We start from the raw sequence: 72,089 nt of genomic DNA, 5'->3' as shown, positions 1-72,089 counted from the left end.
TTCACAAGCAGCAAAGCTAATCATATTAAATACTGTCTTGGTTAGTATTTCAGCTCATGTTATGAAATGCTTGAAATTACCACAAGGTGTGGCAAACAAAATTAACTCCCTTATTACAAGGTTTTGGTGGTCAAATAATGGTAATAAGGGTATGCACTGGGTGAAGAAGGCAATTATTCAACTGCCTAAAAGTATGGGAGGCCTAGGCATTAGAGGTACGTCAGCTCTTAATGAAGCCCTGTTGTTTAAACAGGCAACAAGACTGCACCTGAATCCACAACTTTTAATCTCAAGGGTACATAGAGGGTTTAACCTTGTGGAATTTGTAACATTTCCAGACCTTATGAAAGAGTTGGAAGCCCGTCAATGGGAAGGTCAAGTTTGCAAAAGGTGACAAGATCTTTCAAAGAGGGTTTTGTCTGGAAAGTAGGAAATGGGGAAAGCATTAAGGCTATTAGCATGGCTTGGGTCAATGGAGAAATACCAGTTGCAAATTCTAACCAAACGTTAGGAGAGTCGTTGAGTTGAAAGGTAAGTGATTTTATTGACAAGGACTTAGATGCTTGGAAAGTCGGGAAAGTTAGTGAATGCTTTGATTGGAATAGTGCAAGAGCTATTCTGGCAATGGAGTTTCCCTGTTCTATGGAGGATGATTTCCTCTACTAGAAATACCATCCGTCGGGTAAATTCGCTATTAAAACTGGCTACTACTTCTTAACAAAGACGCAGGGAACCGAGAACCTAGATCTTCCTTAGAGCAACAAGGTTTTGTGAAACTTATTTGGAGATTGAAGATCCATCAAAAGTGGAAGATTTTTCTGTGGAAGCTTTTTCACGATGAGATCGCAGAAAAAGGCAACTTGGCTAAGAGAGGCATTCAAGTTGAGGAGACTTGTGGTTTTGTGGGGTGGATGAGGAAGATAGCCAACACCTATTTAGGATATGTAATCTAGCAAAGGAGGTCTGGGAGAATAGCTCCCTGACAAATTGCTCTGACTCTAGTGGGTTCAACTCTTTAAGGAAGTGGATCCAGCACTATATCCTGTTGTTTTATAGCGAGGATGGTAAGTATGGTACCTATAGCACTAAGTGTATTGCTACCTTATGGGGTATATGGAAGACGAGAAATGCGAGAAGCTTCAACGAGGCCAATGGGGGAACAAACCTAGTCTTGGAATTTGTCAATTTGGCAATGAAAGAGCATGAAACTTTTTGCCAAAATGTTGGGGAGAGTATAGAGAATAGGGACAACTCGAGGGAAGACCCTTATCTCCCATCGGGTTTCAATGCTGTGCAGCTGGGAAAAGAACGAAGTGGTTTCGACAACTTCATCGTGGGAGTGGATGGCTCGTGGGATAAGAGAACAACAAGAGCAGGCATCGGTTAGGTGGCAATGGGGAGAAATCATGGTAACGAGGTTAGTGAGGGGGGCAAACATGGGGTGGCAACCTCAGCTTTACGTTCCGAGGCCTGGGCTTGCTTAGAAGCAATGAAATGGGCCAAAGATAAAGGTAGGCAAGGGATTCTCATCCTTTCGGACTCCATTATGCTTATTAACAACCTCCAAGACCAATCAGGTTAGGATATTTTGATCTCCAGCATAACAAAAGAAATTAGGAAAGTGGGTGCACTGTTCCAACGGTGCACAATTCTTAAAGTCCAAAGGGAACAAGTACAAAGGGCAGATGATATTGATAGGAAATGTCGTACTTCCCTTTCGAACTATATGTAAACCATGTGTTTGTTTTGCTATTGTCAAAAATAAAAAATAAAAAAATAAAAAAAAAAATTCATGAGCTTGAAGGTCTTATCTTTCCTTCAAGGTCCTTAGAGTAAATTGGGCAGTTAATGGATGCTATTATTTTACCCTAGTTGAGACACTTTTAAGATCATATTTAAAGTTAAATTGAGGAAAAAAATGAGCGTATAAAAATAAAAGTATTATTTTGTAGGGTTTAATCATGGAATAAAAAAGGGAAAATTTTTCAGGAACTATACGCTTAATAGGGGTATTTGGAAACAACTACCCACTAAAAAATTTTATCAAAAAAACTACCCCCTAAATTTTAAAAGTTAGAGTAGCACTACCCATTTGCATTTTCCGGCGAGAATGTCCGGCGCATGGGCCTAATTTTTGAATTTTTCTCTAAAAAGACACGATGCAATGACAAATTGGACCTTAATTCATAACCCTAAGATAACTAATTTGAATTAAAAGCAATAAAATCAACCAATTTCATATTATCCCCAATTTCTAAGAACGCAAATTTTTCTAATCGTTAAAACCTAATATCAAAATTCAAAATTAATGGATTAAAAGAGAAGAATTACCTATGAATTGCATACCCTACTTGTTTTCACTTCTTCAATTAGGAATTTTCTGAAGAAAAATTGAAAAAGTTGGCCCCACACGCCGGACTTTCTCGCTGGAAAATGCATGCAAATGGGTAGTGCTACTCTAAATTTTTAAATTTAGATGGTAGTTTTTTCGATAAAATTTTTAAAAGAGTAGTTGTTTCCAAATACCCCTATTAAGCATGTAGTTCTGGACAATTTTTCTATAAAAAAGTGATAAATAATTTTTTTGGAAAACGACTATCTAAAGAGATTTACAAAGCATATTTGATGCTTTTGTTAAAAAATTATGATATATAAATATCTCTAATCACTAATTCTTTAATATTTTGGTAAAAGTCTAACTTTATATTTTCATTATTTATAGTCTATCATCGTGACATGCAACCTAAGAAATATTTTGAGTAAAGATGATCTTGTGTTCAATATTAGGGGTGAAATATCTTATAAAAATGTTTTTGAATATTTTCATCTGTAATTTGAGAAAAAGAGTACCAAAATGAGCTACACGGAGCCAAAAAAATTTAAATCATTTAGTAGGAATGTGCTATATTTACCGGTACAAGATAAAGGGAAGGAAAAAGAGAGGGAAAAGGAGATAGAGAGGAGATAGATACATTTGAAAAGCGATGGGGAATAAATGAAAGGAAAGGGAGAGGGAAAAGGGATAGAAATGGTTGGTGAAAGAGAAAGAGGATTCAGGAGTGTAAACACCTAAAAATGTCTCCCCAAAACCAAACCCGATGATTAACAACCTTTCAACGCCGTTAGTAGCCATTGGAATGAATTCAAGATGAATTGGACACGAAGATGGATTCTGTGGAGATGATTGTGATGGTTTCCTTGTACGCCTCTTAGGTTTAAGAGGTTGTTGAGGCAGTGACTCGAACCGTAACAATCTACCTCTGCTTCTCGACCAAGTGCTGCGATTTAAAAACAAACGCACCTTTAATGACTAGATTCAACCTTAACCCGTCCGGAAAAAGAAAAGGCAAGAAATTTTTCAAAAATTTATTTTTTTTATAGAAAATAAAAGTATGTATGGGAGGATACCATCCGACTTACTCCTTAAAAAAAGGGAAAAACGGCACAAGACCTTCCTAAAGTACGGTTATAAATTACATGGTGTACGACTCGAAAAAAAATATATAAGTGTGTGGACTTGACTTGTGGGTGATTAGGTGGGGTTATGGACGCGTGTTATAACCGTACAGCTAGACATGATACTAAACGGGACATACAGACCACATAAATACACACAAAATACCAAAAAATACTGACATGAAATTTTCTTGGGCACCGTGGCACGGTGCCACTGTCGTGATACGGTGCATCATACACCGCGGCACGGGGCTAAACACAGTGGCACGACATTTCTGCCGTGACACGGTGGACAGTCCTTAATTCGTGCTAAATACTATGTGGAATTAAAAATTCTCGGTCACAGGTTAGTCCAAATTACAAAATGAACAAACACATGTTTGGTTAGCAACAAATTAACCAAGTAATACTTAGTCACGATGATGCAAAGAAAAAGTTCGTAACCTAAGGTTAAGATCTATGTTCAACTATGTCAAGATTTTTGGTGTCAAAGGGTATCATGATTAAGAGTTTGGACGTGTTAGCAAGGCAGCCTCCCTTGAAGGTGTTTGCCAACGGCCGACTCTTCAAGTTCGTGATTAAATCGGACTCGACTCCATGGATTAGGTGAATTTAATAACTTGAATGAACTCTTATTGCCATGAGCATTTTTCGGTTGATAGAAATTAAATTCCTTGAGGCTAAAACGCATGTAGAACACATACAGTTTTTCAGATAAATCGAAGGAAGCTAATTGTGATAAAAAAAAATAATAAATAAATTTAATGGAAAGATTTCAGGACTTCCGTGACACGGTAGGAAGCACCTTGACACAGCAGTCATGTCGTGGCGCGGCAGTCAGGAAATCTAGCTAGAGCCTCTGTCTTCTTTGTTCGCAATCAAGTTATTCAACTCTTTTTACGGGCGAACCTAAAATACGACGTTAAAAAGTCTATGTATATGCAAAAATGCCAATTTAATCACAGGAATACTTTTCAAGAATATTTTAAGTCTCATCCACTCATCTTAATTAAATACCGATAACTCAAATCGATAAATAATCAAGAATCCTCCCCAGTGGAGTCGCCAAATTGTAGGCGTCGTCCAAAGTGCGCCTACATTAAGCATGTGTGAATATGATTGGCACTCTTAGGAAGTGTGAATTGACCTATACGATTAGGGACAACGATTAGGGACAACAATATTCGATTTTAATTCAGCAAAGTAGGGACAATGATTAGAGTTAGGAACAATGTAGGTACAATTTGGCGAATTTAACAACAAGATTAGGCGAATCCTCCCCAGTGGAGTCGCCAAATTGTACCTAACCCTAAATAATCAAGAATCCTCCCTAGTGGAGTCGCCAAAGTAGGGACAACGACTTGGGACAACGATATTTGGTTTTAATTCGCCAAATTTAGCAAAGTAGGGAGCCGCCAACAAGTTTTTACAGAACTTGTAAACCGTTCACGGATCATAAAAGGCAACCACGAATAACGGACAATGATATGCATTAACGATTGGTCCGTGAAGGTTACACCTCATTCATAATCCATGAGATTACTAACTCCGTATGGTTCGGAACCACGAAAGGAGGATCGGGGATGATGGTACGCAGTGAGTCATGGAGTCACAATCGCCCGTATTGGCCTCTACTCGATTTTTATTGTGAAAAGTATTTCCCTACGATCTCAAAGGCACGCAAACAAATATTCAAATTTTTCTTCAAACTATAATTTTGCTAAACTGGTTGATTATTAATGCAACATATAACTATAAAATATTGTGATCACTTGATATAACAACAAGATTAAAAAGGAACCTAACCCGGTTGTCCAAATTATCTTATTATTAGGCGTGATTTTCGATTACATATTCCCTTTAACATGCAATATGGTGATCATTATAACAATAGAATAAAAGTTAATATTGGAAGAATTTCAACAATAAATCCAACAATTAATATATGACAAACATAAATAAAAATCGTTAGAAAAATAATAGAAATAAAAGGAACATGATTCCTTACTTTGATTTATTTACTTGCAACTACAAAATGATAAACGCGTTAGTAACTTCAAGGAAATTAATACAACAATAATGGAATTAAATTAAATAAAGTTGATTTGGAGTCAAACCCTCTAATAATTCTACCTTTCACGCCTTGGTTTAAGGATAAAACCTCGGGTAAAATATGGACTCATTGGAGTGCTTGGGGGAAGTATTGTGAGAGAATAGGGTAGGCTAGTGTTTAGGCTATAGCATAGAAGAGAGAATAGAGAATTATTTGATGCCCTAAACTGCAGAATTCAAGGGAGTATTTATAGAAGAAATGACCGGGGAATCATATGAAACCCTAGAAAAGATTTGCGCCATGGAAAAACCCTAATTGGGAACCGTGACACATTACTGGACAATAATGTGTCCCGGTATTGTCCACCGTGGCGCTATACAGAGCGTTGTGTCGCGGTGCACAATTCTGCCCAAAATGCCTCTAAATTCATTCCTAACCTAATTCTTAATAATTAAAATCGGTATTTTTAAGTCTTGTTTCATAGTTCCAGGCTTTATTTAGGTTACTATTCATTAATCGGGCTCAATTAATAAATATAAAGAAATTAATTTAAAAGGTTCGGGCCAAAATATAAATTGGACTATGCTTTGACTAAATATTAGGACTGATCCATTGACTATTTTTGTGAGCTAGGTTTGATTGAATATGGATTTGAAGCACTCTCGGGATTAAATCCTCGACCTGACCAATAATGGCGGTGAAAGGTTGTTCATCATCAGGTTTGGTTTCGGGGAGACATTTTTAGGTATCTATAGAAGTCATCAAGCATCGTCATCATCAGGACTAACTATATTGGATCTTGATAGAGCAACTACCAAAGGGAAAGATAACAAGAGTATCAAGGGGTATTATGTTTTATACAAAAAGCCAACAAAAAAAGGTAAAAAAAAGACAAAGAATTTAGTTCTACAACTCCAAAAGTTCATTTGTTTTAGTATTTTTGGTTTATTAACTTTTATGTCATATACAACATAATTAGTTTTGATTTGGCATAATCAGTTTTGGCTTGGCATAATCAGTTTTGTATTGGTATAATTAGTTTTGAGTTAATAATCCATTTTGATTGGGTATAATCATCACTAATTTCATATTATCTTATTTAATTTTAATTTGTAAAATCCACTCTATTTTCTTATTTTTCTTATAATCAGATTTAATTTAAATTTATGATATAGTGACCAAAATAGGAGTCAATATTTCATCAAAGCGGAGTCACCCTTCTAAAAATGCTTGTGCAGCTATGTTGTTGTACCATAGGCACAAAAAAGACTGGGAGAGGAGTGTCAAGATTGGTCAACGCTTATGGAAAAGCTAAAGTCTAAAGAAAAGCAAAAAAAGAAAGAAATCAAATAAGAAAGTGGCCACATAGGTGAAAAATGTTCTAGTTCTGTAGAATGTATATGTTAGCTATTCGTCTTATATACTCATATTTGGTATACTCGTTATCATATTTAATATTATATAATCATATATATAAGTTGTTAAACACTAAAATAATATCATGAACTTGATTCATTGATTTATATAGAGTAATTACATTGTTAGATATGTGTAGGGAATAATTTCAAGCCTTTAAATCCCACTAGCTTGAACCCCACTGTGATCATACACTAAAGTACGGTGGCGTCCAAAAGGGAAGAAGATAGAGCAACAGAGTCGCCAACAAGTTTTTTAAGGAACTTGTAAACCGTTCACGAGGATGAAGGTTACACCCCTTAACGATCCAAGAGATCGTCAACTCCATAAGGTCATGAACCAAATAAGGGTTCGGGGATGATGGTACAAATCCAACCTAAAAGAGATTGAACCTGCCCTAATAATAGGCCTCTACTTTATTCTGATCGTATTCATGTGCGCTTTCTGATTAACATGCAATCAATAGGTTTAAACCTAAACCTGTTTAATCTATGTTGGTTGAATTTAATGCACAAATAAACTATTATTGGCGATCACTTGAATTATAATCACAATTAACCCTAACAAGATTATTAATTATCTTATTAAGCATGATTACAAGTACCAAATTCCCTTTAAGCATGCAATAAAGGTGATCAAGCAATAAAGAATAAATAATGTATCAAGCAACATAATAAATAATAACAATGATAATAATAATAATCATCATAAAATTATAATAATAATAATCATGACAATCATAAATATAATCATAATAATAACAATATTCATGTTAAAGCATAATAATAATAGCAAGATCCTAGGCATGATACTAACAAGATTAATAACAAACCCTAGCATGTCACTAAGCAATAAAAATCAAATCTTTAACTCTAACATGATACTAACATGAATAAATATTAGGAAGAGAATAAAAGGCATCATAGCAATCATATTTGATATTAAAATTACCCTAGACATGATACTAGGAATCACAATAACAATCTAAACATGATGTCTACATCATAATATCAATAAATCAACTAAAGTACTTATTTTGATGCCTCGTACCTCTTTCTAATAACAAAATACACACGTTAGTAACTTCAAGGAAAATAATAATCAAAGCAATTAAATTAAATAATTGAAATAGAGATTTGGGACCAAACCCTCAGAAATTAAAACCTTTCACGCCTAGGGCGAAGGCAACTTCGAATATGGCTAGGTGTTTCTAGATCTTGTGAATGCGGAATTTTGTATGAAAAAGCAAGAAAGAATTGAATGCTAAAGAATACTTGAGAATGAGAGAATTAGTGAATTATAGATGTAGATGATGATCGTAGATGAATGAAAACGGAGTTTTTGATACGATATTTATAGAGAAAATCAGCCAAAAAAGATAATTTAACAAAACAGAATCTGAAGATCACAAAACAAGATTGGCGCCAACCCTGGCTAGCTGGCGCCAGGCACCAGTGGCTAGCGCCAGGCGCCAATGGCTAGCGTCTGGCGCCAAGGCCTGGGGTTAGACGCCAAACTGGATTTCAACGCGTTTTCGAAGATCTGATCAATTTCCCGTACTGGAAGATAAAATAATATAATTTCTTCGAAAATGCAATTTGATCTTGATTAAAACTCTAAAAAGTCCTAATTGAATTAGGAATGAAAAGAACCTTCTAGAAGACTAAAATCATTCCTAATTGCATTAGGAATGATAAATCATATTAGGCCCTCCCCTAAAGCATTGGGCCGTACATAAAGCTCAAACCGGGCCCAGTTTAGTAAATTGGTCATAACTTCCTCAATATTCATCGGAATTGGGCTTATAATATATCGTTGGAAAGGTCTTTGCAAACCCCATCCAACTACACCACTATTGGACCCATATCATGGACCAACCAAACTGTATTGGCTGTTTTCTTAAAATAAAGTTTTCCAAAACAGGGAGAAGAGAAAAGAAATAAAACTTTCCGCAACACTAGACCTTTCCACACTTTCACTTCATTCGATTATGACTCGACGTGAAAGGTACTCATCACCGGGTTTGGTTTTGGGGAGACACAAATGGGTGTCTACAATATGACACGTGTAAATGTCATTACATACCAAAAAATACTAATCCATATTATCTACTTTTAGAATTGTACAACTTTTTCTTCTTCTTAGACACTACAAATTTTTGTTTTTTGGCTTCAGGTTGCTTCAGCTTTTCTTCTTCTTTTCGAATCTTTTTCCTTATGTTCTCTTTAATTGCCTGCAAAGTCTTTGACCGACCTTTTATCTTTAAATGCAATCACATATTATTATCCAACAAATGAGATCTCACTTTATTCATATATGATAAGACAAGGGTTGCACATATACAAGCTCAACATATATTTCTTTATCATTCTCCTGAAAATTAAAAATTATATACTACCTTCGATTTTTATTAGTTGCAACTTTGGGGTATTATTTGTGAAATATAAAATATTTCAAAGTTGCAGCTAAAAAAAATCGGAGGTAGTCAAACATTATTCCTTACCTAAACTCTAACTATTTTTCATAGCATAGACAAAATGATATAAAATAACATAACATTCAAAAAAGGGCATCAAACCCGTAAGAACCATAAAAAAAAATTAATAAAAAAAAGAGCATATTAATTGATCGACACAAAAACAACACAGTCCAAATTCAAAAACAGCATAGTTGGTCTTCCACCTCCCTTTAATCTCTTCTATAAATAAACATGCACAATAAATATGAGGAACTTTATTATTAATGAAAGATGTGATATAATCACAATTATTTATTTCTTATAATCATATTTATATTGATATAATCACTTTTATTAGTTTATTTAATTTGATATAAAAGATATAATCAGTTTAATATGATATAATCACTTTTTATATCTTATAGTTATACACAAAGTTTCATATATGGCTGGTCACACCGTGCGACACAATTTTTTTTATTTTTTTTAATCCTTTTTCTCTCTCTTCTTTCTCTCTCCTCTTTTCTTCCTCTTCAAGCCAGAACCTTCATGTCATTTTCTCAGAGAACACAAATTTCACAACTGTCATCTTCGTGGTTCGTTCAAGTGGTGGTTTGGTGACTCCGTCGTCGGAAAACAAGTTCAAGGTTTTTAAGGCTAAATTCATCCATGAAAACTCTAGATCTAGAGTTTTCATGGTCGAATTTGGCCTTTTTAGCCATATTTGAAGTGATATTCGAAACCATTGTTAACTTTTTAAGGTATTTGTTCGATTTGGTTTTTTTTTAATAGTTTGGTTGGATTGGGGTTTGTTTGTGGGTTAAGGGCTAGTGCCTAGTAGCAAGGTTTTTAGGCTAGGCTGGTGGTGTGGGTACGAGAGTTGATGGTGTCATGGTGTTGTGGCCGCCATTGTGGATTGCTCAGAATCTTTCTGGGTGTATGATAATCACCATATTAGATAGGAAGATCTGATGCGTCCTCTCAAATAAATTATTATTTTTCTCAAAATTTGCATTTTTTTAATTTTAAATGAATTTAATCTGTTTTATATCTAATTGAATGAAAGATAGCCGGTGATGAATGTAAATTAATATGGTTGATTGCAGAAAATGTGCATATTGTTGATAAATTTGGACTAGGACGGTACAGAAAATTTCTTGGGGTTAGATGATGATGGTGGTGTTCTGGGTGGGTGGTAGTTTTCCGTTGGTGGTGGGTTAGGGGTTACTAGATCCGGTCAAGGGTTACTAGGTCGGGGGTTAATTAAAGGGTTACTTAAGTGGGGTTATTTAAGGAGCTACTAGATGAGTTATTGGAAGGGTTACTTAAGTGGGGTTACTAGAGAGGTTACTTGAGGGGTTACTTGGGGGTTACTATAGTAGGGTTACTAGAGGGGTTACTTAATTGGGGTTACTAAAGGGGTGACTTGAGGGGTCACTTAAGTGGGGTTACTAAAGGGGTTACTAGAGAGGTTACTTAAGTGGGGTTACTTGAGGGGTTAGTGATGTGGCACCTTGCCGCACCAGAAACGTGCTGATAGTCATATTGAATTTAATATAGTCAGTTTTTATTTTAATTTGATAAATCACCCAATACATCACATAAATCATAAGAAGTTAATCACTTACTCCCTCCGTCCTTTTATTAGATCTCACTATTCCTCTTTTTTTGCAAATCAAAATTAAAGTCCTATTGTTATAATCTTTCCCTTTTTAGTAAGTGAATTTTTACAATTTTAACCTTATTCTCCTAATTTAATCCCCAAATTATCCTCAATTTTTACTAATTTTTTGTGCCAAATATTTTTGGCATTTATTAATCCACCAACATATTTCCCTCATTCTTCTTTTGTCTAGGTACTTCTTCTTCTTTTTGGCATTTATTAACCTCTTTTTTCCTTTTTCTCTCACTTGTTATTTAATGCATTTAGGCCATGTTTGGTAAATGGCTTTTTTGGTTAGTTTTTGGCTTTTGGCTTTTTTATGAGGTCAAACAGCCAAAAAATGTGTTTGGTAATTGGCTTTTTAGCCAGTGAAAAAGCTAGCTTTTAAGCCAAAATGAAAAAGCTGCTTTGAGTAGCTTTTTTGTTGGCTTTTGGCTTGTTGGCCCACAAATTATCTAATAAACAGCCAACTACCAACAATTAATTTACCAAACACTTTTATAAACAGCCAACTTTAACAGCCAATTTCAAAAGCCATTATAAACAGCCAAACACACCAGCTGGTCAAACAAGCCAAGTGAACCAGCCAACAGCCAACCGCCAACAGCCACTTGCCAAACAAGGCCTTAATGTATTTTGATACTTCCAATCACATGATTTAAGAAATCTATAAAATTCTTAATTTCCATGAAAAATGAGAAATGGGAATCTAATAAAAGGACGGAGGGAGTAATATGATGTAATAAGTTTTTGTTTTTTAAAATCATATTTATTTGCTTGAAATTTTTAACCAAGTACACATAAGTTATGGTTGTCAAGCATCATGCAATATACAAGAGAATTTTACAAGAAGCATTTCGATTATTATCTAAATAATTGTAAGTCGCTTTATAATTTACTAGTTTTGTACCCGTGCGATGCCCGGGTTGTTTATTGAAACTTAAGATATATGTCAAATTTTAAAATATATCATTGATACAAATTAGTTAGGAATTGAAGTGTTGTTGTGAAGATTTGCTATCTAGTAGGAATTGGTGGAAATGTTCGATTTAATACATTAAAAAAATTAAAAAAAAAAATAGCAAAAAAAAAAAAAAAAAAAATGTTCAAAGCCCGTTGGGTTGACCCGGCCCGAACCCAAAACTTTGGGCAAGGGTTAAATATTTCGTGACTCGTAACTTGAAATGACTCAATTCGAGATGACTCATGACCCGACTCTAATTGACAGAGCTAAATGGTAATAAAATTCAATTAGATTGTGAAGTATATTATTTTAACCGGTATGGATGTTTTTACGCTTTGAACTACTTCCTTCGCTGCAAAAAATATTATGATATAAAAAATAAGTTTATATGATAATTTTTTTAAATTATAATCTAATAATTTTTTCGAAAAAAATTATAATTCAATTTGTACATATGAAATATTGGTATTTTATCGAAAATAAAACTTTAAACTAAAAATTATATCCTAAAATTCTATCCAAATAGAAATCAAAACTAACTTTTTTATCTTATGAAATCTATTTAAATCTATCCAACGTGGCGCGACATTTGGCGAAAAAGTTGGAATGCCAAGTGTCGTTGTCTCGTGACCTGGCTAAAAGTTTAGCTTCATATATTAGTTATATGATTTCACACAAATCAAGCTATATGTAATGAGTAAGAATGCTAATCTTATAAAATCATCAATCAAAAGTTTCAGTAATTATTTTCTTATTTGGCACACATAAGCACACATTTCGCAATTTCTAAAGTTTTTCGACTAAAATCAATACACAAGACAAACATCAAAATCAAAATTCTACACTAAAACTACGAATAATTCAAGAGAGAAAACCAAAACTTTATTTAAAATCAATATATATATATATATATATATATATATATATATATATATATATATATATATATATATATATATATATATATATATATATATAAAACAATAGAATTAAGCTAATAAAAACTAAACCCTAAAAATCGAATCAAATACTTAAATACCTCTTGAAAATGAATTTTAAGCACTAAAGTTAACAATCTAAAGTTAAATTAAACTGAATCGGACAATTTATACAGAATATTGAACTTATTAATCGAAAACTAGCTTTGCAAGGCCGCCCAACTGATGATCATATGTATGCTCTTCGTTTACTCCAATTTGATGAAATTTCACATCTAGTTTTGATTGCCATTGTTGATTTTGATGAACTTCCTCCTCTCGCCTTCACCATTGTTGAAGTGTAATACAGAGAACATCAAAGGAGGAGAGAAAAAAGAAAAGAAAGAAGAGAGAGAGAATAATTTGTCAGAAAAAAAAACGTTTGATAAGTCACGTGATTTCATTCGGTCTACGATAATACTAATGTGGACCGGGTTTTTTTATAGTCTGTACCTATAATTGAAGGAAAGAGCAAAGCTATTAAATGCATCGCAAGTATGACTTTATAATATTTCGTTATGAAATATTAGCCATTGATTTTATATAGAAATAGTAGTTAACTAAAATCTTGTTTTCTATTCGATTGGTCAGTTTAATTCCTAGAAACAACTAAGTTAATTTATAAATTGAGTTGCTTAATCAGCAAAAATCAGCTACAATAATTACTAAGGGTGTGTTTGGATTGAAGGGAATGGAGGGAAAGGAAGGGAAGGGAAATGGAGAGATGGAATATCTTTCATTTGGATAACAATTAAATTGTAGGAAATTGATTTCTCCAACAATGGAGAGATTTGGATAATTCAACATTCTTCCCTCCCCTCCCTTTCCCTCCCCTCCTCTTCTCCTCCCTCCCATTCTTTTCCTTCCCCCCCTTTTTTATCCAAACACAATGTAAGGAAATTCTTAATTGTTAAAGCAAATGAACTAATAGCTTATTTACATAATCTATTTATTTATACATTGTTTTGTAATTACCTCTTGTATTATGTTAATTATCTTGTGTATAGTTTCCTAGTTTAACCTAGAATATTTTTGTATATATTGGTTAATCATTAATGAGAAAGACACGTCAAATATTCTCATATTTTCTCATGGTATTACAAGTCTAGATTATGATCCTAACCTAATTCTCCTTTCCACTCTTCTCTTCCTCCCTCATCCTTTGATTTTCGACCACCATCTTCTTACATGGCTGATAACTCCAAGCTTCACCCAGCTACCCCTAGTCACTAACATCAAGACATGTATATGTGCCTATTGCTCTTGATTACGACGGTTTGCAATATAAAAATTGGTTGACTCTCTTTCAACTCCATTGATGGGCTAATATGGTCATTGATCATATTATTCCTCCACAAGTTAATCGTACAACCAAACCATTCGAACCAACGGAGGCCGAAAAAGTTTAATGGCAACAACTTGATGATATTGTACGTCAATGAATTTATGGGACCATTTCCAACAACCTACTCAAATCCATAATCGATTCGGATGATATAGCGGTTAATACGTGGAATCGATTGGAATTTTTTTTCACAATTAGGGCATTACAATTAGATGCCTAATTTACAAATACAAAGCTTGAACAATGCGATGGTTTCAAGTCATAGTATAGCTTTTGGTACCTCTGTCTAACTTCTGTTACGGTTTTCGTTAATGGGGCCCAGCTATCGTCCGACCACCTTCCAACAAGCCCTACCTCCTTCTCAACCATTACACTGCCAATCCCCTTTTCCATACCAGCTGTCGGCAACCTCTAAACCACCCCTTCACCTCCAAATGCACCACCGACTCCAACCACCAATATAACCCACAGCTGCAACTCTATCAAAAACCACCTCTCGCTGCCCCCTTAATGGCAATAACACCGCAGCTCCCCTAACTCCACCTCACCACAAACTGCAGCCCACTCTAACACACAAAGCCACTGCAAATACCACCAATCAGAACCCGCAAAATGGGCCACCTTAGCCTCACGCCCAACAACAGAAACCACCATCCATCTACACCTGACCGCCGGCCACCAACAACATTAATTCGCAGCAGCCCCGCAATTCTCTTCTTTGCATCTGCAACCAGCATTGCCGCCCAATGATAGGTCAAACACTCTCACCATCGAAAACCCTAAATGCTAGGATTTCGAGTGGGGGAATGACCAAATCGGGGCTTATAGGAGGGAGGGAAGGGTTTTGTGGTGGTTTCTATACGTAGGGTTGTGCTAGGGTTTCGAGGAAGCTAAGGGGGAAAACAGGGGTTACAGCTGCTAAGATTGGAGGAGAAAAAAGGAAGGGGTGATGTAGGGAATAATTTCAAGCCTTTAAATTCCACTAGCTTGAACCCCACTGTGATCATACACTAAAGTACGGTGGTGTCCAAAAGGGAAGAAGATAGAGCAAAAGAGTCGCCAACAAGTTTTTAAGGAACTTGTAAACCGTTCATAGGATGAAGGTTACACCCCTTAACGATCCAAGAGATCGTCAACTCCATAAGGTCATGAACCAAATAAGGGTTCGGGGATGATGGTACAAATCCAACCTAAAAGAGATTGAACCTGCCCTAATAATAGGCCTCTACTTTATTCTGCTCGTATTCATGTGCGCTTTCTGACTAACATACAATCAATAGGATTAACCCTAAACCTGTTTAATCTATGTTGGTTGAATATTAATGCACAAATAAACTATTATTGGCGATCACTTGAATTATAATCAAAGTTAACCCTAAATAGGATTATTAATTATCTTATTAAGCGTGATTACAAGTACAAATTCTCTTTAAACATGCGATAAAAGGTGTGATCAAGCAATAAAGAATAAATATCAAGCAACATAATAAATAATCAACATCATGAATAATAATAATAATCATCATAAAATTATAATCATAATCAAAACAATGATAATCATAATCAAAATAATCATTATCAAAAAAATAATAAATTATAACAATTATAATCATAATCATGTTCATGTTAATATTAAAGCATAATAAAAATAGCAAGATCCTAGGCATGATACTAACAAGATTAATAACAAACCCTAGCATGTCACTAAGCAATAAAAATCAAGTCTTTAACCCTAACATGATACTAACATGAATTAATATTAGAAAGAACATAGGAAGCATCATAACAATCATATTTAATATTAAAATTAACCTAGACATGATACTAGGAATCAAAATAACAATCTAAGCATGATATCTACATAATAACATCAATTAATCAATTAAAGTACTTACTTTGATGCCTCGTACCTCTTTCTAATAACAAAATACACACGTTAGTAACTTCAAGGAAAATAATAATCAAACAATTAAATTAAATAATTGAAAGAGAGATTTGGGACCAAACCCTCATAATTTAAACCTTTCACGTCTAGGGCGAAGGCAACTTCGAATATGGCTAGGTGTTTCTAGATCTTGTGAATGCGGAATTTTGTATGAAAAAGTAAGAAAGAATTGAATGAATTAAAGAATGCTATAGAATTAATGATTGTTGATGAAAGCTAATTAAAACTAATTGTTGATGAGAATTCGTGAATGAAAACGGAGTTTTTAATACGATATTTATAGAGAAAATCAGCCAAAAAAGATAATTTAACAAAACAGAGTCTGACGCACGCGAAACGAGGTTAGCGCCAACCCTGGCTAGCTGGCGCCAGGCACCAGTGGCTAGCGCCAGGCGCCAATGGCTAGCGTCTGGCGCCAAGCCTGGTTCAAGGCGCCAAGGCCTGGGGTTGGACGCCAGTCTTGATTCTAACGCGTTTTTGAAAATCCGATAAGTTTGCCGTACTTGAAGATAAAATAATATAATTTCTTCGAAAATGCTATTTGATTTTGATTAAAACTCTGAAAAGTCAACAAAGTCAACTTATCAATGCTAATTGAACTAGGAATGAAAAGAACCTTCTAGAAGATTCTAGAAGACTAAAATCATTCCTAATTGCATTAGGAATGATAAATCATATTAGGCCCTCCCCTAGATCATTGGGCCGTACATAAAGCTCAAACCGGGCCCAGTTTAGTAAATTGGCCATAACTTCCTCAATATTCATCGGAATTGGGCTTATAATATATCGTTGGAAAGGTCTTTGCAAGCCCCATCCAACTAAACTACTATTGGACCCATATCATGGACCAACCAAACTGGATTGGCTGTTTTCTTAAAATAAAGTTTTCAAAAAACAAAGAGAAGGGAAAAGAAATAAAAACTTTCCGCAACACTAGTCCTTCCACACTTTCGTTTCATTCGATTATGATTCGACGTGAAAGGTACTCATCACTGGGTTTTGGTTTTGGGGAGACACAAATGGGTGTCTACAGAAGCCCCCACTTTGACTGAGTTTAGAGAAACGCAAGTTTCGAAAACGAAAGTCAAAGTATCGATAGGGACGGAGAATGATTCAGAACGTTCTGCGATCCTAAATCAATCTTGTAACGCCGATGCCTGCAAAACTAGCATTAGTTAAACAGATAAAAGAGTTAAGAAACGCGTATCTTGCACCGTCGAGCACACGTCTCTGAAAGTAACCGATTGTTTTGATGACCTCCTGCAAGCTAGAGAATGTCATCCCGCTTGAAAACCGCTACGCCCATAACTGCTTCCAATTTGGAAAATTTCTTCGCCTGAAACGACCTTCCTCCGCTATGATAATATTCCACATCCTAGGGAACACCATCGAAGATTATTTCTCTTGAAACAATCCTCATCCGCATTGATAATATTCCACATCCTAGGGAACACTATCGAAAATTATTTCTCTTGAAATAATCCTATGTTGTTTGTGACAACTCTCCGCAAGCTAGGGAATGATGTCGAAGATATCTTCTCTTGAAGTCATCCTCATTTGATACGATAATTTTCCAAAGGAAATTACCGAAGATCCACGCCTGTCGATCTTTAAAAAAGTTAGCCTGAACTTTGCCTCCGCTATGCCTGTACGTCAGCGCTCTTTTGCTTTGAACCTGTATGTCGGTGCCCTTTGCTCTTGAAACTATATGTCGGTGCCTTTTGCTAATGATCCAATGCTTAGGCGCTTTAAGCTAAGTGAGACAATCTCTTATCAGGTCGATCACTTTATGTAATTAAGCCGATTACTTAATCATGTCAAATTGCTTAGAGGGGCTGACTGGCGTACCAAGGAACCCAAAAATGTGTTGCAGAAGGTTAGCACAACCCCAACAAGTGGCTGGGTGCTTTGGCGTCGCTGAAAAACCATCAGCACCAGCCATTTGGTGTTAGCGCCAGGCGCTGATGTTGGCGCCAGGCGCCAAGCCCAGATGGTGACGCCAATGCCTAGGGACTGGCGCCACCACGGGATTTTCTTTAAATTCCCATTTTCTCTTCATTTCGCTGCTCTATTCGTCGCGAAACTGCTCGAGGAAACCCGAAAGCTTCAATTGCTCATTGCTTGCTCGTTTTTCAACCGAATTCGCTCAAATTTGTTGCAAATCAAAGCTCTTCTCATCTATTTTCCCGATCTATGTAAGTTTTCCTCAAACTCACATCAGTTTTTATGAATTCTTGGCATGAACATTCACGAATTTCATGAAAATTCAAATTCTATGATGCTCAATTTGCTTTGTTTGTCAAGTTTTATGCCATGAAATTGCTTGTTTATGTTTATATATTGCCTTAGGATTAATTTGAGACTTGTTTGACTTAATTTGGTGAAGAAATGAGCAATCTGCCATTTGTTGGACCTCTTAAGGTCGTGAAGAACAATGTGGTTTGTTCTTGACGTTTTTGCTAGCAATCCTTGTTCAATTTGTCACAATAATTACTATAGTATTGCAAGAAATTGTTTGATTGCTTGAAAAATGTTGTCATGCTCAATTTGAATTTGTGCTCTGTTTTAGTACTACGTACTCTGTTTTTGCGAACATAGTATCATGCGGCTAGGCGAACCTTAGATACTATAAAACCTTAATTTATGATGATTCTGCACAATGTAGCATGGCTAGGCAACGAGGCTCAGGTTCACGGTCCCGAAACACTAGACGGGAGCATGAGCCCGTGGAGGACGACACCACGCCGTCCACTTCGCTTGGTCAGCTCCCGGAGTGGGACGAGCAGACTCTGTTCTTTGCCCCTGTCCACCACATTTCTAAGAGGGTGAGACGGGGAACCGAGCCCGGGAGGACACGACATCACGGCTCTGGCTGTGACGGTTTAGGCGATTTGTACAGGATGCATATCGCCAGGGACCTCGAGACGAGACTCCTATAGGAGTCCTGCGGACTAGTTACTCTGTTCGAGACCTCCGAGGCTATGGTCACCTCCAGCGGGGGTCATCACATAGTGCGCGCTTTGGTGGAATTCTTCTAGGACACCACCAACACCTTCCATTTTCCCTGGGGTGAGATGATGGTCACCCCTACAGACTTCAGTCTTATCACAGGACTGGAGTTCACTTCTGTGCCACTGCCGTTCGACGGTGGGATCGACGTCTTTTCTTCAGAGGTCGAGGAGTTGTTGGGGCCGATTGCTATTCGGGCCCGAGCTGAGGTCGAGACGACTCAGTTCAGTGCTAGAGGGATTCGCCGCTCGACGCTGGCAGCGACTCTTGATGACGATGCGACCACCCGAGAGCAGCGGGTGCGCATCTTTGTGCTGATGTTGTTGTCGGGGACATTCTCTCCTGACAAGGGTAGTAGGGCATTGCTTTATTACCTCCCTGCTGTCCGTGATCTCCAGCGGATCGGGACTTATGACTGGGCCAGTTTGGCCTATGCTGATTTTGTTCGTGCGCTGAGGGACTCGTGTCGTCATCGGTCCTTTAGGACGAACGTTGCTTTGTCTGCTTTTTGGAAGGTCGTAGAGGTAAACATTATTTCCTATAAAGTTTAGCCCTACATATTAGTTAGCGTTTACTCACACTTTTAACTCCTTGTAGATCTGGTTCTACGAGTACTTTCCTTCCGTTGCGCCGGCGAGACCATCGCCGAGGGGATAACCGGTGAGCGCCTCTTGGGGCGGCCACCATGTGGACATGTCTACTGCACGTGTCCGGAGCTGGATTATCTCGGTATGACTTTTATCGTTTATCTTGCTTTTCCGCGGTGCTTTAGATATATTCTTGCCTGATTGGTGCTTTTTATAGGGACCTGAGGTGGTATACCGACAGTGGGGCGGTTGGACAGTCCCTGGATTAGCCGCACAGTACTCTGCTGAGCGTCGCTATTTTCTGGGGACCTACGGAGCGGTCGTGTACTTAGGAGAGAGAGTTGCTAGACAGCACTCTTCTGATGTCTTCGTCGTTCCTGCTCCTCCGCCACGTCACATGTTCGACGAGGCACGGTTGTCGAGCATGGCTGAGGGAGCTGGTTCCCTCTGGCGGTCTGATGTGATCCTTGGGTGGTGTTACGCTGAGGAGCTACTACCTTTATTAGCTCCAGCCCCTATACCGGCTGAGGATGTGAGGGTAAGATTCTTAGCTTTTTTATTTTTCGCTAAGTAGCCCCCAAGTAATACCTTACTGATTCTTCGGTTTTATCAGGATGGTCCTGCTGAGTTTGTGCCGCCCCGTATGTCCATTCACTACCAGGGGATATACGGGCCGATCGAGGAGATGATTTCTCCGGCTCCCGAGGGCGAGCGCTTCGTGGAGCGGTCGATTCCTCGCCACCAGACTAGTGTAAACCTAGTTTAAGTTTAGAATTTTGTGTTCATTTATCATGTATTTTCACTGACTTATTTTTCTGACAGTTCTCACGCGAGGTGGTTTCGGCTATGGCACGATGCATAGATGCCTTCCGGAGCCAGCTCGTCCGGATGAGGAACGCGGCCACCTGTCGTCGGGACGACGTTGTCCGAGAGGTAACCTTTCTTCACTCATTATTTCTGCATTATGGCTTCAGTTTTACCTTGTTTCTGATTTAATTCTTTTTGCAGGGCCAGCCTATCGCTTCTCACACCCGTACGAGACCTGAGGGGCGGAGAGATCCGGCGAGGTCTAGCTCGAGACGTCGTCGTACTTCGTCAGGGGGTAGAGGCGGTCGCTATGAGGCTGCTCGAGCCGACGTTGCTGAGGGCTAGGGATCTTCTTCTGAGGGTGCTCCTGCTGCACCGGTAGAAGAGGCTACCTCGGCTTTCAGAGGTGGTGGGATGTACGAGGTTGGCGCGTCATCGCAGCAGCCTCCGCGGTCTCAGCCTCAGGTTGATCCTGGCTGGAGTGGTCCTATCTTGAGTCTTCCTCCTCCTACGGAGACTGGAGCCGGTGCTGAGGTTGGAGCTGGTGGAGAGGTGACTCCTCGTACGGCGCAGTTTTATGGCATGATGGGCCTACGTCCTCCGGCGCCGTAGTCTGTTTCTATATATATATATTATTTTGACTTTTTATAGAACTTTGCCTTTGACTCATTATTTAGACACATTTTGTATTTTTATGTTATCGTAAATTTATTTGATTGCTTATTATTATGTTAGTGTATGTTAGTGTGTGAAAAAGAAGTGTGATAACAATTTTGGCGCAAAAATTACGTCATTTTTATTATTGATGGAGGATATTATCCGACTCTCTCCCCCAAAAAGAAAAAATAAAAAAGAAAAGAAAAGAAAACGGAAAAATGCCGGTTTTTTTGAAAATTAAAATAAAATCCAAAAAAAAAAAAAAAAAAAAAAAGGAAATAAGATAAATTAAAAATAATTGCTATATTTAATTAATTAAGAAAAAAGATAGAAAAGATATTTAGGAAAATTAAACGGGGCCATAAAGTCATTAACCGACTCAAGTTTAATATCAAAAACGCAAACTGAGCACGTGCGGCTGTCATGGTGACTTGGCGCCAGCTGGCGCCACACTATGGCGCGTGGCGCCAGGCGCTACAATTAGCGTGTGGCGCCAAGCTCTTGAGGGTGGCGCCAATATCGGGGCTTTGACGCCAATTGACGCTGACTCCGTATTTCATTCAGATTAAAATTCTTCGCAATTTGTGCATAAATAGCCCCCTGCTCAGCCGATTCTTCTCATAATTCCAGCGAAAAAAATTTATTCTCTTCTTTAGAAAAAATAATAATCATGTCTTTAGCCACTAAAACCTTCACCCAATACACTCATGAATGGTGTCGATCTCTTAGTGCTAGAGAAAGAAAAGAATTAGATTTATTTCACTTGGGGGGAATTTATGGCATCAAAGGGGTAGATCTAGACCTAGACTTCATACATACCGCTTTAGAATTTTGGAATATTGATACGCATTGTTTCAGAATAGGGTATGATGAGATTAGCCCTTTGCCAGAGGAATTTGGTGCTATCTTAGGCTTCCCTGCAATAGACCTGGTAGTAATTCCTAGAGTAGATGCATATTACTATAAGGATTTCGAACGCTTCTTTAATTTAAAGGACAGGGATTTATCAAAAATAGTAGATGGCAATATAGTAAATTTGAAAGAATTCGCACGCTATTATTTTGATAAACCTCTTTCAGAATCCTTTCATATATATAGGAGAAGGGCGTTTTTATTTTGCATGCTCAATCAATTTTGTCTTAGTAGTGGTAAAAATAATGAGGGTCAATCAATTATCACCACTGTACTAGAACAAATTGAATCAGGGAGGAATCCGATGCCATTAATAGTTGGAGAGACCATGATTAGTCTCGATGAATTGAAAAGGGACCCAAAAGCGCCTTTTCGCGGTTCTCCAATTTTATTACAGGTAGAAAAATAACATTTTTAATCAAAAAATATATTTTTGTATTGTAATAATAATTTTGTTTGCATTGCAATTTTTTACAGATGTGGCTAATGGAGAGGCTAGGGTTAATTAGCCCTCCGGATGACATCGAAAAATATACTCCCAATTGCTTCGTGAGAAGAAAGAAACGCATCCCTAAGATTGGGCGTCATGGGTGGAGAAAAGTATTTGAATCACGTGATTTTGCTATCAAGTGGGTCATCCCGTGGTGGAAAATAGAAAGGATGGTTGGTGTTAACAAGCAACCTTTTTGCCGTCTTCCAAGCTTGTCTCGCGTGACACATTATTATCCTTGCAGGGTAAAGAGACAATACGGCTTACTTCAAAATATTCCTTCCGGGGATCTTCGTCCTCCCTATGAGTACCCTGTATCTCAAGAAGTAGATAGATTCGACGCTTACTGGAGCACTAGACCTTTATGGGAAGTGATTACCCAAAAAGTTCCCCCTTCTTTACCTAATGATGTAAAGAAGTGGTTGCTGAAGAAATCTTCGATTGATCAGGGTAGAACCGATGTGAAGAATCGTCTAGGTGACAGGGTGACACCTGCCAAAGAACGCTTAGGTGCAAGAATTGAATTCAAAACACCTACAATGCCTAGGAAGAAAAATACTACTAGAGACAAAGGAAAAAGGAAAGCTAACATCACGGACAAAAAGGCTTGGGTGGAAAAGAAGCATGGGGTGCTAGCTGAAGGGGAGACAATCTATTCCAAAATTGAATGTAGGTCCTCTAAAGGATGCCTACTAGCTAAAGTAATGGATGAAGAGGAGGAAGTAGAAAAGAATTGGAAAAGAGCTAAAAAGGAAAAGAAAGATTAAAAACATTGCTTAGCTTTAGATTTATTAGATTGTTAATTTTTAATTAAAGTTAATTTATTTCGGCCTTATTTAAATTCCATTAACAATGTAATTTTATTTTATTAATGAAATTTTAGCTTTCAATTAAATTATTTACTTTAAATTTATTTTATTAAAGCAATGAAAATCGAAAAAATTAATTTTCCAGAAATTCTTCGAGTACGGAAGTCGAAAATTTTCCGAAAAACACCGAAATTCGCCCAGATTTTATTCCTGAATTGGCGCCAGTCATTGGCGTTTGGCGCCTGCCATTGAATTCTGGCGCCAGGCGCCAATTCCATCGGCTGGCGCTGATGACTTATGGTTGGCGCCAGGCTCTGTTCTGCGACGCCAACAATTTGCCGACTTTGTGTTGACTTTTAGTTGATTCTGGAACGCGGAGATGTCGAAAAATAAAGTGGCCGCACCCGTAAAGGGTTGCCTACGTATCTTTTCCTAAGGAATCAAGCCGAACGTAGCTCTCTTGAGTATCCTACTCAAGTAATTATGGGTAGTATTTTTTAAGTTGGTCAAGATTGGTCATGTTTGAGAATTCATTGCCATCCATATCAGTTAGTTTTGCTGCACCACCTGACAGGATTGTTTTGACAATGTAGGGGCCAGACCAATTAGGTCTAAATTTTCCCCTTGGGTCTAAAACATTTTTCCTTAGTGATTTTAATACCAAATCTCCTACTTTGATATTTCTTGTCTTGACCTTCTTATTAAAATGTCTATCCATATGAGTTTGATAACACTGAGTGTGATGTAGAGCTTCTAGTCGTTTTTCGTCGAGTAGGATCAATTCTTCATATCTTGCCCTAGTCCATTCAACTTCATCAAGTTTACTCTCTAGCGCAATGCGTAGAGATGGTATTTCTAGTTCGACAGGTTGTACATCATCCATTCCATATACCAAAGAAAATGGTGTATTTCCCGTTGATGTACGGATTGACGTGCGATAAGCCCACAGTGCGAAGTGGAGCTTGTCAGGCCAATCCTTATAATTTTCTGCCATTTTCTCGATGATAGTCTTTAGATTCTTATTAGCTGCCTCGACTGCTCCGTTTGCTTGAGGTCTATAAGGGGACGAATGATGATGTTGGATACCATATTTATGTAGCAATTCTTCACATTCGGCTTGAAAGTGAGTTCCATTGTCACTTATCATTTCATGTGGGACTCCATATCGACAAATAATATTTCTCTCGATAAAGAGTGCTACATGTTTTGCAGTGAGTTTAGCGTATGATTGCGCTTCGACCCACTTTGTAAAGTAATCAATTGCTACTAGAATAAATTCGTGGCCTCCTGTCCCTGGGGGAGTGATTTTGCCAATTATGTCAATTCCCCATGTAGAGAATGGCCATGGCGATGTGTAGGTGTAGAGCAAAGATGGAGGGACATGTTGTAAATTGGCATAAATTTGACACTTAGGGCATCTTTTCACGTATTGATGGCAATCCCTATTCATTGTAGTCCAATAATACCCTTCTCGCATTATTTTCTGGACTAACATTTTACCATTTACATGAGTTCCACAGATTCCTTCGTGAACTATTCTCATTATTCTTTGTGCATCCACCTTTCCTACACATAGGAGGGCTCGACCTTTAGGTACCCTTTTATGTAGCTCGTTGTCTATGAGTACATATTGAGAAGCTAAAAGTCTCAATGCTTTGATTTGCTCTTTTGCCAGCATGAGGAGGGTATTCTCCATTGGTGACATAGTTGAGTATGTCTGTGTACCATGGTTCTTCTTCTTGTTCTTCTTCTTCGTCTTGGACTGAGTCGTCGTCTTCTATAGCCTGTATATATGCTGGTTCATGCCTTTTTTTGATAGTTAGAGGCATTTGCTCGATTTCCGTGGGAATCCTAACCATTGAGGCTAATCTTGCCAAGGCATCAGCAAATTGGTTTTCTTCTCTAGGTAGATATGTGTATTCTACCTTCTGTAACTGATCGGTAAGAATTTCCAGATAAGTTTGATAAGGGGCTAGGCTTTCGCTCCTTACCTTCCACCTTTTAGATATCTGATTGATAATCAAAGAAGAGTCTCCGAATATCCTTAACTTCTTTACTCCCAATGCCAGGGCTGTTTCAAGGCCTACCACGCATGCTTCATATTCAGCAGCGTTGTTGGTAACGTTGAAATCAAGCTTTATTGAGATTGGAACGTGTTCTTCTTTAGGTGATACTAGTAGCACTCCGACGCCACATCCCTTTTGGTTTGAGGCTCCGTCGAAATACAAGGTCCAAGTATCATCTTTGGTGACCATCAAATCTTCATCTGGAAATTCATTGTCCTATATTGGTGTCGAGTCTTATATTGGAAAGTCTGCCAGAAAGTCTGACACCACAGATCCTTTAATAGCTTTTTGTGGCATAAACCGTACGTCAAACTGGGCTAAGTTGACTATCCATCTTGAAATACGTCCATTAAGTGTTGATTTCTCAAACAAATACTTGAGTGGATCCAATCGGGAGACTACGAAAACGGTATGTACCAACATGTAATGTCTCAACTTAGTTGTGGCCCACACCAAAGCGAGGCACAATTTCTCGAGCGGTGTATAGCGTGTTTCGTATTCGAGCATCTTCTTACTTAAGTAATAGATTGCATTATCTTTGCTTTCTACCTCTTGTGCTAGCATGGCTCCCATTGTCTCTTTGGTAACGGTCAAGTATAACCTAAGAGGTATTCCGGGAAGTGCTGGCGCTAATACGGGAGGATTTGTGAGATAGGCTTTGATCTTGTCAAAGGCTTTTTGAAACTCATCATCCCATGTTACTGGTACATTCTTCTTGAGCTTTTTGAAGATTGGTTCACATATCGTTGTCAGTTTTGATATGAACCTACTTATGTATTGCAACCGGCCAATAAATCCTCGAATCTGTTTTTCGGTCTTGGGTGGTGGCATCGACATGATTGCTTTAATCTTGGTTTGATCTATCTCTATTCCTCTAGAGCTTATGACGTATCCCAAGAGCTTGCCCGAGGTGACTCCAAAAGCACATTTTGATGGATTCAACCTCATATTATATTTTCTTAGCCTTTCGAAAAATTTCCTTAAGGCTACTTGATGGCCTGGACGGTCCTTTGATTTCACAATCATGTCGTCGACATATACTTTGACTTCTTTATGCATCATGTCATGGAGTAAGGCGGTTGCTGCACGTTGGTAAGTAGCACCTGCGTTTTTCAACCCAAATGGCATTACCGTGTAGCAGTAAGTGCCCCATGGTGTGATTAAGGTCGTTTTCTCCATGTCTTCTTCTGCCATGAGAATCTGATTGTACCCTGCGTATCCGTCCATGAATGAGAGAAGCGCGTGATTTTCCGTGTTGTCTACCAGAATATCGATGTGCGGCAAAGGGAAGTCGTCCTTTGGACTTGCCTTATTTAGATCTCGATAGTCGACACACATCCTAACCCTTCCGTCTTTCTTTGGAACTGGGACGACGTTGGCGACCCATTCGGGGTATTTGGATACCTTGATGAAACCTGCAGTTATTTGTTTTTGAACTTCTTCTTTTATTTTAAGTGCTACGTCGGGTTTCATTCGACGCAACTTTTGTTTTACAGTTTTCATTCCTGGGATTAGTGGTATAGTGTGTTGAGCTATTTCTTTGTTAATGCCTGGCATATCTTCATATGACCAAGCAAATACATCAATAAATTCTTTAAGTAAGTTAATTAAATCGGTTCTTTCTTGTTTATTCAACGTTAGTCCGATTTTAACTTCTCTTTTATGAGTTGAATCATTCGAGATGTCAACTGTTTCAGTTTCTTCAATTACTGGTGTTTTCTTTTCGAGTGTTTCCATTGCTTTAATAATTTCTTTGTCTTTTTCATCGTTAGCTAAGCAATGCTCGTCATCTTGGGTTAGGGAAGAACACAAGAAGTAAGGAGAACGAGAAATATTATTATACTCTGAGATCATTACATCAAAGAGTGATATGTTCTCAGGGACTGGATCACTAACTATCCTAGGAGAAGAAATAGGAAGGGGAGGTGTTATTGCTAAAAACTTAGAAGACTCTAAAGGGAAAGACTCTGACTCCGACGACTCTTCGAACATCGGCCCTTGCCCTGTCGTGATTGATGTCTTCCTTCCACTTGGAGTAGTCACTTTGATAGTCTTGCGCCACCCTTGTAGTGATCCTTCGGCTGGAGTAATTAGCTTCGAGGGGTCGAAGTTTTCGCTTTGTAGGACCGTTTGAATGAGTGAGGAGTTATCTTCTTCATAAGCTGGCTCATTCTTTTCTCGCCCAAATAGTAATCCCATGACGTTAAAGTCAAAGCATGGGGGTGCTTTCTCCTTATGGACGGGAGTTGGGATTTCGTCAGTGAAGTAGCAATCCAAGAAAATCTCGAATCCTGGTTGTCGTATGCCATTTACAACAAATGGCTCGGGAAATTCATGGCATGGATAGTCCTCTCCTTCTTTTATAAACCGACCATTAAGCGTAAGAGGGTACTGATCCATTGGAATTGATTTCTTTTTAATGCGAGCGTCTCTACGTGCTTTCAACTTGTCCTGGGCTCGCTTGAGATCTTTACGAGTCGGTTCGAAACCAAGTACGAAAGTATCTAGCTTAGGGAGGCCAGGTGACTCCACCGATTTTGCTATCCCCTTCTTCTTTCCTAGGGTCATCCCAGGGAAGTGTCCTTGTTTCTTCATCATAGTGTTGACAATCATGTTGGAATGGGGGTCGTGGCAAAGAGATGTCCTTTCATCCTCTTGGATTAAGGAGACTTCTTCGTTAAAGCCCCATAGGTCTTCATCATCTTCGTCGTGCTCCACATTGATGATTGGATTTTCTATGGATTTGATTCTCATCGGCGAAGCGTCAATAGTGATTGGAATTCCTCCAACTATGGCTTTCACTTGTTGGTGGAGAGATGAAGGGACGGCCTTTAGATCATGGAGCCAAGGGCGTCCTAACAACAAATTGAATGAGGCTTTGATATCTAATACTTGAAAAGTAGTAGCATGTTCTATTGCTCCTGCCGTCACATTTAGGATTACTTTGCCAAGAGCTTGACGGCGAGTATTATCGTAAGCTCTTATTCCTTGTGTGGACGGAGTTAAATCCTCATCCCTTATGCCGAGCATCCTCGCAGTTCTAAGTGGACAGACATTGATAGTTGATCCATTGTCTACAAGAGTCATGGGAACATTCATCCTTTTGCAGACTACCGTGAGGTTTAATGCCTTGTAGTGTTTGTCGCCTTCTGGGGGTAAATCTTTGTCAGAGAAGGTGATTAGATTAATCGGACTAGGAAGGTCACTTGTGAGGAAGTTAGCTAGTCCCTCAGGAGTGGTGTCAGAATCTATCCCGATTTTATCCAAGGCATTCATTACAGCCAACCTATGTTCTCGAGATGTTGCCAGGAGCTTCCACACATTCATCTCAACTTTTGTCTTCTTAAACTTCTTAACGATGTCGTTGTCTTCGATGATAGGTATGGGAACTTGTTGTTCGGTAGGCATAGATTGTGTTGAAACGGGAGGTTGCATCCTCCCGGATCTTGTTAGGACATCTATTGATGAATCTTCTTCAGCCCAAATGTTGTCTGTGGTGTATGATACAGAAGGTGAAGGTCCTACTATGTCCTTTAGGTAGACATCTTCTTCATCACTGTCCCACACTCCATTAACGGTTATGTCCTCTTCTTGTTGAACTTGGATTAATTCCTTTTCATCAATCATTTTCTGTACCAAATCCTTGAATTTGAAACAGTTTTCTATGGTGTGCCCCCCTGATTGATGGTACTGACAGTAATATCTATCTGTCCTTTTTAATGACTCAAATGGTCTCGGTTCGAGAGGTTTGACCTTGCCACTCTCGGAGAGCATTTCGAACATTTGTGTATATGGGATCCCAATTGGAGTGTAAACTCTATTGCTCTTCTTGGGTTTTTCGGTGACTTGTAAGGGAAAATACTTTGCCTCATAAGCCGTTCCCTTGCTAGCTAGAGGTAAAGAGATCTTATTAGCTTCCACAAGATCTTGAATGAGGTTTTGAAACCTGTAGCATTCATTTGTGGTATGACCGTTTCCTTGATGGTACTTGCAGTAGGATTTGGGATCCCATCTTGGAGATCGCTTTTCTGGTGTTGGATCCTCTGTTGGACCAATAGGTTTGATTAGTCCTTGATCATAGAGACGATCAAAAGTAGCATCGTAGGTCATTCCTATGGGTGTGAATTCTCTTTTAGGTTTATCTTTCAGAAGTGGAACCTCGTCATATTTCTTATGGAGTTCGTTCATAACTTTGAGAGCTTCACATAGTAGTTGCGATGCCTCCTTCATAGACAGTGTGAGCAATTGAATGTCTTCCTTATTTGCCTGTTCTGGAAGGTTATCTCTGACATCGAAAAAGATCTCCTCTCCTTTTTCTATGACATTGATTTCTTCGACAGGCTTAATGAGATATGAGGGGTCCACCTCGTTTTCTTCATCGGAGATAGCCAAAGTATGAGCTAGAGGTGCATTGTCAATGCTTGGCTTCTTACTGGCAGGGGGCAACGGCAGTTTGTTATTGTCAATTAGGTCTTGGATAGCTTCCTTAAGCTTCCAATAGCTTTCAGTAGAATGGCCCCTACCTTGGTGATATTTTCAATGTGCGTTGGGGTTCCAGTTAACCGACCTCTTCTCAACTGGTGGATCCTCAAATGGTCCAATGGGAGTTATAAGACCTTTTGCATTTAATCGATCAAATGCGGTGTCATAACTCATGCCAATAGGAGTGAAGTTCCTCCTAAATGGTTTCCTTTGTCCTTGGTTGTTCATGGCGAGGACTTCTCCTAGATTAAAGGTGCTAACGCTATTTGAGTGGGCGGTTTTGGAAGAAGAAGGATTGTCGTTCTTCTTTCCTTTCCAGCCACTGTTGGAGTTATTGTTGGCAGCTTTAGACTTAACCAAGTCATCTTCAATATTGATCCTAATATCATAAACAGCCTTAAAGGTATGGAGGTTATTTTGATATTTAAGATGTTTGGAATATTTTTCTTGGAGATTTTTTATGAACAGTCTCACGGACTCTTTTTCACTTGGTACCTCGATCATTTTAGCTGAGGTTTCTCTCCACTTGTTAAAGAAAGAAGTGAAGCCTTCATTCTCTTTCTGTTTGAGGATTTCAAGTTCTCTATGATCAGTTTCGACTTGAATGTTGCATTTGTACCTATCAACGAAAGTGTTTGCTATAGATTCCCAGGTAGAGGTCTTTTCTTTTTCGAGAGAAAAGAACCATTGTTGGCAAACGGTTTCGAGAGATAGTGAGAACAGAGAAGGGAAGACCTTCTACCCTTGATACTCATTATTGTTTCAAAAGCTCTTAAATGGAAGTAAGGGTTGTCGATTGCTCTGAATTTTGGGATGTCGTTGGCGCTGAACTTCTGCGGAAGAAGATCTTTATCCACCGAGACCCCTTGGGATGTGAGTTCTTGAAACTTGTAGTCGCTGGAAAACTTGTTTAGGCTCTCTTGCATGAGGTCCATTTGTTGTTGTTTCACGGGATCATCGATCCTAAGTGCGAGAAGCTTCAGTGTCTCAGTCACAGTAGCCAGTTGGTTCTTAAGATCATTGACTTCTTCTTGAGTTGCCATTATAACTCTTGCTTTCCTCTTGCGGGCTATAGGTTTGTCGAAAAGTTGGACTTGTACGAAGAGGTTATCTTTGATTAATTGTCCTTCCTTTCTTGACCACGCGCTGTAAATTAAACCATTTTTCGTTTTAATTACTTGACTCGAATCAACTTGACTTTATGGTTTATTTTTAAAAAAAAAGGATGCATATTTTTGGCAACAATAATGTACATATTTTTAGGGAACTAAGTATTATTATTTATATTGGAGGATTAATATCCGACTTACCCCCCTAAAAAAATGACGGAAAAAACGCGCACACAAGAATCTCTTAATCATGATCGAAACATGTGTATTGGTGTGTGCATTGAGTGTAAGTGACATGCTTGGACTCTTGTGTAAGACCATGGGACTTAGTGCCTAAACTCGATCATTGATTCAATGAAGCATTATTGTCAGCAAAATTAACCGAATTAAACAGAAGACTGATTAATTAGACTTTAGGTGATGACTCGACAAATAATCCGAACTGTCGGCCGAGCGACAGTACTGGCGTCACACTGTAGTGGTTGGCGCCAGACAATTTAGTTGACGTCAGGCGCTACACACCATAGTGTGGCGCTACAGCTCAGACTTTGGCGCCAATAGTGGAGCCTCGGTCTGGGACTGTTTTGGGTATTATTAGTTAACTGGGGTATGCCTAAAGTCGTACTAGGTCAATTCCGATTGAAAAAAAAGACTTTATTGACTCAAATTAATTAATTAATTAGGCAAAGTTCTTTAAGTCATTAATTTATTTATTCTCAACACAAATCAACAAACGGTTAAGAGAAACATAGAATATATATATATGCACAACAAATAATGCACAATTAGTCAAGTAGGCACAATATGATGCAATGAGTTCGCAACCTAACCATGGCTCTAGTTCTCTAAAGTTCGGGATATAGTTTAGTCAAAGAGAGTCCATGGTTAATTGTTCGGATGCACCGCGCGGAAGCCTAACCGTGAAGGGTTGGCGCGAGTGGATGGGACACCGCGAGTTTTAGAAAAAACTCGCTTCCATGGTTTGGTGAATTCAACATCTCGGATGTACCCTTTGTTGCACGGAGCGTTCAATCGGGTAGATGGAGCATGAATTCCCAGAGGGTTATGTCCGTATGTAGAACACTTATGGGTTTCAGAAAAATGAGAAAAAATTCAATCAGGAAGTAGGATCGAGCAAACAATACGAAAAACCGATCGAAATTAGAACTCATATTTCTGGCTCGGTATTGGGGGAAATTGGCGCCAGCAAACAGAGACTGGCGCCAGCTTTTAACTGTAGCGCCTGGCGCCAATACTGGCGTCTGGCGCTACGACTAAAATGCTGGCGCCAATGCTCTGGCCCCTGACGCTACTTCCCACATGTCTCATCAGCTTTCTGTGCTCGATAAAATTTTCCAGTTTCGCGAGGTGTTATTTCGGTCCTAGTTGTGAAAGATATTTCTCAAATTTCCTACGTGTAAAATCCTATGTTTTTAACTCATTACGGATGGTCTTTCCAATGAGATCTTTTTTATGCATATGACAATAATGTTAATCAAAATTACGCACATGAAATACTTAGAACTTTTCGAGTCTCATCCACTCATTCTAAATCATTGCCGAAACAAATTCAAGAATTAAAATAGAAATCCTCCCCAGTGGAGTCGCCAAAAACTGTAGGGAATAATTTCAAGCCTTTAAATTCCACTAGCTTGAACCCCACTGTGATCATACACTAAAGTACGGTGATGTCCAAAAGGGAAGAAGATAGAGCAAAAGAGTCGCCAACAAGTTTTTAAGGAACTTGTAAACCGTTCATAGGATGAAGGTTACTCCCCTTAACGATCTAAGAGATCGTCAACTCCATAAGGTCATGAACCAAATAAGGGTTCGAGGATGATGGTACAAATCCAACCTAAAAGAGATTGAACCTGCCCTAATAATAGGCCTCTACTTTATTCTGCTCGTATTCATGTGCGCTTTCTGACTAACATACAATCAATAGGATTAACCCTAAACCTGTTTAATCTATGTTGGTTGAATATTAATGCACAAATAAACTATTATTGGCGATCACTTGAATTATAATCAAAGTTAACCCTAAACAGGATTATTAATTATCTTATTAAGCGTGATTACAAGTACAAATTCCCTTTAAACATGCGATAAAAGGTGTGATCAAGCAATAAAGAATAAATATCAAGCAACATAATAAATAATCAACATCATGAATAATAATAATAATCATCATAAAATTATAATCATAATCAAAACAATGATAATCATAATCAAAATAATCATTATCAAAATAATAATAAATTATAACAATTATAATCATAATCATGTTCATGTTAATATTAAAGCATAATAAAAATAGCAAGATCCTAGGCATGATACTAACAAGATTAATAACAAACACTAGCATGTCACTAAGCAATAAAAATCAAGTCTTTAACCCTAACATGATACTAACATGAATTAATATTAGAAAAAACATAGGAAGCATCATAACAATCATATTTAATATTAAAATTAACCTAGACATGATACTAGGAATCAAAATAACAATCTAAGCATGATATCTACATCATAACATCAATTAATCAATTAAAGTACTTACTTTGATGCCTCGTACCTCTTTCTAATAACAAAATACACACGTTAGTAACTTCAAGGAAAATAATAATCAAACAATTAAATTAAATAATTGAAAGAGAGATTTGGGACCAAACCCTCATAATTTAAACCTTTCACGTCTAGGGCGAAGGCAACTTCGAATATGGCTAGGTGTTTCTAGATCTTGTGAATGCGGAATTTTGTATGAAAAAGTAAGAAAGAATTGAATGAATTAAAGAATGCTATAGAATTAATGATTGTTGATGAAAGCTAATTAAAACTAATTGTTGATGAGAATTCGTGAATGAAAACGGAGTTTTTAATACGATATTTATAGAGAAAATCAGCCAAAAAAGATAATTTAACAAAACAGAGTCTGACGCACGCGAAACAAGGTTAGCGCCAACCCTGGCTAGCTGGCTCCAGGCACCAGTGGCTAGCGCCAGGCGCCAATGGCTAGCGTCTGGCGCCAAGCCTGGTTCAAGGCGCCAAGGCCTGGGGTTGGACGCCAGTCTTGATTCTAACGCGTTTTCGAAAATCCGATAAGTTTACCGTACTTGAAGATAAAATAATATAATTTCTTCGAAAAATGCTATTTGATTTTGATTAAAACTCTGAAAAGTCAACAAAGTCAACTTATCAATGCTAATTGAACTAGGAATGAAAAGAACCTTCTAGAAGATTCTAGAAGACTAAAATCATTCCTAATTGCATTAGGAATGATAAATCATATTAGGCCCTCCCCTAGATCATTGGGCCGTACATAAAGCTCAAACCGGGCCCAGTTTAGTAAATTGGCCATAACTTCCTCAATATTCATCGGAATTGGGCTTATAATATATCGTTGGAAAGGTCTTTGCAAGCCCCATCCAACTACACTACTATTGGACCCATATCATGGACCAACCAAACTGGATTGGCTGTTTTCTTAAAATAAAGTTTTCAAAAAACAAAGAGAAGGGAAAAGAAATAAAAACTTTCCGCAACACTAGTCCTTCCACACTTTCGTTTCATTCGATTATGATTCGACGTGAAAGGTACTCATCACTGGGTTTGGTTTTGGGGAGACACAAATGGGTGTCTACAGGTGGGGTCGCCGACACCGCAACGTTAGGGCACCAACAGTCGACATGGGGAGGAGGAAGGGTGGATGACGGGGAGGGGGAGGGGTGGCAGTGGGAGGCTATTTTATTTTCTTTTTTAAGTTTTTTTTTTAAAAAAAAAATAAATCATTAAAATAACGGCTATTTCACCAAATGCCACTGAGCACTTTGGAAATTCACCAAATGTCATCCAACTTTTCAAAATTCACCAAATGCCACTCACAAACAGTACAATGACATGACGTGCCATTTATGAGGTTTGGACGTTAACAGTCCGTTATTGCAAAATGACGAGTATGCCCTTTGTTGGGGTTAATGGCGCGTTGAACCTCATTGACTCTCTGACTTCTTCAAGTTAGATAAAAAAAAACAAAAAACAAAAAACAAAAAACAAAAAACTCATCTCATTCTTCTTCTCTGTTCTTCGAGCTTTCACCCTTATTCAAACCCTGAAATCCATAATCAATCAAGAAGCTTTCTTCAACACCTGTACCAGACATTCCTAAAAATTGAAGCTTTTTTTTCTGTTGAAGTTGGGCGAACCAGAACAGTGCTGACAAGTAGGGGAGGAAGTTGAATCTTAAAGCACTTGAATTCTACTTTGGGGTGTTGGAGATAGAAAACAAGATAATATTCTCACTTTCGATCTTGTTTTCGCGTTTTGAATCTGACATTTTTTGCGAGAATTGAGTTAGAGTTAGGGTTTTTTGAAATGTTCTTGTTAAATGTAATTACTTGACTTGACTGTGTGAAATAATCTTAAATTTAAAGTTAAAAATGTTATTTGTTGTGTATTGATTTGGTATTGTTATGGTTTTTTGAATGTGAAGTATTTAAATTACATTTTTTGCGATTTTTATATTGGCATTGTTGGTAATGATTTGGTCTGTTATGTTGTGTGGTGTGTTGATATGAATCTTGTGTGTTGTTGTTCAGTGAAGTAATATGTCTGTAATTTGTTGTTGATAGAATGAGTAGAGTGTGGCTTGATGTCCATTACAAAGATCAGGGGTTTGATGTCCTGGTTGATGATACTGACAGAACAAGTCTAATGGACTTGTATGAGTTTATGTTTGAGGACTCTGTTAAGCAAAATGTGATCCTTCCTAAATACTTTAGTTTGTATGTAATGCCACCTAGGACTAATAGGAAATTGGAGTTGTGTGGGGATAGGGACATGTTGAGAATGTGGGATTGGTTTCAAGGTAAGGAAACAATAGTAATTTTTTTAGAGGAGAAAGAAAGTCCTGGAAGGTGTTTAAGGATGCTCTGGCTAATTGGGATAAAAGGGTAAAGGCCATGGCTGAGAAGGCTAGATTGGAACAGGAAAAGGCCCAGGCTGAGAGAGAGTTGGAGGAATAGGAAGCTTTTAAGGTTGCAGTTGAGGTTCCTGTGGCTAATCTTGATGATGGTGATTATGAGTATATAAGAGTGTTTGACACTCCAGTTGCAAATGAAGTATTCCCTGGGCCATCTCAGCTTGTGGATGAATAAAGTACTCAACCCTCAACTCCACCTAAACACTCCCACCCACCTTCACCTCTAAACCAGCCCAAAACAACACCAAAAAAAAGGGCAAGGAAAACAACACCAAAAAAAAGGGAAAGGAAAACAACCAATCAATCCTCTACCCAACCACAAACAACACCACCACCTCAACACCCATCTTCAAATCAACCAGAAACAACCCCACCACCACAACAACCACCTCAACCTCCAGTTTCACCTGAACCTCATGTAAGTCCACCACCAGTTTCACCTGAACCTCATGTAAGTCCACCACCAGTTTCACCTGAACCACAAACTGCAACAGTACCACCAAACACCTCAACTCAAGAACCAGAATCTACAGCAGCTCTATGTTCCAAACCTAAAAAGGGAGGCAGATCAAGACCTGAGGGATTTAGGTCCAAGAAGAGTGCAGCAAAAAAGGTTACTTTTGAGGGGCAATCTGTTACTATAAGGAGATCATAAAGAAATAAGGGTACAAACAGAGTACCTCATGAGTTGAGTAAGGATGAAATAAACTCGGTTTAAAACCAAACCAAACCGAAAACCGAACCGAATAACAAATATGGTTCTGTTTTTTTGAGAGTGGTCCGGTTTCGGTTTACAAAATGAAGAAACCAAAATTATATGGTTCGGTTTCGGTTTTGGAAAATGAAAAACCGAAACCGAACCGAATTTTCGGCCCAACCCTAAAAAACCCTAGCCCAATTCTACAGAGTATATAAAGAAAAAAAAACCTAATCTTTTTTCAGCCTCCTTCCGCCATTTCTCTCTCCTTTCCTCTTCTATTCTTTGTTCTTTCTCTCTCCTCTTTGCTCTCTGAGAGACTGATTCTCTTCTTCGATCTCCTCTTACTCTCTCTTCTTCTATCTCCTCTTTTCTTTTCCTTTTTCTTATCTTTCTCCTCGCCTTTACTCCTCTTTGTCTATCAAAACTAGCACAACGTCACAAATCCCGCTTATTTTGGCCAAAATGAAGGTTTTTATATCAAAGCAAATATTTATATGGTCATAACGAAGATTTTTGTACAAAATTTGCAAAATTTGGCCAAAAAGAAGGTTTTAATGGTCAATTCGACCATGAAAACTCTAGATCTAGAGTTTTCTTTGTCGAATTTGACCGTTTTAAACCAAATTCGAGATGAAATTCAAGACCATTTTCGGTTTAAAGGTATGTTTTTTTGTTTTGAATTTTCTTTCCTTTTTTTTTTTTAATTTTTGATAAATCCATTTATATGATATGATTTCTAGTAATTTTTGTGCTTAGGAAAATTTCATTATTTTTGGTGAAAAATTAGTGGTGGTGGTTTCGGATGTCGGTTTGGTTTGGGCGGGGTTTGGTTTTGTTTGGTTCGGTTCGGTTTTGATTGGAGTGGTTTGGTTCGGTTTTTTTGCAAAATTTGATGTTTATGATGCTTGATAGGAATATTCGGTGCGGTTTGGTTTTTTTTTAAGAAAACCAAAATTTAGGTGGTTTGGTTTGGTTCAGTTTCAAAGCTAAAGTGGTGCGGCGTGGTTTCCAAAACCAAGAAACCAAAATATGGTGTAATACCCCTCATGATTGCTTTAAAAGGATTTGATATACTACTCATATCAACAAGGTGCATCTTCCTTTTAGGGAGCTCATTTGCTAAGATACTCCACAGTTAAGCGTGCTTGGTTGGGAGTAGTCTTGGGATGGGTGACCTCCTGGGAAGTTTTCTCGAGGCGCGCATGAGTGAGGACAAAGTGCGCCGGAAGGACTTGTGTTGGTTTGTGGGGATAGCTGTTGGCCCTTGATGCGCATTTCGTGACAATAGGCCCCTCCCTAATTTGTTTGGGGTCGGGGTGTTACATATGGTGGTTCGGTTTTGGTTTGGGCAGAAAAACCAAACCGAAAACCGAACTTTCACCCCTAGAGTTGAGTGAGCAGAGGTCAGCTGAGTCTGGTAGTGATAGTGAAGATGATGATTATATGCAATCAAATATAGAGGATGAGACAGAGATAGATTGTCTATATGATGACATTCAAGAGAAGCAATTTGAGGATTATCTAGATGGTAGTTCAACCATGGATAAGACCAACAAGAATGGAAAGATTTGGACACATCAGGAGTTTGGAGCAATCAAATTAGAGCCATGGTTGATATTTGGAGACAGGGCGTCATTTCTGGAAGTTTTCAAAGACTACTGCATACAATAAGGATTTGGTGTTTATGTTGAAAAGAGTGACAAAACAAGATATATAGCAAGGTGTGCAGTAGATGGTTGCAACTGGAGAATCCATGCTTCCACCATGACAGACAAGGTGAGTTGGGCAATCAAAAATTTAACAAGGGAGCATAGAAGTTGTGGAAGGCTGGAGCTTAACCTAGTTGTAACTTTTGAGTGGATGTGTAGACATCTGCAGTCAGACATTCAAGCAAATCCTGACATCCCAGTTGAGTCTTTACAAAGACTTTGTATGGAAAGGTACAGGATTGAAGTTAAAAAGAGGCTCTTTTACAAGGTGAAGGCAATGTGTAAGGAGAGGATTCATGGAGGGTTTGGAGAGGCGTACTCACTACTGCCTAAGTATACTGAAATGGTAAAAGAGACTAACCTAGGGAGTTATGCTCTGGTCAGTTGGGGTGAATCAACTGCAAATCAGCCACCAAGATTCAAGGCTTGTTTTTTTTTTCATTTGCTGCCCAATGTAGGGGATTCTTGAGAGGCTGCAGACCCATAATTGGCATTGATGGAGCTCACTTAAGTGGGCATTTCAAGGGAATCTTGCTGACTGCACTTGGGATTGATGGGAACAATGAGATTTTTCTCATAGCTTATGGAGTGGTTGGGACTGAGAGCATTGACAGTTGGGGTTATTTCCTAAGGAACTTGAAAATCCTATTTGACAAGGAAGGTTGTAGTAGAGATGATTGGACTTTCATCTCTGAAAGGATGAAGGTAAGCCACCTTTGAGAAGTTTTTTTTTTTTTTAAATGATGATTTATTGTCTTAGGTATTAACTGATAGCTTTGCATGCAGAGTGTTGACACAAAAATCCATGAAACATTCCCTAGAGCAACAAGAAGAGTGTCTTGCTAGCACTTGTACACAAACTGCAAGGCCAAAGGATTCAGTGGTTCAGCCTTTCATAAGCTTTTCTAGATTGCAGCAGATGCATATAATGAGTATGTATTCAACAAAGCAATGAAGAAAATACATGAGTACAATCCTAAGGCTGTTAAATACTTAAAGAGCTGCACTGAGGTTTGGTCTAGGCATAAGTTTGATCCTGCATTGTGTTGTGATCATAACACTACAAATTTTGTAGAATCATTCAACTCATGCACACAACCCTACAGAGATCTCCCTGTTTTGAGAATACTTGAAGGTAACCACACAACACAGAAATATTTGCTTTAACACAAATGAATTCTTTGTATTGACAGTGTTGTGTGAATGTTGTATTGCAGCAATAAGGCAATGGGAAATGAAGAGGATTGGCTCAAGGTTTGACAAAGCTATGGGCATAAGGGATATGGACCTAACTGAGTATGCAAAAAAGATTCTGCAAGCAAGATCATATGAGTCTAGGCTATGCTATGCAACCCCTTGTGGTGGTGATGAATTTGAGGTTAGAGACCAACATGTGCATTCCCATCAAACTCAGCAGAGGTACTTGTGGGTGTGGGAAGTGGCAGCATTCAGGAATCCCTTGCAAACATGTGCTAAGGGTTATATCACCAGAGGCTACAACCTACAGACTTTGTAGCTCCTTGCTTCAAAGGGAAGGCATACAAGCTTACTTATGCAGAGCATATGCACCCAATGCAAGACCAAAGTCATTGGCCATTAGTCAACCTTCCTGAGATATTACCACCAATGGTAAAAAGATCTGCAGGAAAACCAAAAAAGCAAAGAAGAAGAGGGCCAAATGAAGCTAGAAAAGGGAATAGGCATTCTACAGTTAAGTGCAGCTTATGTGGTGAATTGGGGCACAACATGTTGACTTGTTGTAGGGAATAAATTTCAAGCTTTAAATCCCACTAGCTCGAACCCCACTGTGATCATACACTAAAGTACGGTGGCGTCCAAAAGGGAAGAAGATAGAGCAAAAGAGTCGCCAACAAGTTTTTTTTAGGAACTTGTAAACCGTTCACGAGGTGAAGGTTACACCCCTTAACGATCCAAGAGATCGTCAACTCCATAAGGTCATGAACCAAATAAGGGTTCGGGGATGAAGGTACAAATCCAACCTAAAAGAGATTGAATCTGCCCTAATAATAGGCCTCTACTTTATTCTGCTCGTATTCATGTGCGCTTTCTGACTAACATACAATCAATAGGATTAACCCTAAACCTGTTTAATCTATGTTGGTTGAATATTAATGCACAAATAAACTATTATTGGCGATCACTTGAATTATAATCACATTAACCCTAACAAGATTATTAATTATCTTATTAAGCGTGATTGCAAGTACCAATTACCTTTAACATGCATAAAGGTGTGATCAAGCAATAAAGAATAAATATAATATGTATCACGCAACATAATAAATAATCAATATCATGAATAATAATCATCATAAAATAATAATCATAAATCATAATCAAAACAATGATAAATATAATCATAATCATGTTCATGTTAATATTAAAGCATAATAATAGCAAGATCCTAGGCATGATACTAACAAGATTAATAACAAACCCTAGCATGTCACTAAGCAATAAAAATCAAGTCTTTAACCCTAACATGATACTAACAACCATAAATATTAGGAAGAGAATAAAAGGCATCGTAGCAATCATATTTAATATTAAAAAATACCCTAGACATGATACTAGGAATATCATAACAACAATTTAAACATGATTTCTACATCATAACATCAATTAAAACCATTAAAGTACTTACTTTGATGCCTCGTACCTCTTTCTAATAACAAAATACACACGCTAGTAACTTCAAGGAAAATAATAAACAAAACAATTAAATTAAATAATTGAAAGAGAGATTTGGGACCAAACCCTCAGAAATTAAACCTTTCATGTCTAGGGCGAAGGCAACTTCGAATATGGCTAGGTGTTTCTTGATCTTGATCTTGCGAATGCGGAATTTTGTATGAGAAAAACCAAGTTTTGGAAAAGATCAATGAAAGAGATGAGTGATTAAGAATGCTAATGCATGAACGATTTAACTTGCGATTGAAAACTGATTCTTGATGCTTAACTTGTGAATGAAGTGAATTGGTGAATGAAAACGGAGTTTTTGATACGATATTTATAGAGAAAATCAGCCAAAAAAGATAATTTAACATAACAGAGTCTGACTCTCAGGAAACAGAGCTGGCGCCAACCCTGGCTAGCTGGCGCCAGGCACCAATGGCTAGCGTCAGGCGCCAAGGCCTAGGGTTGGACGCCAAGCTTGATTTCGACGCGTTTTCGAAAATCTGATAAATTTACCGTACTGGAGGATAAAATAATATAATTTCTTCGAAAATGCTATTTGATTTTGATTAAAACTCTGAAAAGTCAACAAAGTCAACTTATCAATGCTAATTGAATTAGGAACGAAAAGAACCTTCTAGAAGAATCTAGAAGACTAAAACCATTCCTAATTGCATTAGGAATGATAAATCATATTAGGCCCTCCCCTAGATCATTGGGCCGCACATAAAGCTCAAACCGGGCCCAGTTTAGTAAATTGGTCATAACTTCCTCAATATTCATCGAAATTGGGCTTATAATATATCATTGGAAAGGTCTTTGCAAGCCCCATCCAACTACACTATTATTGGACCCATATCATGGACCAACCAAACTGGATTGGCTGTTTTCTTAAAATAAAGTTTTCAAAAAACAGAGAGAAGAGAAAAGAAAATAAAAGCTTTCCGCAACACAAGACTTTTCCACACTTTCGTTTCATTCGATTATGATTCGACGTGAAAGGTACTCATCACTGGGTTTGGTTTTGGGGAGACACAAATGGGTGTCTACACTTGTGAATCTAGGAAAAAAACCTCAACAGCTAAAGCAACCACATCAAAGGTCACCTCTCATCCCAAGAAGAAATTAAAGAAAGCAGCAGCATAAATGGACAGCAACTCCCCATCTTAATGCGCCCACAACCTGAACATTCAATGTAATTTTTTGAACATAATCACTGTAGTGTGTGGTGTGTTGTTTATTTTGACATGTCCATGTTATATTTTGGGAAACTGATGCAAACAGTAAGCTCATGTTTTGAACAGGAAGCTTTTTTTGTATAAACAGGAAGCTATTTTATAGTATGGACATAATTAAATTTCCCTCTTTATTAAATTTCATTGCAAATTACATTAATCCATTTCATTTCATCATTACAATCACAATTACAACACACATCAGTGCTCCTAATTTCATTATACAATTCAGAACTTTTGTTGTTGCTTGATTTTCTTCTTCAATTGTTTCACTTCTTCATACAAGTTGCTTTGTGCTGAGTCATCCCTTACAAATGAGCTTCCCCTACTTTGACCTTCTTCTTGCATTTGAGCTTTACACCATTTGAAGCTATTACATGAGTCACACTTATAATACAACCTTTGTGGATTACATATTGACTCCGAGCTTCTAATTGCGTATTTCTTACCACACTTGCAAAATTTGTTTGGAACTCTAACATTTGCACACTCATTTATTGAGGAAGATGTGTTTGATAGCAAACTCATGATTAGATAACAAAGGGCTGCCTTTGTGTGTTCTTAGGGACGAATTTATACAAAAAAAAGGGTTCAATGGCTAGTTTTCCCCAAAAAAATTAAAATATGTTACAAAAATAACTAGCCGTTGCAACTCATTAAATCAGAGGTGTTTTGTGTAAAACCTGAAAAAGTAATGGCATTTGGTGAAATATATAAACTGTTGAGTGGCATTTCATGAAATAAGTTTTGCAATAACGGACTGTTAACGTCCAAACCTCATTAATGGCACGTCATGTCATTGTATTGTTTGTGAGTGGCATTTGGTGAATTTTGAAAAGTTGGGTGGCATTTGGTGAATTTCCAAAGTGTTTAGTGACATTTGGTGAAATAGCCGTTAAAATAATTAGATAATGGGCCGCACTTAATGAAATAATGAAACCTAACGGATTATGTTAAGTGGTACCAAAATCTCTATTTTGTAACTTTGATGAGTACCAAAATAAAATAAAACTAGATGAAGCCCGTGCGATGCACGGTTTGTTTGAATTTTTTAAAATAATATTTTGACATATATATATTTATGTGCTAAAAATTGTTAAATATTTAGATAAAATTCCTAATATTAAAAGATAATATTTTATATTTAATTAATTTAAACCGGATAATCTCATTCGCAAATTTTGCTTACGTGTCAGTTAAATTATTTAATTATAAAAGAAATTAATAATCTCGTATTTAATTGACTACCACTAAAATTTATTATCCTACGTGGCGCGCTGAAAAAATTAAATCTTACGGGGCTCTCTAAAAACTCCGGAAAAAACTCCCCTTTATATATATATATTAGATTTTAGATGGATACCAAATATCAATTAATCCTTTGTTAGTCAAACACATACCTTGAAAGGCAAAATTACGTCCATCACAGCAACACTCTGCTCATACCAGAGGAGGGGCAAAGAAGGTAGTCAAAATACACCTTAGCATAATCATCTAATCACACCAATATTTGCAACTATCTTACTAACAAGAAGACCCAACGTACGAACCCCTAATGAACTAGATCATACCAAACCCCGTCACCTGATCACAATATTAGCAATTATCATACTAACTAGAAGGCCCAAAGTACAATCCCCTAATGAACTAGGTCAGATGTAAACCAGTCGTTTTACAAAATTGTGGCCTAGGGCAAAGAAAAGCCCCAAAAGCAACAATCATGCAGTCTGTGCCTGCTCAAAACAGCTGTCTCACTACAATGCCTAAACTACTCCATCAGTTAGATGTAAAACAATGTAAACTTTAGGGAGAGGGGCTTCATATTGTATTGAACTAAGGCCATAACAAAATTCAATTATCGTCTTCTGATTCCAGAAGTGGCAGGATGTTTATTGCAGTAGAGCCAAGATGTACACCACGAACAAGCCCACCATAAGCAATCTTTATCCTGTGACAAAGAAGCAAGATAGAATCCCATAGTGCGGTTCTCCCCTGAAAGTAATAAGAAAACTAAAGCTGAGACTTTTGAAAGAATTTTAAGACATGCAATATTCAATGTCCAAAAAAGTAGACTTAAATCAACACTGGTTATAGCAGAAGACAAAAACAAATGGAGCAAGCATTTCAGCAGGTGTTATGAATAAAGGGGTAGGGTTTAGGGAATATACCCTACACACACTAGGTTTGAATTTACAATATAAATTATGGTGTATTTGTAAATGGTGGAGACAAAGGGAGGAGAAAGAAAGAAAGAAAGAAAGAAGGGGGGGGGGGGGGGGGGGGGGGGGGTTTACATACAACACAACCTTAAGGCACGTACTTTGAGGTCGAGATTATATAATGTAAATGAACAATTAATCAACATAATTTTAGCACATGGTACCTAACTCTTTCTTGGTGAAAAAATTTTTGTGACAAAATCATTCGTTTACCTCCACTTAATGCGTGCCTAAAGATTGTGTTGCAAGTAATAGAAAACAGAGAAAGTATCTTTTTTTTTTTAATTATATTCAACCTAGAAAGGCCAAATATTAAAAAAAAAAAAAAAAAAAAAAGGCAAATATTACTCTCATCTATGAACTTACTCTTGCTAGACGCTAAAGTAGCCCACATCTTACACTTTTACAGTACAATCCCTCCGTATTTTATTACTTGCTCCACTTTCCTTTTGTGGCCGTATTTTATTACTTGATCTGTTCCTTTGGAAACTTTTAACAACATTGTACAATTTTCCTCCCCACTGGTGGTCCCTTCATATCATATTTTTTATATTCTCTCTCCTCCACACTTATACTCAATTTTGCTTTTTTACATTTTTATTATTCAACCAACCCCACTTCCATCATAAAACAATCAGATCCCTTACAAATCCCATAGAGGTTCCTAAAAGACTCGAGATCTCAGAACATCATAAAAGCTAAAAAAGAAGAACCAATCAGATCATCTCAGCCAGCAGATCCATATAGACTGAACTGACATATATAAAGAGCAAACAGCTTTCAAAATCAATATACACGAGAAAAATTATACTACATATATCTTCTTTAAACCAAGGAAAGTAGACAAGACTTAATTACAAATATTACCTGAAGACAGAACTGCAATTTCTTATCCCAATACATCACAAATACTGGAGGGCATTGTCTTCCAATAACTAGAACACAGGATCCTGGATGAAGTATTGAGGGGACAACTGATAATACAGCTACATACTTCTCTGGAAACCTTTCTTTAGGAGGTAGAACTCCCAAGAATAAAGGATTTTTGCTAGACAGAGCTCCAGAATAGGATGATGGATCAACATGTAACATCCATTTTGGATACTCCAGGAAAGCACAAAATAGATATAACAGCAAATCTGAGTCAGATGGAAGCTCAATAGTCCACTTCTTTGCTTTATCAGAAGCCTCTTCTTTTCGCATGTACTCGTAATTCCTCAAGCAAGTCCCTTCAGCTAGTTCTATAAAATTGCCAACAAGTAAAAACTGACAGTTAAGGTTTCAATTCCTTCAAATAATGATTTAAGTTGATCTGTGCAAGGGCATCCATACAAATATTAGATAATAAATACGCAAGTACCCTTGATCCTTCGCACTGTATATTCAGCAGGAACACTACTTTGCGGTAGCAAACCTTTGATTAACTCTCCCTTTGTCAAAGCAAGCAGCCTCTGGTGCTCGGTGATGGCATCCACACACTCCTGTATGGTAGGAAGAAATGCATTCTGCTGTGGGGTTTGTAGCTGATTGGCAGTACCCACATTCTCTGAAGAAAGTTAGAATAAAGAAAAAACAAAAAATGTAATCACCAGCATCAACTTATACGAGGAAATATAAAGATGGAGATAGGGTAAATCTGAGGAAGGGGTGCTCACGAATAGATGAATCTAAAGCTTGCACAAGGTAAGCTCGTAGCTGGTGAAGAAGCCCGTCTTCATCTGTAGAAAATGCAGGCTGCCATTCTTTAGCACGATCTGCCGGAGACATGCTAGGAGCTTCAGCACCAGAAGAATCACTACCTACTGAAGTCACTGTGATTGATATTCCTAATTTAGCAGCTGCTTGCATTACCTAAAAACAACAGATGCTGTATAAGAAGCCAAAACAGAGACACTAACATCAAGTGCATTTCAAGTCCATGTTTACACTTTACACAGCACATTCCATTCTTGTTAGACCAAATTGAACAATAAATCAGAATCAAACATATAAACAATACTGTGAAATTAGAATTAAGACCATAGACAACTCTGAATGAATCAACTATTACACATCGTTTGAAAGGAAATATTTATCCGTAAGTGATAGCTTAAATTTTCCATAAAATTCAATGACCAAACCACAGTACATTGCTTTCAAGCCCACAAGCCTCACATATACACAACACAACATAGCCCTTTTGAATGTCATTATCATACACATTCGCAAAAACTCATAATTAAATAAGTACGGTATTTCTTATGTGAAGGTATTACCAATATCAAGAAATGTCAAGTTAATTGGAGCAGTACACTTTTAATTTGGCTTTGTTAACAGACTTAACACTGAATGGCATAGACGTACCACTAAGAAAGACAATTGAAAGCAAGAGAGCATGAAAAATTGGGCAGAATGCATACAATTTCTGCAGGAGGGAAATCTCATAAAAGCAGCAATATATGTAAATTGAGGAGTGAGCAAGTGAGCACAAACCTTGTTGTGACTATTTTCAATTTTACTCAGTAGAGGGGTTAGCAAAACAGAAGAAAACCATTGCCGCAGATGGTCTCTCCACCCCTCAATCTGCGGATATATGCCTAGATGCTCAAAAGCTTCAGTCATCTCTTCCATTGATAAAGGAGTAGGTATATCAGCCTCTCCTTTTTTCGGAGGAGTATTAAACTTCTGTGAACTGGGTGACATCCGAACAGGTCTCAAGGGTGTTGTTCTCGTTGTTCCAGATGTATTAGCTGAACCAGAAATTGTACTAGGACTGCTTATACTGAAACCACTCCTAGTAGGAGGAGGAGTTGCCAGTTTTTCGGCTGATTCAGTGATTTTCTTGTCCACGTCTGCTAGAAAGTGTTCAAGTTCGTCTTCTGTTAAAATTTCTCTAGCGGGAGAAGCTCGCTTGTTTGACCAAGGTGTTGAAACCAACTGATCCAAACCAGTTGAAGTCTTAGCTGATGACAGCTGGGGTGAGGAAGGAGAAACAGCATGAGTAGGAGAATTGGATGGCTTTGAAGGGACAACAAAAGTTTTATTTTTAAGAGCAGTACTGCTAGACTTTTCAGAACCAACTCGTGATAAACGGCTAGAGCTAAACGATGACTGGTGAAGAGGGATGAGTGGATCTAAAGCAGCTCGTGGTTTGGACACAGGTGGTTTTTTGGACTGCTCTGGTACAGCCTTATCCAATTTTTTTACTCCCAAAAGCTGCAATTGATGATCTGAAAGGCAACTTTCAAACTTGGTCCCATTAGAGGAAGATGTTACTACAACACCAGCTCCAACTTTAGCTGTTGAAAAGGCAATGGCTTTGACAAGGGCAGCAGAAGCTCCTATGAAAGTTAAACCCATCACAATTTTCGCTAACTTGATTAATAGATCTGAGGCATAAACATATAAAGTTAACACAGTAACACATTACAGAATGCCTTATGTCAGCCACAATTTGAAAGAAAACATGCAATTCTTATATGACTTACAAGCTATCTCTTCAGAAAAATTGCTGACTTTAAATTTGTCAATGACCCTGTGTTCCCTTCAGTGGCCACCAAAAGAGATTAAAGGAAGTGTCAGCTAAACAAGTTAAACACTTATGATAAGGCAAGATATCTTAATGCATGGCAAGATTTTGTAAGTGCACTATGAGTACTTGCACCTGACAAACAATGTCTGTGTGTACACGCACACCCAAAGGAATGGTGTAAAAGTGTGCTGTGTCCCTTTTCTAGGGACATGGGATACTTCCATTAAAACAGATAAAACATTGTTACAGCTTCAGAGAATAAGGCATCTTGAATCAACCAACTGCTTAATCAATCAAATAATGTGCCAAACCTCTACCAAACAAGACCGTTCCTATTTTTATGCAAGGCAAAAAATGTCTACTCATTCTTTACAGCCATAGATAACTATGAATATAACATGTGATAGCAATTGATATATTGGTAACAGTCACAGAAACAACATCTCAGTCATTTTATGTCACTGCTGTCATGGGGAATTGACAAGCAAATAAGTCAAACTTCATAGTCATAATTTAGTTAATTCTGAACACATGTTTCACTGTTTCAGGTTGCACTCAAAAATGCATTGCGAATATAAAGAAAGAAGAGGTTCTAAACATGTTCCACGACTAATGATAAATTAAGGCATTTCCAAGTATGAGATCCAAGGAATAAAGCTTCAGCAATCTGTAACCTAAAGTAGATAAAAATTAAATCTAAAGTGATATTGTGGCATACACAGTACAGCATTTACAAGCACGGAGCTTCTGCACTCCGACTATGTAAATCAGGCAGCTCCACATAATCTTAATAATCTCCTCTTTTAATTTGCAATCAAATCGTTGAAATCTACCTTGCTGAAAAAAAAAATGCTCCAAATGATTGGAAAGGAGAGTTCGTCTTCTAACTTTAGTTTATAGGAGCTTTAAAAAGAGGGGAGGGAAGGGGGGAGGTTTAAGATGATTCCATACATTTACCAATATTCCCCTATAGTTTAAGAATGTCAGACCAAATAATAGAAAATGGGTTCACGAAGCTACTAACCAAAGGTACAAACAATGTATACAAGAAATTGTTGCATGATTTAGGTCCACGATGAAGACTCTAGGAGTCATACCAACATTCCACATAGGTTACAACTTCATGACCATTTGAAATTGTTTCATGATTTCAGTCCACAATGAAGCGTTCAAGTGTCATACCAACATTGCACATAGCTAACAACTTCATGGCTTGGTCACCATGAAGTAGATGCTCAAGAACACGAGAAGTCTAAGGTTGTGTTCTATTCACTTGATTGAGATTTGAACATTTTTCCTATCTATTATGAACTTAGATAAACTATATGATCTTATTAGAACTTATCTAAACTTAATTTAGTGGTAATTTGAATATAAGTAATTGTTATCACAATTTATTTTTTATACACTTCTCACTTATTGTATCTGACTATAACTTAATTTTTTTCTGAAAAACAACTTTGTAATGCCTAACGCTTAGTTTCATACTGAAAAACAACTAATCCATTCAAAGAAGCTTTGAAAAAAGAAAACTTCACTACATAAATCTGTCTACCATCAACTTATCCATTCCTTGTTCCACCAAAAGAAGAAAAAAAATACTTAATGCTCCACCTTAACTTAAGGCAGGAAATCTTTTACATTAATTGGTCGTGTTTCATTCATTCCATAGTTCCATAAACTTCACATAAGTTCATTTTTTAAGGATCCCATAAATTGTTTTGACATGATTGTGGAAAGAGCATTCCGGCCAAACAGTGTAACCATGAAATCAGGTAAACTGAAACAGATAGTTTTCTCTTGGATAGCTTGGCAGCTACATTCCAGAAGTGCATTGAAAATCAGCCACAAAATTCATTCTAATCACCTAAATATATCTACAATCAACAATCAAATAATTACATGATGCCGAAATTAACCGTGAAATTATAGCTTCAATAAACTCTACTCTATAAAATAACCAACACAAATTTGTTCACAAATACACGTTCAACAATTGACATTTAAATTCCTGAACTAAAATCAAACGGAACCCATCCAAATTGAGAAACCAAGCACAGGCAATAGATTTCCAATTAGAATTGTGGAATTCAAACAAAACCCTAATTAAACCTCACAAAAGCATCAGAAATCCAAAATTAGGGAAGAACAACAATAGTTCATCAAATTTGACTAGCAAAAGAGAAAGAAGAAGAGGAGAATACCTCGAAGAGAAGGCGAAGAAAGCGAAGGCGGAAGCAGAGGAAAGGAAGAAGAGAGTAAGGAAATAGGAGGAGGAAGGGCGGAGACTGGTGGAAGTAAGGGCGGCGGAAAGAGCTGGATTTTGATACACGGCGAACTTTGCAGGCTTTTGGAGCGGCGGTGATGGCGAAGAGGCGGCAGCTCCGCCATTGTTGTTGTCTCTTCTGCTGGTTTCCATGGTGATGATGATGGTGTTGACTGTTGAGTTTGAGGAGCTCAAATGGCGATTTCCATGGATTCCGACGCCATTGATAGGGGAATTTAAGAGTTTGAGGTCTCAAGTGAGAAGGGCAGTAGCAGTATCTACTATCTACTAATCTACTATCTAGTAGTATGAGCTATGAAATGTAAACAAATGAAGTTATTCCCCCCAACCGGCAAAATCTGTAAGTGTCTAGCTTTCAAAATTGAGGAAGCCCCATTCATCTTTTTTTTTTTTTTTTGAACGGGAAGAATAATATCATTAAATAATAGTCATACGGCATCTACAATAATAAGGATCTGTAAACCACATATTTAGAGAAAATATCATAACTTTTACAATCAAAATCATAACTAATTTGCATATTTGGCATAGCTCATACTCCACCGCTTCAAGCTCATACCCCATTCATCTTCATGATAAACAAAATTTGTTTATTTAATGGCAATTTCGTAAATATATCAACAATTCATCCCAGTCAGCATGACATTTTTGTAAATAAGTGAACAAATTTTATTAATATGCGGGTCCCACAAATGTTGACTTATTTATGAAAATGTCATGCTGACTGGGATTTTTTGTTGATTTATTTACGAAAATGCCATTTGATAAACAAATTTTGTTTATCATCAAGATGAACTTGTATTTTCTCCCGGGTTGATCCGTGGGAGGTTGTGGTTTCAAACTTTCAATGTCTCATACGGAGTACACAAATATTTAATAACATCCGATTTACACTAAACTAGTGTAAATCGGGCTGAGCATGCAAGTTCATCAACTCTAAGCAATGGAGTCACCCCGAAATCAGTCGCACCACCGCTGAGAAAAATACCCACCGCCAAACCACCAACATGTCACCACTCTCAACTGTCGACCGTCGAACTTCCTTAGCTTCTCCCAAGAATCCGGCGTCCCCCCCCCCCCGATTTCGACCTTGCTGACCACCCCCATCCCCCGATTCCGGCGTCGCTGACCTCCTTCATCCCCTGATTCGCGTCGAGCTCCAATCCCTGCCCCGATTTCGCGTCGAACCCAATGTCGGGTTAGGTGGGTTTTCGAATAGTCTTGAGGTTGGCTGGGTTTAATGGGGTTTTGGGTTGGCTAGGTGGGTGGGATTCCAATCTGAAAATTGATTTTTCAACAATGGTTAGGTGTCGTTGGTGATTTAATTAAATTGAAAATTGACCAATATTTACCCAGCAAGTAAAAAGAAGGAGGAGCTCCCTATTCAAGCCCCAATTTCATAAACAAGCTAAGCTAATTGTTCGTTAAGCATAATTTTTGCTGATTTAGATACTTTGTTTGTGAAAAAAAGGGGTCACTTTTGTGAAAATATAGGTCACTTTTGTATAAAAAAAGGGGTCACTTTTGTGAAAAAAAAAGGGTCACTTTTGTGAAAAATATGGGTCCCTTTTGTAAGAAAAAAGGGTCACTTTTCGCAAAATGTTCGATGTACAATAAAATTATTGTAAATCGGGGGCATGCAAAACGGAGTAAGGCAATCTAATCTAATATCATATAATATCTAATATATAAAGCTAAACTTTTAGTCGGGTCACAAAATAGCGACACTTGGCGTTCTAACTTTTCGCTAAGTGTCGCGCCATGTTGGATAGATTTAAATAAAATTTATAAGATAAAAATCGTCAAAGTGTCGTGCCACCTTGATAGACTTTATAGGATATAAACGTTAGTTAAAAATTCCATTTTCAATCAAATTAGGATAGAATTTTAGAATAAGATTGTTATTTAGAGTTTTATTTTCTATAAAATACCAAATAATAAACTTATAATTAGGCCACAAGACAACATCATTTAGCGTTTTAACTTTTCGCCAAGTGCCGTACCACGTTGGATAAATACAGATAAACTCTGTAGCAAAAAAAAAAGTTAATTTAGAATTCTATTTTCAATCAAATTGAATTATAAAATAATTTTATCTTAAAAATCCATAAACAACCCGGGCATCGCACGGGGCACAAAACTAGTATATATATAAAGGGGAGTTTTTCCCCGAGTTTTTAGAGAGCCACGTAGGATTTAATTTTCTTAGTGCGCCATGTAGGATTATAAATTTAAGTTGTAGCCAATTAAATAAGAGATTATTAATTTCTTTTACAATTAAATAATTCAAATGCCATGTAAGCAAAATTAACGAATGAGATTTTTAAAGTTTAAATTAATTAAATACAAAATATTATCTTTTGAGATTAGGAATTTTATCTAATATTTTAAAACTAATATAATAACAATTTTAATCACATAAATATAAAATTCTTTTTTTTAAAAAAATACTGACAAATCGTGCATCGCACGGGCTTTATCTAGTTTACCTAACTATCATAACAAAAGCTGGATAAAGAATGGGTGACAATTCAAGTGATTAAAGTTTTCTTTCCATTTTCGGTCAAGCCTGAGATTGATTCTTATCTCCATAAATAAATAATTATTATACTCCCTCCGTTTCTTTTTACTCGCAACAAAGAGGGGAAAAACGGACTCCTAGGCAAAAGTTTTTAAAGGGATAGATTAAAGTGAAGGGCATGTGATTAGGAGAGTTAAAAAAGGAGGGGAAAAAAGTGGTCCCTTTACTAGTGGAGGGCATGTGACTTTTTTCTTTTTTTCCCTCTCCTTTCCCTCTCTTTTTTTTTCTTTTTGGCTGACTTTTTTTTTTTAGGCTTCTTTTTTTAGCCTCCAAAACTTGTTTTCCCTCCAACTTTTCATGATAATTTGAAAAACATTCAAATCAATTTCAAAAAGCAACAAATGTACCAAATTTATCAAACAAAAGCTCCTTATAAAAAGGAGGAACCTGTTTCATTCACCACCTTCATTCACATTCACGCATCAAGGGATTAAAGGGGGGGTGTGGGAATTCGAATTCCTTAAAAACAGAAGTTAGAGATTACAGACCAGAAATTTAGTGAAATTGTTTGAAAATTACAAAAACCATCAACTTGAGTTAGTCCTAGTTCCTAATTGCCGAGTTAGTAGTAGCAGCATTAGTGAATTTGTACACGAATTAGGCTCCACTAAAAGCTCCCAAAAAAAAAAGGCAATTCATCATCACTTCATCACCTACCATCAAATCTGCAAAAAAAAAAAAAAAAAAAAAAAAAAAAGGACTCATGGTAGAAATCTGGGATGATTTTTAAAACATAAACCAACTGCTCATGGAGAAGGACATGGTGATGGAAGAAAATTTCCAACAGTTCAGGGTAAGACACTCAAGATTCAACTCAACAGAAACATGATGAAGAAATTGAGACAGGGGAATCATAAACAGAGACAGAGCAGGACAATCAACAGGCAAACAATAATATGGTAGGTGACTCACTGCCAAGAGGAATGCTGACCTCATTGGCAAAGAAACATCATGTACACAGATCTACTACATGCAGGTAGCTAAAAGAAATAAAAAAGCACATGCAACTGGGAGAAGCAGTGGTTGGCAGAACTAAGAAATTAGGAAAAACTGGACGCAAGCCTTTTGAATACTCTAATGAGTGGCTTATGTTTGTGCCACTATACAAAAGAACCACAAACAAAAGCTATGGTGCAGCTCTGAATGTTAGTCATGTGGTCATACACAGGTTGAAAAAAAAGGGCAGACTAAGGCATTGTCAGCAACCAACCACCCTGCATTATCTGATAATCACAAAGTTGCAAGGCTAAAGTGGGTACTACAACACATAAATCCAGTTCAAAGTGAAGGGAGCCCTACAATTATGGATATGCAACATCACATCCACATTGATGAGAAGTGGTTCTACTTGAACAGAAACAAGGACTTTCTATCTCACACCAAATGAAGAGGTTCCATACAGAGCACAACAGTCTAAAAGGTTTAAGTTAAAGGCAATGTTCATGGGTATGGTGGGCAAACCACTATATGCTTAAGATGGGACTCTCATACACTCAGGGAAGTATGGTTTGTTCTCTTTTGTGAAACATGAAAGGGCAAAAAAGAAAAGCAAAAATAGAGAGGCGGGCACAATGGAAACTAAAGTCATTCAGACTGTCAACGGAGAAGCAATTAGGCACATGATTTTAAACAAAATCATTCCAACAATACATGCAGAATGGCCAGCATAGTTATCAAATAATATAATCATACAATGGGATAATGCTAGGCCACATCAAGTCCCAACAGATAAAGAGTTTTTGGCAGCCACTCAAGCTAATGGGTTTAATATTCAATATGTTTTCCAACCTGCCCAATCCCCAGACCTTAATGTGTTGGACCTTGGTTTATTCAAGGCTATACAGTCCATACAGTACCAATCATTCCCAAAAAAATTGGATGAGCTAATTGAGAAAGTGGCAGAGGCATTTGAGGTGTTTGATCCAACCCTTAACAGGTATACTTGGATCACACTACAGGCTTGCATGATTAAGGTGTTGGGAAAACAAGATGGAAACAACTTCAACCCACCACACATGGGAAAGGCAAGGCAAGACAGACAAGGGACTTTGGAAGATATTTTGAAGATTGACAGGACTCTCATTGCTGATACAATGCAGTATCTCAACACCCTTTTTGTTCCAACCACAGGACCACAACCAGAAAGTCAAGAGATGGAAGTAGATGCAGATTGAGGATGATACAAGCAAGTAAGATGATGTAACTTTTTTATAAATGAAGAAGTCAGCAACTAACAATGTTTTGCACAAGAAGAATGACAGGGTAAAGTCGTATCCCCTAATAAAAAATAATTCCTAAATCCTCTAACTAAAGCAGATAGGGAAGTAGGGTCGATCTCCACAGGGAAACAAGTCTTTCTATTCCTAATTAGCTAAAATAATCTAGATTATGAAATAACCAACACTAGTAGAAAAAGTGCTATTTGTAACTGGCAAAATTGACTTTTTGTAACTGACATTGTTGGTTGCAAATGCCACTGTTACAACTAGTGAAAATTATTCGTAACCGGCTAATGTTGGTTACTAATAATATACTACTCGTAACTGACTTAATCTAACGACAGTTACAAATAGTCTATTTTTCAAGTTAGAAACCATACTATTCGTAACTGGCATTTAGTTACGCCGGTTACAAATAGGGTATTATTTGTAACTAGCATATCCTAACGCCAGTTACGAATAGTGTATTTTTTTTAAAAAAAATAATTAAAATGGAAGTAGTAGCAAATTCCACTACTACCACCACCCGTACTCTACATTTTTTTTTCAATGTGATCATACACTACAAGAAAATAACCTTTTCATAGCGATTATTTTAACCTTTAGTATCGATTGTAATTGCAACAAAAAGCTTTCCCAACGAATGATCATTCGATACAATATCCCCCGTTGCCTTAGGCTTTAGTAGTGGTTTTCAATATCGCTAGGGTTGGCCTCAATAATTGATACGAAAAACTACATCCAATCGTGGTAATTATTGTAGCGATTACAATCGCTATAAATGTTCAACTCATTTTCTTAAAAAAAAAAAAAAAAAACATATGTATGATCTTTACAAGATTCGAACATGCAACCTCAAACTCTTATTTTAAATGTTTCACTAATAAGCTATGACATATTTTATGTATTCTTTGTCAAACAATATTTATATATCTAGTGTTAAAAAGGCTTTTCGTATCGATTTTTAGGATTTAGTGGCGATTGTAAATGATACGATTTCTCAAAATTATATAAATGTGTAAAAATAGTGTGAATATGTATTTTTATGCTTTACGTATCGATTTTATATGGGAAAACCATGGCGATTGTAAAAATGATACGACATCCTTAATTATTTCACAAACATACTTGCATATTGTAGCGAATGAACAATCACTACGAAAGTGATTTTTCTTGTAGTGATAGATTATTAATAAACTTTTATAAAATACAATAATTGTCAATCTAAACAATGTCAGGCCAAATTTGCGACCTCTACATATACATCATCTACAATAATACTAAATTGATGTACATGTAAATTACAAACACGTGTCTCCCAATTAACAATAAATAATACTCTATAACTAAAAAAGCTAGCTAGTTAAATGATACAATGGTCAACCATTAAATTTTGACGATTATGTTTGTTTCTGCTTTCACAAATTTGCCTGTTAAATCTCTCCGTATGAATTTTCAAGTACACGAAAAATCACAGTTGATCAAAAACTTACTAGAAGTCATGCACCAGCTCGATATACTAGCCTCTTGAGCTCGATTTGACATTTCATCAGATCCTGAAATGAGAATTTACAAATTATAGTTATGAACTAATTGAAAGATCGACAATGACTATAATATTGATCAAACAATCCTCAATGTTTTTTAGAAGAGTTTTATATTTTCAGGAGAATTTTTACTGATATCATACAACATTATATTGCCCATAACAAAGCCTATAACATGTGCTTTATAAATGTAACTAGTAAAAGAGCCATGGTGGTACTTACATATTTTTACTGATTTTATTTTATGAAAAGTATTATTGATCGAGCCTCCTCAAATCTGATTCTTTGAACCCACCAAATTCCCCATCCAATTTACCAATGTGAATTTAGATCTAAATTTGAACAAGACTACAAAAAAATTAATCCCCAAATAACTGAAACTAAATTAAGCAACTCACTTAATGAAATTTACCTCTACACTAATTGAGAAAGAAACCTAAAAGACGAGAAGAGGCTTCATTATCATTTAAGCTGAGAGAAAAAAAGATTTCATTAAAACATCATTAGCTACATTCAAAAGACAAGAAGAGGCTTCCTTGTCATTTAAACTCAAAACAGAGAAGAGGACATGACCAGCATTCTGAAAAATTATTAACAACTAGAAATTCTACATGCTAATTTTCCTAATCCCTGAAGGAAAGGTTCATTAAGAATTCTAAAGAATTATTCACCACCATCAATCTGTGTTCTAGCAAATTAAATTTTTCACTGCCAAAGATCTATGTTCTAACAAATGAGAGTTCAAAGCAAATTCCCTAATTTTAAACCAAAAGGCATACAAATATTATCTCATAATCCTTAAACTGTTAAACAACATTAAGAAACGCAACTAACGTACCCCAACTTGTAGATACTGTAATGAATGTGCAACAACCAATAATACATTATAACAAGAGTTTGGCAAAGCAGAACCTTCATAAACAAGGATATTAGGAAGTCAGTTGATCATATATATTAATGGTCAGAGCCAGACCTAGACAAAATGGCTAGGATTATTATTTTATGCTAGACACTAAAATGCAATTTAATCAACTAATGACCGGGTACTCCGTATCTTTCAAACATAATTTAGTGGTTTATATTCATGAAAGTTGTGACTTGTACTATACAACTAATATTTCAATTAGATAGTAATCTTGATATTCTAACAAGTAGCAAACATACAAGCAACGAGTAAAAAAAAATCAGAAATAATTGTTAATTGTATAGAAGCAGGCACCAACATAGATATTAAACTCCCATTCCAATTATATACTACTTTAAATGACCAAAATAATCAAGGCTTAAAATGCATCAACAATAATTGTCACAACCAGGTATAATTTCCTAAACCTTCCAATTATTTAGCATTTAAGAGTATAGTTGATTGAGAATTACACAAACCATTAAATTTGGTATTGGTTGATCTGATACCTCCTTTGAGATATTTGTCAATGCCTTTGCAAACGTATGCCAGAAAGTACTCTTTGTCAGAAAATACTAAAAAGTCAATTTATTACTCTCATCAAACTTTATGACTAATTTGAGAAATTCTATTAACAAAACAGAATAAGAAAGCAAGACATCTCTTAAACACCAATAATCAAGCACACATTTACACACGCTTCAAGGAGAAAACAGATAGTGTACCCCAATTATATGAGTGAAACACTCTTTAAACACCCTTAAATCACACAGGAATATCATAGCAAAAATCTCAACACAGCTCTAAGAAAAACGAACTAAAACAGAAGCACATCCCAAATTGAACCAAAACTGACCAGTTTTACAAAAACAACCCAGATTAATAGAAAACAAAATCAAATAATTCTGAAATTTTACAGGCAAAGAGTAGACAAAAAATTACCCAAATTGAAAAAAAAAATCACCTAAAAATCATTTATAATGAAGGAGAAGGTCAGACCTCTAAACTGTTCCAACGAGATTCTACCAAATTTCTCAATTAACTCAAATTTTGGCTTAAAATTCTTCAAAAACTATTGTTTCTAGTCATATGCACTAAAATAAATGATTGACTTTTTTTAATATAAATGATTGACTTATTAATTTGTACTTCGTACTACATTATACTACCTATTCAATTTAAATTTATGAAGTTGATAACTTAGATTTCAAAATATATTGATTTGAATAATAACTTAATCAAGTGGTACATAGTCAGGTTATCTTGGGTATATATAAACTACCAAATTTAACTACAAAAGTCAAACATACTAAGCCTAATATGGCCAATTAGTTTAATATAGTGAAAAAAATAAAAGTGAAATGATGTAATACTTCAAGGGTAGTGGATTCACGGGAAGGTCCATAAAAATTGGAGTTGACATTCACCACTGCTTCCCTTTATAATATTATTCATTACCACATTCCTCTAATATGATAGTTGTAGCTAATTTGACCAGCCCAATCAAGTTCTAAGCACCATTTATATTCAAATCAAACCAATATAAAGTATCGGTACTAGTAGCATTACCACCTACACATGTTTGTAATTTGATTTCAGACTTTAACAATTAAGATAGTTGTCAATAATTATCCGAGCAAACAATAAATTAGATGACATATTTTCATTAAAACAAATTAAAACCTATACAAAGTACCTGTGCTAGTAACATTGCAGCTCATTCAATCTTCTTGGCATAATCTCTCAATGTATGCCAGCCACATTTCAATAGTATATTTCTCTAAAGCATTCTTAGCAATAACTTTGATAATTACAAGAAACCATACCTTATTCAACTTCTTAAAGGAATTAAGCCTACCACGACACCACCCTTTGATAGCTTCCCCTACAACGATGGCGGGAAGCCAAGTAGGCCACTCAGCAGCAATGATCTGCTCTCTTTCTACTGACAACAGTTTTGAAATTTTCCTTCTAGCCGGAATTACAATCTTCAATTTCTCTCTCTTAGCACTTCAAAACTCTCGCCATCCAACTGCTCAAAAGTAGATGTTCTTTAATCCCTATTGCTATGAAACCTAAGTTTGCAACTAGAAAGTAACAAACCCCCTAAACTTCCATTAATTATTAAATTAAATTAACGAACAAACCCTAAAATTTCATCTTTCTGGAGTTTTTTCCAATACTTAAAATTAATAAAAAAAATAAATTAGGCGGAGTTCTAGAGCGTACCTACACGATATTCTTTGATGACTTGAGTTTTGGAGGAGCTTAGAGGAATTTCAATGGAGAGAGAGAAATTGATGGTGTTTGTGAAAAAATGGAGAAAGTTTGCAAAGGTTGGAGGAAGCATACAAGTATTTTCACTTTTTTTTAAAAATATGAGCAAAGCGATGGTCGTAGTTGCGTACAAGCATTAATTAGTAACTAACCTTATAAAGCCCATTACAATTAAGAAGGTTAGCAAAGTTTGACTAGCTATTCGTAACTAGCCTTTTTTATGCCCAATACTAATGGTTGTTCAATATATCTTTGACCTACTATTTGTAACTAACTTTGGTTATGCCGGTTACTAATGCTAATTTATTTGTAACCTGCACTAGTTATGTCAGTTACTAATACTCTTGTAGTAACTAACATAATTTATGCTAGTTACTAGTAGGGGGTTACAAATAACACTTTTTCTACTAGTGCAATATTTATATTTGAATAAGAAACTAAACTACTAAGATTGAGGATAGGAAGAAAACAATATATAAAAGGATCTAGGGCATAACTTCACCAATAAATAATACTCCAGGGTAAAACATAATAATCAATCATTGACATTGCATAAATAACATGATTAACAGGCTCTCGCAATCTATTAATCAACATAGATCTAACAGGCTCTCGCAATTTACTAGATCTAAGTTCTTATTGAAAATAGCCTTTAATATCAAATTAACATCTGCTCGATTCATCAATTCAATATTGCTATACTTTTACAAGCCGCAATTGAAAAACGTTAAAACAATTCAATAAGAAATTATCATGCAATACCAATAATCAATAATAGTCAATCATCAATGCATCAATTAACCAGATTGTAAAGGGCTTTCACTACGTATTACAATCACACAATTAATTTACCGGTATTAAATCTCATCTCTCGAATCTCGACCTAACCATTTATAAATTAATCTGCCTATTGAAACTAGACCTAAACATCAACTCTCATCTCTCGAATCTCGAATCAATTTTGTCAAACTCATGCATAAAAGATAGGCCTAATCTAGTCACAGAACATTAAATCAATCAATAGGAAATTAATCTAGCATTGATAATCAACAACAATAAATTACCCCTTCATATTATTTATGGATCCTCATAAACCCTAGAAATAAAACTACTCACACATAGTAGAAATTAAACTAATCAAAGCAATAAAGCAAAACATGATAAAAGGAATAAAGTAAATAACTAAGATTAAGAGAAGAGAAATAGTTACCAAACTAATCTGTATTAATGGAAATAATCAAGAACAAGAGTTGAGAGAAGAGTTAAGAGAGAGAAAAGATCCTAAGTAGAGAGAGAAAGTCTAAAAAAAGAAGATCCCCCAAATTCCGTACAAAGCTCATATATAAACGTTTCCTAAAACAAAAATTAAAACTAACTAATCAGGTCCTGTAGAAACACGCACCCAATCGGGCGAAGGGCCGCCCGATCGGGCCCGCCTTTTTCTTCGCATTCCTTCTCCGCAGCATCGCCCGATCGTGCTAGATGCTCGCACGATCGGGCGCGCTATAAGCACGCACAACACCGACGCCGCGCCGCGCCCAATCGAGCGACCTCTTGCCCGATCGGGCCCTTGCTCCAATTTGAGGCTCGAACTTTGATTGGGCTTGATTTCTCGGCCTAATCCGGATTTCCTCCTCGGGTCTTGAATACTTGGTCCAAAATGCCTCGGGATCCCAATTACCGAGCCCTTAATCACCGGCTCTCACCGATCCTGGGCTTCAAAAGTGGTCGTGTCCTCCTAGCTTCCGTAGTTGATCCATAAAGCCCGGGAAAATGCTCCAAGAGTGCAATTTCCTGTAAAATACAACTAAAACTACGAAAACACTAGAAAACACAAATTAGTAATAAAAGTGGCCCGAAAGAGCCAAAAACACTACTAATAACGACCAAGGGACGGGGGTAAAACACTATATAAAATGGACATATCAAACTCCCCCAAGCCAAACCTTTGCTTGTCCCTAAGAAAAGATCTCATCAATGAATCAATAAATATGCTTCACCCCAAAAGTAAAAATCAAGCACAAACGATTCAAGGTAGATCAAATAAACATGCTTCAAAATCAACCAATCAAATCCATCTAATTACCAATCTTCCCTACCAATTGTCAAACAGAGCAAACCACAAGAGCATATAGAATTCAAGACTAGTGCTCACACACTCAACTCTCATTTGTGTGGTGAGTAAAAGATGTACTCGATCGCTCTCCATCCAACCCCTTTATGTGAACAATGCCCTCCCTACTCACACTCTCGTGTGTATAAAACAATGAACGCTCAATCCTACTAGTCGACTCGAAATATGCCAAATCATAACTTGCATTGATAAATAACACTTTCACATTCATACAATTCTATGCACAAAGGTCGGAAGGTCTTTAAAGCTTGTAATGTAAGGCTAGGGTAAAGGGTAGGATAAATTTGGGAATAAGTGAGAGAAAAGCTATGCTTAAAGGAGCCATATCCTAATAAAACCCATGATCAAAATAAATAATGATCATACATCTCCTAAATAACCAACTCTAACATCAACCAAATATACTCCAATCATAATAAATAAACCCAACTCTTACAATTTCACTCATAAGATATAATAATGAAGAAGTAGAGTGAATAAACAAACTTTATTTTCCAAACTTGAATATTTTTTTCATTGAAGCTCTATTATTTTTCTTTGATCAATCTCCAACTAGAACATTTGAACACTTTTCTTTTCTTTTGAAGTTCACTTATTTTTTTCACATTTTTTTCTTGAACTTCTTTTTTTTTTTAACATCATGCTTTATTTTTTCAAGAAAATATAACTCTCAAACTCATCAAAAATAAACATGATCAACAACAAAACAACTTCTCAAAACCCACCCAAATTGTGCAAATAATAAGCACACTACAAACTCCCTCGCCTCACTCACTAATGGCTCCCCCAAGCCAAACTTGGGACTAGTAACCAATGGGGCAAAATAGGCTTGTAATATAGCTAATAAAACAACAAAAAGTCAAGGCAACAACATGGGTAGCAAGAAGGGAAAAAATGTATCTACAATCTCTGGAGGCTACCTAAAAGAACAAATGCCTTCGTCCTCCACAATGTGCATAATAATGAATCACATAAATATTACTAATAGTTGCAAACCAATACTAAAAGTCATTGACATACCAGAAAATATGGAACTATCACACATTCCTAACCAAATCAACTAGTCAAGCACTATATTCACAAGTAGTTGGACAAAATTGACGCATGTTAAGGTTTCAAGGCAATCAAACATCAAATCATGATTAACTAATCCACAATGCCTATCATCAAATACCAAGAATCAAAACAATTTTCTCAGGTAAGGGGCACAGGGAAGCATAATTTACAATTCATTGGTACGTATTTTTGGATTTTTATTTTTCAATTTTTTTGTATTTTTCATAAATAAGAAAGCAATATAAACTACACTAGGAAAGAAAGAGGATTACCATATATACAAGAAATCTCCCCCCAAGCAATATAAACTACACTAGGAAAGAAAGAGGATTACCATGAATGGTGAGTGGGGGAATGGTCTAGGGGGGATTGGTGGGGTTGTGGTGAAGGGTGAGGTGGTTGAACCTCACCTTGACCATTAATCTCGAAAGTATAAGAATGCTTCCCCTTCTCAAATTTGGTCAAGGCGAGGTTGGGTAAGGTGAAGGCTTGGTCCCTCCTACCCGATTGTTGGTGGACTATCCAACAAGTGTCACTCCCCACGGGTTGCACCCAGTTCAAACTCCCTAAATAGGCTAGGTCCATGAGGTTTGATCCTACAACTTTCCTATGCCCATCCGGGTTCTAACCTAGGTGTTTTCTAGCAATGTGGGTCACTAACCCCCCAAAATAAATAGGTGCCCTAGACCTACTAGCCTCGGCCGCATTGGCCTCCCTTTGGAAGTGATTGGCTATCCTATGGGGTATGTTCAATTTTTCGGCGGTAGGAATTACATAGGATGTCAAAAGTTCCAATTCATCTCTCCTAACATTTGCCGGTTCATGCCTGTAATCCCCCATATTTTAAAATATATTATAAATGAAATTATATATTATTTATAATATTTACTTGTATTTTTCCGGAATTTAATTTCAAAAGTTTCAAATTATTTTTGGGGTTGATAGACGATTTTATTACAAAGAACTTTTTATGAACCTTCCTTCTATAATTTATGTCCAACAAACAAACCAAACCCAGTTTACTTTCTTAATTGACCCATTAATTTAATGAGGCCCAATATCCCTACTTACCCTACTACCCTCTCTCCTATAAATACCCCATTCATCCCCAAAAATTTCCCCACACAAAGGTTAGTCTTATTTTCTTTCTCCTTTGTTTTATTAATTTGTGTAATTATAATTATTGATTATGAGTTTTGATTTTATTGTTTGAAATTAATTTAATTAATATCAAATTGTATTTTGATGATTAAACTTTATAATTTCAGATTTTATAAATGTTATAATTTTCAGATTTTGTAAATTTAATAACCTAGGGTTTTTAATCATTGAAAATCATGATTTTAGGGTTTTTATGAACAATCGATTTAGGGCTTTTATAGTAATGGTGTTTTGAAATTTTGGTGATTATACTACTAATTAGTTTAACTTAATTCCAGATTATTTTGAACACGTAAATTCGTGTTTTAATGTTTAGATTTTGGTTCGTTAATATTAATCCCGTTTTAATCCCGATCAGGTTCTGAATTCATCCGATTTTGACAAAAAAGTAGTGTTTTCCATGTGGAAACAATGTTTTAAGAAAGACTCACTACCTTTGGTAGTGAGAACCACCCTCTCGTGGCCAAATTCAGCCTCTAAATATGATTTTCGGGCAGTTTTTGATTTTTAACGAAGTTTTTTTTATGCTTAATGTTTATAATTAGTTTTGGGTTTTGATTTTATAGTATAAAGTTTATATTTTTAGTATCAAAATCATGTTTTTATGTTTTAAACTAATAATTTTAGATTATAATTATTGTTATAATTTTCAGATTTTATAATTTTAAAAACCTAGGGTTTCAATTTATTTAAATTGGGATTTTAGGGTTCTTATGACTAATTAAATTGGGGCTTTTGTTCCTATTGTATTTCTAATGCATAATTAACCATAAAAACATGTTTTTAATGAATTTTTAAGGAGTTTTAATCTAAATTATATTGCTGGAAATTTGGTTAAGTATTAATTTATTATTGTTGCTTGTTTTCTAGGAAGTGATTATTTCTTAGGAGACTTTTAAGTGATTAAAAGTGGCACAAAGGATTGTTTATACGAGGTACGTACATGTCTACTTCGTTGTAAGTAGTATCATGTTTAGGTACCAAAGAAAATAACTTAGTTTCACGATTAGAGAACACTTGGATGAAAATTGTTTGGTTATACATTTAATTAATTCATGTGCTTATGTTTATGAGACATGTTTTGGTGAATTGATTATGTTTGTATGGAATTATGGATGCAAACATGTTGAATTATATTGGATTAATTGTTTGTATGGAATGTTGATACAAGCATAATTTTATTGGATTGGTTTGTTAACCACATTTGGATTAGTAAAGGATTGAAATTTAATGGTTTAAATGGAATGAATTTATTAATTATTACCTTATATTATTATTGTATAATTGGATATTCATATGCTTGAGTGTATGTATATATAATTGACGTATATAATTTTATGATATGATCTGATTTAATTGTCTTGCTACTATTGTTATATTGAATGATTGTGTTATATTTCTGGGGTTTTTTTTAATGTTATTGCTATAGGGAGTATTGTTCTTGAGGTTTTAGGATTATTAATGCAGAGTATTATTTTTGGGTTGAGATATGATTATATTTGGGTTATTAGTATGTGTTTTAAGAGTTGAGATATTATGAATCGAATTGTTATGTTATTTGGGAACATGTGCCAATATTGAGATATTATAAATTAATTTGTGAATGGTTATTTGATCAATGTGTGAGATCAAAAGGTTGAGAATTATTTATTTTGTTATGGGTTTGAGGCTCGGCGTTATAGACCTTAGTCCTTGGCATGTTGGTAATGAGATAATGATCATGAGTTAAGAATGAGGTACAATCTTTATTATTTATTTTTCTATGGTCCCCTACAGTGGGAATTGACCCGTATGTGGTCTGGTTCAAGGTGTTTTCTAGTTATTGGGAGTATTCAAGTTTTTATACTTGTTGGTTTTATTCGAATTACCCATGTCCAAGGCTAGGTATAGAACAATGAGCATGGCACACTTACGGGATAGAGAGTTGAGTAAAGGTTTGTATTATTATTCGAGGTTGAGTTGATAAAGGTTATTTTCAGAGTACAATGTGCTATGTAGTTTTGAACTACATTATTTAATTGAGCTAGTAATGTTGATTATCCTAGACTAACTTTGTGAGAATGGAGTCGCGCCCATTCTTGCATCGCGCTAAACTTTTATTTTAAATGGTCATTTGGGACCAAAATGATTTGGTGGATTGGACAACCTCGTCTATTGCTTACTCCAAATTAAATTAATTAAATTAAATATAAAGAGTCAAGTGTTTGGAATTGATTAGCAAGTATGTTGAGTCGATTGAATTGTTTAAGTGTGGAGTCTTGATTAATGAATTTATGTTGTATGTTTATTTACTTTAATTAGTTGAGCATGCTAGGCTTGGTACGTTGTAGCTTGTATGTACTCAGCTTTGCTGATTGCGTGCTTTTGTGTGTTTTCTTTTGGTCATGGCCTTCGCCTTTCAATGACCCTGTGATGATCCAATTATTACACTTGTATTATTGGGGAGCAGTATTGCACAGGTTAGCTTGAAGATGTGAAGTTCGGGGATTTGACATACGCATTGTCAAGGGATTGGTGTGATTGAGAGTATTCGTTCTTTGTGTTGAACTTATTTATGTTTTACTATTTTAATTATGTTTTGGGATTTTGGAATATTGGTTTGGTTTTAATAAGGGCCTTTATGGTTCCAGTTTGTAAGCTTTGACTTATTGGTTTTCTAAATTATATTATTTTAATATTTAAGTTGGATTTCTGCTGCAATACTTTGATAAAGCCTTAACGTTTTAACACGTGGCGGTAACATGCCAATGGTTCTCCTCTATTTTTATTTAAAGTAAGTGGTTTGGAAAAGGGAGAATTATTGGGGTGTTACAATGCCTCCCAAAAATAGTGAGGCCGGCAAATCTTTGCCAAAGTTTTGGGACGGGATGTTGAATCCACGTCCCTTTGGCATGTTGGAGGTTAACTAAATCCTCCCCAGTTAGCCTCTTATAGACCACGGCGGTGTGGTCTTGAGAGGGTTAAATCGGTTTATCCGATTTCAAATCAAACAACTTTCCGAATTATTTAAGAGTTAGTCTCACATCGTTGTTTAATAATCGGAATTGTACATGAGTAATTAGTGCATTCATTTTAATAACATTAAAACTTGAAATAAATTCTAATGTTAAGTAGTCATACGTATCATGGCACATTTGAAAGAAACCACTCATGTCTATACCTTTGAACAATTTTTCCAAATATTTATCTAAGCCTAACCTAACTAGTGTGGGATGATGAATAAAACGGGTAGAGATTACCCGGCGATCGATGAGGTTTAACATCCTATCCCGTTGCTCCTCCGAGGTAATGACAACCTCCTCCCATCCCGGAATTTGAAGATCCGGGTTGACCGTTGGTTGTGGTGCCCTCGAACTCTCACCCCTTTGTGTCCTTGAACGTTTTGAGGCCATTATATGTGGAAAAATTTGATGCTTGGAGCTTTCTCTCTCTAGGGGTTTGAAGGAAGTATGAGAGAAAGTGGGAGAAAATAGGTGGGAAATGTAGAGGAAGATGTGAGGATTAATAATATGTAAGAATTTTGAGGTTTTGATGGATGAATTTGAGGAGATCTTGGATTGAAAGTGTAGTTGAAGGTGTAAAAATGGAGGTTTTAGAGAGATAAAGTAATGGAGAAGAAGATGAAATAAGAAGAAAGAGAGGAAATAAAGAAGAGGAAAAGTTTAAAGGGACGACTAAAATAGGCGTGCCCGATCGGGCGAGCCTCGCCCAATCGGGCGAATAATGCTGAAGTCCAGAATCTCAGTTCCGCGCCTGATCGGGGGAGCTCTGCCCGATCGGGCGCGAACACGAACGAAAATTTTGCCCTTTCATTCGCCCGATCGGGCGAGCTTCGCCCGACATATCTTTTCCTTCACTCGATTTGCGCCCGATCGGGCAACCTCGCCCGATCGGGCAAAATTTACTCGAGTTTCTGACTGAACTTGCGCGCCTGATTGGGCAACCTCGCCCGATCGGGCGGGATAAGCTCCGCTTTCCAGCTCCCCTTGCGCGCCCGATCGGGCGAAATTAAGGCTGGAATTTTGCCTTGCTTGCGCGCCCGATCGGGCCCGTGCCCAGTCAGACTTCCTTAGCTTTTTCTTCGTCTTCAGATTTCTCTAAGTCTTTTGACCTCTTAAACCTATACCTGTACAAAAACACTTATAAACGGTAAAATTTCACTCTCCTCGCCTCACTAAAATAAAAATAAAAATAAATAAAAAGGAAAACTAGTCTAGAAAGCAAGAAATACTGGTTGCCTCCCGCAAAGCGCTGGTTTATCTAGGTCCCGCACGACCTTCTTACTAAGTACAATATCTAGGACCCTTGGCCTAACGCTTGATCGGGTGGTTTCTCACCCGGTCTAGCGATGTTCAGGCTGCGATGCGGCTTCCTGACATACCCTGTGGGACGCCAAATCACCTTATCTGGTGGATCCTCCTTGACTTGGACTGGGGGATCTTCAATGCTACGCACTAAAAATCCTTCTTCGATCGAAGGTTGCTTCAAATTGTCATTGCGTTCAACACTTGCAACTCGATTTGGCGGAACACTTACCGTAGGCTCGATTCGCACAACTTGCTTGATCGGTTCCACCTGTTCATCCCCGAAACCAAGACCAACAGTGTAAAACGCTCTTTCTATTGCATCGACTTCCTTCTGCCATTTGTCTATCTCATCTGAAAAGGATGCAACACAAGATACCGCCTCCAAGGGATCTTTTTCAAGAGCTTGGGGCTTGTTATAATAATTTTCAACCACATTAACACTGAAACATTTCTCCTCAGTCATGGAGCTTTTAGGGGCATTATTCAGATTAAAAACAACTTTATCATCCCCTACTGATAATGTTAACTTACCACTTCTTACATCTATGACTGCTCCTGCAGTGTTAAGGAATGGTCTACCCAAAATAATTGGGGTTTGCATATCCTCAGCCATATCAAGAACAACAAAATCTACAGGTATATAAAATTTACCTCCTCTAACGGGGACATCCTCTAAAACACCTAAGGGGTATTTGAAAGAACGGTCGGCCATTTGTAGAGTTATATTGGTAGCTTTTAATTTACCCATATTCAACTTAGAACACACAAATATTGGCATGACGCTAACACTAGCACCCAAATCACATAATGCATTATCAATCAAGAGATTACCAATATGACAAGGGATAGAAAAACTACCCGGATCTTTTAATTTAGGTGGAGACTTATTTTTGAAGTATGACACTACACTCTGCAGTGAAAGCTACCGTCTCTACCTCACTAATAGACCTTTTTCTCGTCAATATTTCTTTCATAAATTTTGCATACGAGGGGATTTGTGTGATCAATTCAGTAAAGGGAACTGTTACCTTCAAATCTTTTACCACCTCCAGGAACTTACCAAACTGCTTGTCCAAGTTTGTCTTCAATTGAAGATTGGGGAATGGAAGTTTGATAATTAGCTTTGGAGCATTATTACTCTTGTCTGGAGTAGCCACCTTCTCTGGAGTTGTACCCTGCAATGTAGAATTGCATATGTTAGTATTATCTTTTAGCCCTGCAGGGCTATCAACTACATTGTTTGGTTTAACGGAATCAAGATTAGCATTATTTAATAAAACAGGTTCATCAACTCCGGGCATAGAGGGCCCTTCATAGTTTGAACCACTCCTTAGAGTAATTGGAAATGCTTGATCCGTAGGCCTAGTCGGCTGTGCCGGCAGAGCTCCCTGTTGGCGGGCTTGTAGGGTAGCAGAGAGTTGCGCAATTTGATTATCTACAATTTTATTACGCGCTAGAATTTGATCAATTGTTGCATCTCTGCTCTCAATGTGCTTTTGCATATTAACCAACATTGCTCTAATTTCCACCAGAGAAGGGTCAGAAGATAAGGAGGGTTGTTGTGGTTGGTTCTTCTGGCTAGCATTGGGATGATAATATTTCTGCTGCTGTTGCTGTGGTGCCTGTGGTTCTTGTGGTGGTGGATTTTGAACATTAGTTCTCCGGTAGGAAAGGTACGGATGATTCCGATACCCAGAATTGTAGGTGTTGGAGTATGGGTTATTCTGCCTATAAGCTTGGAAGGCATTAACTTGCTCCACGGAACTCCTGCAATCTTGCTCCCAATGACCTACAATACCACAATTTTCACAAAAAGCCTCATTAGAATTATTATTAATCGCAGAAACATTAGCTACATTAGCAGTGCTCAGATTATCTAATTTTTGGCAAATAGAGGTTAGTTGAGCTTGCAAAAAAGGATACAGAGTCGACACTATGCTTCCCCTTGTTAGCAAATCCTCTAGGGTTCCCGTATTGAGAATTGTGTATCGCCATGTCTTCAATAACCTGACTTGCATCTTCAACATCAAGATTCATAAATCTCCCACTAGCTGCAGAATCTAAAATTATTCGAGAAGAATTTCCAAGGCCATTATAAAAGGCTTGGATTAACTACCATTGTGCTAAATTATGGTGGGGGCAATCTCTTTGTAAATCCTTGAACCTCTCCCAAGCCTCATATAAAGATTCGTCGACTTATTGGGCAAAGTTCTGGATCGCACTCCGTAGTACGACTGTTCTCTCTGCAGGGTAATACTTGTTATAGAAATTCAGAACAAGAGTTTCCCAGTCAGTTATACCAAGTGTAGTTCTATTTAAGCCATTAAACCACAATTTAGCTTTTCCAGTTAAAGAGAAAGGAAAGAGAATCTCCCTGATCTGGTCTTGAGTGACCCCGGCTTGCCTGATGGTGTTGCAATATTGACAATAGTCGACAATGTGAAGATTCGGGTCTTCACCCTTAGCTCCACTGAATTGCTTCCTCTCTATCATCGTTATAAATTGAGGTTTAATTTCAAATTGAACCCTATCAAGAGCCGGAGTAGGGGTGAGATGTGGAAAATCCGTAAGCTTTAGTTGTGAATAATCACTAAGCTTCTTTGGAGCCGTCATCTCTGATTCTGCGTCTGATGATGCCTCTAAATCGCTAGAACCAGTCGGAGGATCGCGGTGATTATTGTTATTATCACCAGGATTTGCTTGTAGAGATTTTTCTGTCTATGGAAGGAACTTTCGATCTTAGGATCGAATGGGATGTAACCTGATCTGGAACACCTGGGCATAAACAAAAACTAGAAGCAAATGTGAGATTTGTCTCAGAGAACTAACGCTCTCTGAGACAAAAGGGAAATAATCTAGACTATAAAAACAATCAGAAATAAAAAATAAAACCGTTGCCCCGGCAACGGCGCCAAATTTTGACAGGGTAAAGTCGTATCTCTTAATAAAAAATAATTCCTAAATCCTCTAACTAAAGCAGATAGGGAAGTAGGGTCGATCTCCACAGGGAAACAAGTCTTCCTATCCCTAATTAGCAATAATCTAGATTATGAAATAACCAATATTTATATTTGAATAAGAAACTAAACTACTAAGATTGAGGATAGGGAGAAAACAATATATAAAAGGATCTAGGGCATAGCTTCACCAATAAATAATACTCCAGGGTAAAACATAATAATCAATCATTGACATTGCATAAATAACATGATTAACAGGCTCTCGCAATCTATTAATCAACATAGATCTAACAGGCTCTCGCAATTTACTAGATCTAAGTTCTTATTGAAAATAGCCTTTAATATCAAATTAACATCTGCTCGATTCATCAATTCAATATTGCTATACTTTTACAAGCCGCA

The 72,089-nt window shown here is 37.0% G+C and overlaps 2 protein-coding genes, 1 long non-coding RNA gene and 1 other non-coding gene across 5 annotated transcripts; 2 read left to right on the top strand and 2 right to left on the bottom strand.

Annotated features, from left to right (window-relative positions):
• The first annotated feature begins 38,326 nt into the window (after positions 1–38,326).
• Positions 38,327–40,362, top strand: LOC145557448 (uncharacterized). The gene is made up of 8 exons (XM_081618632.1): positions 38,327–38,527; positions 38,579–38,659; positions 38,762–38,895; positions 39,051–39,297; positions 39,353–39,524; positions 39,668–39,727; positions 39,810–39,970; positions 40,084–40,362. The coding sequence occupies exons 1-8, from the start codon at positions 38,327–38,329 to the stop codon at positions 40,360–40,362; spliced, it is 1,335 nt and encodes a 444-aa protein (XP_081474758.1).
• A 3,792-nt stretch (positions 40,363–44,154) lies between these two features.
• LOC145558396 (uncharacterized) lies at positions 44,155–50,673 on the bottom strand. Its single transcript, XM_081619623.1, has 7 exons — positions 50,459–50,673; positions 48,211–48,266; positions 47,216–48,111; positions 46,399–46,594; positions 46,104–46,289; positions 45,611–45,984; positions 44,155–44,516 (listed from the first exon to the last, which is right to left on the bottom strand). The coding sequence occupies exons 1-7, from the start codon at positions 50,671–50,673 to the stop codon at positions 44,376–44,378; spliced, it is 2,064 nt and encodes a 687-aa protein (XP_081475749.1). The 3' UTR covers positions 44,155–44,375.
• A 5,605-nt stretch (positions 50,674–56,278) lies between these two features.
• LOC145559558 (uncharacterized) lies at positions 56,279–60,174 on the bottom strand. 2 transcript variants are annotated; one of them, XR_014092769.1, is made up of 4 exons: positions 60,022–60,174; positions 59,619–59,824; positions 57,301–57,359; positions 56,279–56,897 (listed from the first exon to the last, which is right to left on the bottom strand). It is a non-coding gene; the product is annotated as an uncharacterized LOC145559558 (long non-coding RNA). The 2 variants fall into 2 exon arrangements; XR_014092768.1 differs by lacking the exon at positions 57,301–57,359 and having other exon boundaries at positions 56,286–56,897.
• Positions 60,175–70,852: 10,678 nt separating this feature from the next.
• On the top strand, positions 70,853–70,959 carry LOC145560976 (small nucleolar RNA R71). The gene has a single exon (XR_014093563.1). It is a non-coding gene; the product is annotated as a small nucleolar RNA R71 (small nucleolar RNA).
• Positions 70,960–72,089: the final 1,130 nt, after the last annotated feature.

The sequence above is a fragment of the Chenopodium album genome, chromosome 9, assembly GCF_948465745.1.
Source record: "Chenopodium album chromosome 9, dcCheAlbu1.1, whole genome shotgun sequence".
NCBI lineage: Eukaryota > Viridiplantae > Streptophyta > Magnoliopsida > Caryophyllales > Amaranthaceae > Chenopodium > Chenopodium album.
Note: the sequence above shows the minus strand (reverse complement) of the source record. Positions and strands in the feature narration are given on the sequence as shown.

What these genes read in the sequence shown, in the direction of transcription:
- LOC145557448 (XM_081618632.1), top strand. Translation starts at nt 38,327, where the DNA reads ATGCAATCAAATATAGAGGATGAGACAGAGATAGATTGTCTATATGAT. An exon ending in CTTCCACCATGACAGACAAG is followed by an intron (nt 38,660 to 38,761) that starts GTGAGTTGGGCA and finishes AGACATCTGCAG; the next exon opens with TCAGACATTCAAGCAAATCC. An exon ending in AAGGAGAGGATTCATGGAGG is followed by an intron (nt 38,896 to 39,050) that starts GTTTGGAGAGGC and finishes TGCCCAATGTAG; the next exon opens with GGGATTCTTGAGAGGCTGCA.
- LOC145558396 (XM_081619623.1), bottom strand. Translation starts at nt 50,673, where the DNA reads ATGGAAACCAGCAGAAGAGACAACAACAATGGCGGAGCTGCCGCCTCT. An exon ending in TTCTTCGCCTTCTCTTCGAG is followed by an intron (nt 48,267 to 50,458) that starts GTATTCTCCTCT and finishes TGGCCACTGAAG; the next exon opens with GGAACACAGGGTCATTGACA. An exon ending in TTGAAAATAGTCACAACAAG is followed by an intron (nt 46,595 to 47,215) that starts GTTTGTGCTCAC and finishes TGTTGTTTTTAG; the next exon opens with GTAATGCAAGCAGCTGCTAA.